At 52.3% G+C, this 69,488-nt stretch overlaps 3 protein-coding genes and 1 non-coding gene across 6 annotated transcripts; 3 read left to right on the top strand and 1 right to left on the bottom strand.

The window, feature by feature from the left end:
* The first annotated feature begins 3,419 nt into the window (after nucleotides 1-3,419).
* NATD1 (N-acetyltransferase domain containing 1) lies at nucleotides 3,420-13,516 on the top strand. The gene is made up of 3 exons (XM_068531550.1): nucleotides 3,420-3,606; nucleotides 9,651-9,769; nucleotides 10,988-13,516. Exons 1-3 carry the CDS (start codon nucleotides 3,501-3,503, stop codon nucleotides 11,102-11,104), a joined length of 342 nt encoding a protein of 113 aa, XP_068387651.1. The 5' UTR covers nucleotides 3,420-3,500; the 3' UTR covers nucleotides 11,105-13,516.
* A 4,085-nt stretch (nucleotides 13,517-17,601) lies between these two features.
* TMEM11 (transmembrane protein 11) lies at nucleotides 17,602-27,686 on the top strand. Its single transcript, XM_068529608.1, has 2 exons — nucleotides 17,602-17,697; nucleotides 26,842-27,686. The coding sequence occupies exons 1-2, from the start codon at nucleotides 17,639-17,641 to the stop codon at nucleotides 27,356-27,358; spliced, it is 576 nt and encodes a 191-aa protein (XP_068385709.1). The 5' UTR covers nucleotides 17,602-17,638; the 3' UTR covers nucleotides 27,359-27,686.
* On the bottom strand, nucleotides 24,502-61,537 carry DHRS7B (dehydrogenase/reductase 7B). 3 transcript variants are annotated; one of them, XM_068529605.1, is made up of 9 exons: nucleotides 61,472-61,537; nucleotides 50,537-50,646; nucleotides 42,771-42,949; nucleotides 38,023-38,132; nucleotides 32,744-32,960; nucleotides 32,230-32,322; nucleotides 29,405-29,557; nucleotides 28,965-29,219; nucleotides 24,502-24,897 (listed from the first exon to the last, which is right to left on the bottom strand). In XM_068529605.1, the coding sequence occupies exons 3-8, from the start codon at nucleotides 42,922-42,924 to the stop codon at nucleotides 29,014-29,016; spliced, it is 933 nt and encodes a 310-aa protein (XP_068385706.1). In that variant the 5' UTR covers nucleotides 42,925-42,949; nucleotides 50,537-50,646; nucleotides 61,472-61,537; the 3' UTR covers nucleotides 24,502-24,897; nucleotides 28,965-29,013. The 3 variants fall into 3 exon arrangements, with proteins under 3 accessions (XP_068385706.1, XP_068385708.1, XP_068385707.1); XM_068529607.1 differs by having other exon boundaries at nucleotides 42,771-42,946; XM_068529606.1 differs by having other exon boundaries at nucleotides 24,519-24,594.
* On the top strand, nucleotides 36,395-36,467 carry TRNAW-CCA (transfer RNA tryptophan (anticodon CCA)). The gene has a single exon. It is a non-coding gene; the product is annotated as a tRNA-Trp (tRNA).
* Nucleotides 61,538-69,488: the final 7,951 nt, after the last annotated feature.

Genomic DNA, 69,488 nt, shown 5'->3' with positions numbered 1-69,488 from the left:
TCCGTCCCAGGGTGGAGGCGGGGAGGGGGGCGCCGGGCCGGACGGTGAGCTCCCCGGGGAGGATGTGGGGCTGGTGAGCAGCACGGGGTCGGGGGTCATAAAAGTGCTTTACAACTGGGTTGTGATGGCAACTGCACGGGGTACACATTTGTCAAAACTATAAAAAGGGGTAATTTTTGCTATATGTAAACACTACCTAAAATGTTTTTTGATAAAAGAAAAAAACACAGAAGCAAGCACCACAGCCACGATGGGTACGCTGGGCTTCATTTTATAATCCTCTCTACTTACATATGTGTTTGAAATTTTCCAATATTAAAAAGCAAACAAACAGGAGCCGGTCCCCGCGCGCGGTGCGCTTCCCTGAGCTGTGGGACGTGCACCCGGGACTCGGCTCAGACACATGCAAAACAAACAAACGAACAAACAAACAAAAAACCTAAGATCCCTGGTCTGCTCAGAACCCTCTCACGGCCCCTCCTGGCTCAGAATAAAAGCTGAAGACGCCACATGGCCTCAGTTCTTTAAATCCACCCCAGGGTCTTTGCACTGGCTGTTCCCTCTGCCTGGACCAGGCTCCCTCACCTCCTTCAAGTCTTTCATTAAAAAAGCTCGGTCTGTAGAGGTCTGTCCTCGATACCCCCTCTGAAACCTCTCCAAAGGCACCTCCTCCCCTCTCCCCCACTGAGTCTCCCTGGGCCCTTGTCTCAGTGAGACGGACCACGGATTTATTTCCTTCTTGGTGCCTCTCCCTCCCCTAGAATGTCAGCTCCTGAAGGGCAAGGACTTTGGTCTGTTTGTTCACTGGGTGCCCCTAGAATAGTGACTGGCACATAGTAGGTGCTCAATAAATATTTGCTAAATGAATTAATGGCTGACTGAATAAATGATACCCTATATACAATACATGGGACCCGGTCTCTGTGTGGCCCCACCAAGCCTTGGCCATTGGGGCTTTCATGACCCAGGGCCCATCTCCCCAGGACTGCTGGGACCCAGCTTTGCTTTCTAACTTTGGGTGGGGGTGGTCACAGGTTCATTCAGGAGCCCCTCCCCAAGGCTCCTCCGTGACCAGCATGCTTTGGGGTTGAAAGATAGAGGCAAGTCCTTTCAACTCTGTAAAGACTGATTGCTTGCTTTATTCTTTGACTGATCCGCTGCCTGTTCCACAAAGGATTTCCGCAAGGTTTAAAGACCCCAACAAGATAATAGACATTTAAAACTAGGACAGAAAGAAGGGAATCAAAAACAGGGAGGATCCTGGGCGCTTATGGTGGGCCTGGTGTGCCCTCGGCCCTGCCAGGAATCTCCCCTGGGCCCAGGAGGGCTGCGGAGCTTCGATGAGGGCCTTCCAAGGCAGGTGATGCTTGCACAGCAGCGCATGCCAAGGCCCAGCATGGGAAACAGCAGAGCCAGTTGATGGAATTTCCAGAAACTTGTTCTGGCTTCCCCACACCGCTCAAGTTCTTTGGAGACAAAGAAATCACCTGAGACACACACAAGGTTACGTCTTGCTCAGGATTGCAGCCAGCCCTGACTCAGCTCAAGTCAAGACCCCCTCTGACCCCAGGATCCTTTTTTATCTCCTTGTATGTGGTGACTCACTCCTCAGCCTTGTTTCGTTTCCAAACTCTGTGACACAATACACACTTTTTTTTTTTTTAATCTGCTAGGATAGGATATTCTCAATAAATATGTCTGACAAAGGACTAATAACCAGACAATAAAAAAAACTCCAAAAAAAAAAAAAAAACCTTAAACAGGCACTTCACAAAAGTAGGTATCCAAACGGTCGAGGAGTGGATGAAAAAGGTTCAACGTCATGGGCCATCTGGTGAAAGCAAACAAGCCAGTGAGCGATGACTTCACACTCATCAGATGGCTAGAACTAAAAGGACTGACAGCACCAAACATAACTCTCAAAATTGTTGGCAGGAGTGTAAAAATGGTACAACCACTTTGGAAAAAGGCCTGGCAAGTCCTCATAAAACTCCAGGTACACTGACTGTAAGACGCAGCCACCTGCAAGGAACACCATGTTCAAGAATGTCCACAGTACGTTTACTCATAACAGTCAAAATCCAGAAACAACCCAAACGCCCATCAACAGCAGGCGGATAAATTGTGGAATATGTATACAATGGAATACTATTCAGTGATGAAAAAGATACAACCACAAGGATTAACCTCACACATAAAATGTTGAAAAAAAGAAACTGGACCCTGAAAGCGCATACTATATGATGCTGTTTACATGAAGTTCTAGGAAAAGCAAATTAGTCAAGGGTTGGGGCACTGGCTGGAAGGGGGAAACACAAGGGTCGGGTATCTGGTATTGGGCAGTGGTCACGTGGGAGTGACGTCATGCTTACGCCTTCGTTAACGAACTAGTAAAACTTGCAGTCACCTGACTCGGTGGGCTGCTTCTGATCTGAGCAAAGCTGGGGTGGGGGAGGGGTTGTCCAGTCCCCTTTCAAAAAAGTAGTCTGGTCCTCACACCCCCCAGTCCTGTGTGTCCTCAAGCAAGTCCCTGGCCCTCTCGGGACTCAGTCCCCCCGCCCGCCCGCCCCCCCTCGAGTGGCTCCAGGGATCTCCAAGGTGCTTCCCGCGCTGCTGCCTCTGGGGTAGAGGTGGCATTATCACCGGATCCAAAGCAAGCAAGGTGACCTCGCAGGTCTCCCCGGGCCCCTGTCCTCCCGGTGACAAGGGGTTAAGCGCACCTACTTCCCAGGCTTCGCCGGGGGTTTGCTGAGCGCAGGCACACAGCAAGCGCTTAATAAGTGGTGGCTGCGAGGAACTTCCCTGCTGGCGCAGTGGTTGAGAATCTGCCTGCCAATGCAGGGGACACGGGTTCGAGCCCTGGTCTGGGAAGATCCCACATGCCGCGGAGCAACTAAGCCCGTGCACTACAACTACTGAGCCTGTGCTCTAGAGCCCGTGAGCCACAACTACTGAGCCTGTGAGCCACAACTACTGAAGCCCGCGTGCCTAGAGCCCATGCTCCGCAGCAAGAGAAGCCACCGCAATGAGAAACCCGCGCACCCCAAAAGTAGCCCCCGCTCGCCACAACTAGAGAAAGCCCGCGGGCAGCAACGAAGACCCAACGCAGCCAAAACTAAATAAATTTTAAAAAAGCAAGTGGTGGCTGCGAGGGGACGGTGAGAATTGCCCTACAGGTCGTCACGTGTCTTTGAGAAGGGGTCCGTGGGGGCCCCAGAGTCTCCTGCCGGCTGAGGCCAGAGGCCCAAGAGCCCTGGCGCGAAGCTGTGAGCGGCGCGGCGCCTTTAAGAGCCAAACGGAATGCACCAAAACAGAGCGGCCGCGCGCTCACTGGCCGCGCGCTGCACGTGACCGCACAGCTGATTTCCTGCCCCCCCCTTTTTGTTGCTGCCGCCGCCGAGTGTCAGTTTCTGCGCCGCCGCCTGCGGTCGGCCCACGGCGTGGGTCCGCGCGCCTCTCGCGGATTCCGCCGCGCGCCCGCAGCCCGGGTCCCAGCGCCCATGGCGCACTCGCCGGCCGCCGTGCCGCCGGGCGCGCCGGAGCAGGGCTGCCCCATCCGCGTGGAGCACGACCGTAGGCGCCGCCAGTTCACCGTCCGGCTTAACGGTAACGCGGGGCCCGGCCCGCCCCCGCCTTTTGTCTGCGCGCCGCGGGGCTGGGGGCGCACTCGCGGACCGGGTGGAGGCGGGCTACCGGGAGAGTCGAGCCCGCGCCGGGCGCCCGGGGTGGAGAGGGCCCCGGGGAGGCGGAGGCAGGCGCCGGGCAGCTCCGATCCCGCCTCGGCCCCGGGGAACCCGCACCTGCTCGGCCTGGCTGTTTTCCGGGCTGCTGCCGAGGTCCTGGGGAGCGTGGTGAGCCACCACCTCCCCTTTCTCCGGTGTTCAATGGCTTCTGGCTGCCCCTGGGAACCTTAGCTTGAATGCACCAAGGGGATTGGAAGAATCCTCTGGGCCGACCCGGGGCTGACAGACAGAGGGGCTTCTGCCTGGGAGGGGCGGGGGGTGTGGAGGGATGGTGTCGCCATCAGACCCCAGAGGCTCTGGGACTTTGGCTAAGTTGCCTCATCTCTGTGCGCGCCAGTTTCTCCGTCTCTACAATGGGGTTAACACCAGCGCATAACTCCTGACTGGTGGTAAGGACCAGATGCCCCAGTAAGAGTAAGGTTCAGAACAGCGCCTGCGGCAGGTAGTAAATGTTGGTGAGCATTGACTGGGCATTATTATTATTATTAATTATTATTATTTTGGCGAAGAGGCGCAGCATGCGGGATCTTAGTTCCCTCACCAGGGATTGAACGCGTGCCCCCTGAAGTGGAGGCACTGGAAGTGCGGAGTCTTAACCACTGGACCGCCAGGAAAGTCCCTGGGCATTACTTTTTAAAGCAGAAGCAAAGTGAAGTCCTCATTTCCTGTAAAGAAAGGTTCCACCACTTACTAGCCCACACTCCCTCCGCCTAAGAGGTCTGGGGATGGAAAGTGGAATTATGAAATGGAGGAGTGAACTTTCATCCCTGTGTCCCACCCCTTCTGCCTTAATAACTTTTTCTTCCCTCCCAGCTGGGCCCCCTGTGGCAGTGTCCAAGCTGGAAGGGCCCTTATGGGCCGCTGTGCCCATTTGTGAGGAGGGAAGAGAAAGGCTTCCTGAGGTGGGGGGGATGTGCAGAGCCCGGATGGGGTCCTACCTGGGCCCACTCCTCCCACCTGCACTTGGACGCCCGGGAGGGGCTGGGGCCTGGAGCTCGGACCGTCCTCAGACTCCCCCTTTGGGCTGTGCTGTGCATTGAGCTGGGCCCAGCACATCGCTGTCACAACACCCTTGTGACCTGGGCATCACCACCGCAGCTCAGGGGAGTAAGCCGAGGCCGGCGCAGGGGAGGAGCGCAGGCCAGAACTCAAACACGTGTCTTTCCACCTGGAGGCATGTCCTTCCGCCGCCGTGCTGCCCGCAGTGGCCCGGCTGGCTGGCTGGCTGGCCGTGACTCTCCGGGCCCCGCTGCTCTCGTTGGACAAGGCCCCATGGCTTTTCAAATCCTCTTTTTGAGGCTCCAGAGAGGCCTTAGATTCCTTTGGGGGGGCTCAGGAGACCCTAGACACTCAGAGGAAGAAGAAAAAGGGAATGTTTGGGGTTTTCCTTCTTTCTTTCCCTAGTGAGTACAGCCAAAGGACACCCCTCTAGACTCGGCTGTGGTCAGAGCTGGACGTGACCAGCCGTCTTTCTAAACTTGCCCCTCTGTTGCCTGCTGCTCGGATGGCTAACTGCAAAGTGGACCGGGGTCCCCAGCCAAGCCCGGGAGTAGCTCCTCGCCCGCCCGCGAGGCGGGGGCTGTGCAGCCGGGCCGGACCTGGTCTGGGTGTATATGGGGGGCGGGGAGTCATCTGTGCCCAAGCCCCCACCCCGCCCCAGCTAGGGAGGGGAACGGCCTGCCGTGGTGTCTCCTGACCTGCAGGCAGGCCCCGGAGGCCAGCTCACTGCGCCCGCCCGGTGAGAGATGTGGACACTGAGGCCGAGAGGCAGAGCGGCCCTGGGGCTCCAGGTGCGGGTGTGTACCGGCCATCCCCTGGCAGAGCTGGGCTGATGCACCTCCAGCGGGCTCCAGGTCTGGGGAGGGAAGAGGTTTGAGCGGCTGTGTGCATTCAGTCCTCAGGAGGCCCCACGCACGCAGAGTCGTGCCTTTATCGTCAGCCTTGTTGGTGGGCGGTGGCGGCGTTGTCCGAACTGCTCTGCCCATTTTACAGAGGAGGAAGCTGAGGCAGGGGAAGTGACTGACGTGCCCAGGGGCTCACACCTTGGAGGCAGAAGAACTAGGATTCATTCCACAAGTGCTTATTGAACACCTACTGTGTGTTGCGAAACGTTGTTGTAGGTGCTGGGGGCTCCTGGGACCGACCGTCTGGGGGTCAGTGGACGATAAAGTGTAGAGCGCCCTAGAGAGCAAGACTGGTGAGAAATAAGGTCGGGTGTCAGGAGAGGGCTCTTCTTTGTTTGTTTGTTTGTTTATTTCGGCTGCGCTGAGCGTCATGTGGGATCTTAGTTCCCCCACCAGGGAGCGAATCCGTGGCCCCTGCATTGGAAGCGCAGAGTCTTAACCACTGGACCGCCAGGGAAGTCCCAAGGGCTGTTGTTTAGAGTCAGGTGTCTGGGAGGGCCGCCCTGCGAAGGAGGCAAGGAAGGGAGCTACGGTGGGAAGGGCACTCCACGTGGAAGGGGCGGCAAGTGCAAAGGCCCTAGGATGCCTGGTGTGTATTGGGAGCAGCAGGGACGGGAGGACGGAGAGGCTGCATAGCAGAGGACGTCAAGAGGTCTTGGGGGCAGGTGGTGCGGGGCCGTGGAAGGCATTGTGAGGACTTGGCCTTGACTCCGGGTGAGGTGGGTGCCTGGGAGGGTCCTGAGCAGTGGGCGGGTGGGATGTCCTGGGCTCCCTCTGGCTGCTCTGGGGCAAGACAGGAGCAAGGATGGCTACTGCTCTGGAGCAGGCGGTGTGAGAGGAGGGGAGAAATCCCAGCTCCTGGATGGTTGTTGAAAGAAGCGTGGTTGGGTCTTGCTGATGTGGGCTGTGAGAGAACGCAGGTGCCCAGGCTTGTCTGGTCCCCAGATCCAGGGTCTGAAAAGCTAGCTTGTATCACCAGTGGGGTGAAAGCGCAAAGCCAGAACTGAGCTCCCACCCCTGGGCGGCCCCACCCTTGGCCTTTGCTTTCCCCTCCCAGCCAGTGCCGAGTGTCCCACTTGCTCCAAGAAGGGTCATTTGGGGGTCCTGGAACCCAGCGCCTTCCACATCCTCCCCAGCCCCCACTTTGCAGATGGGAAGACTGAGGCCCTGGGCAGCAGAGGCCTCCTACATTCGGATCCCAGTTCCCGGGCAGGAGGCCCCTGCCCGAGACACGTTGTGCCCCCAGGGCACCCTCATGCCCTTCGCGTCCTGGGATGCATGCTAGAGCGGGTCCCTGGGCAGGGTGCCTGGGGGGGGGATGGGACCAGCTGGGCCTGTGGGTGGGCTTCCTGGGCGGCCCCCAGGGTCTGCCCTCTCACGCTTCCCAGCTCTGAGCCACCAGCACGTGGCCCCTGCCCACACCAGGCTCTGCAGGTGGAGATGCACAGAGAAGCCAGGCGGCGCCGCCCGCACTGGGCTCCCTCGCCCACTTGTCCTGGGCCAGCTACCTCCCAGAGGGCGCAGAGGGCCTGGCTTCTGGCTTTGCCTCTGCCTCAGCCTCATCGTCTGTATAACAGGCGTTTTGATCTGCTGGGCCTGCTCTCGGAACTGGTGCAGGCAGGGCGGAGACCGAGGGAAGGGCTCCTCATTTGCCAAGTTGCTTTAACTTTTCTAAAAACCAGTCACAGCCCATGATCTCGACGCGACTCTCAGGCCCAGGAGGGACGTAGTGGTTGTCCCAGACCTGGTGAGGTCTGAGGTCTCCTGGCAGAGCTGGGACTGGAAGCCGGGGCCCTGGCTGGCTCCGTGGCCCGCAGGTGGCAAGTACTGGCCCAGCCCAGAGAAGGGCCTGGGGTCCAGCCAGGCTGCCATGAGCGGAGACTGTGGGATCCACGGACCCAGATGCCGGGGATGGGGTGGCCGTGGTGCCCAGGGGGGCAGGTCAGGGGGGTCTCTGGCGGGAGGCGCCAGGCAGAGGGAGCACCCGACTGAGGCTGGGTGGACGTGAGGGGCCACGAGGAGGCCCCTGAGCAGAGGACGGACAGGATGTGACTCGGCTTCCACGGGGGAGGTGCAGGGGCCGGCGGAGGTATGAAGTGGCCAGATTCCGGGCATGTTTTGAAAGCTGTGCCCACAGGCCTGCCAGAGGTCAGAGCAGAGGCTGAGAGACGTATGAGAAGGGCCTCGGGGGGTGGCCGTCTCCAGGCAGCGTGGGACAGTTGGGGCTGGGTGGCCTCTGCGGTCACCCTGAGGCCCAGGTGTTGCAGGGCTGTCCGCTGGCGTCTGGCTCCTCCGCAGCCCGGGGAGGTGTGGGGCGGGGAGAGGGGTCAGCGTCGCGCCCTTTCCCTCACACGCAGCCCACGTCCGCCCCGCGGCCCGATGCCCTTCTGCTCCTCTCGGCCGCAAGACCCGGGGTCCCCAGACAGCTCCACACGTGCCGAGCTGCGCGATAGCCTCTCAGAGCCTCGGTTTCCCTGTTTGTCGACGGGGCTGTGAGAACCCTGCCCATTTTGTAAGGTTCTCGTGAGGATTGGTGTGCGCAGGGGCTGAGTGCGCCCCACCGGTGTGCGCTGCAGCTGTCCTGTCCTGGTGTCCCCAAGGGCGTGGGGTCGGGCTCCAGGGAGGTACCGGGCGTGCAGGAGCCATGAGCCAGCCTCCAACTCCTGCTGTGCGTCTGGCCCAGAGAACAGCAGGAGTTTGTGGGGCAGGTATTTCTTGGGCATCTGCCCCGGGCTGGGCACTGGGGATGTGGTGGTGACCGAGCCCCTGGGACCACCAGGAGCTGGCGGGGTGGGAGGGGCAGAGAACCCCCCAGGCCATCGTGGGATCTGGTCCATCTGTGGCCCCAGTGGTCACACAGGAATGCTGACGGAGGCGATGGGTGAGAGAGTAAACAGGGACCGGGAGCAGGCCGACAAGGGCTCCAGAAACCCCACCCCCCTCTCCGCAGGGCTGGCCACAGTGCAGAAGCGGAGGTCTGCTCAGTGCCTGTGAAGCCCCCGACGTGGCCTGCTCCCCTGCGTAAACATTCGCCTCGGGGCCTTTGCGCTGGCTGTGCCCTCTGCCCACCCCTCCCCTGCTCTTCCCTCAGACGTCTCCTGCTCCCCAGTTACCCCTCAGCTCAGAGGTTTCCTCCTGGGAGGTCTCCCCTGACTACCCTGGCTAAATGCCCGTCTCCCCTGGCCCAGATTATTTTTTCCTTCATACACTTGAAACTTCCTGAAATAGTAACCCATGGAGTTGTCCTCAGCTCCTGAAACAGTGTCTGGGGCTCAGTGAACTTTTGTCAAGGGGAACAGGTGGCCAGATGGGTGGATGGGATGCCTGGGCAGGTAGATGGGCAGGCAGATGGGGGCCAGATGGGTGGATGGGTTTGTGGTTGGATGGACAGACAGGCGGATGAGGAACTGAAGACTTTGGTTGGAGGAACTCCAGTTAAATGTTTTTCCAGCAGGAAACCAGGGTGGACCAGAGCTCCAGGCCTGAGAGGGCATGAAGGCCAGCTTGCTCTGCCTCCCGTGCCTGGCGTGGCTGTCCTGTGTGCCCTCCTCCTGCCCTTCCCCAGGGTCCGGTGGGCGGTCCTGCTCTCTTGTCTCTTCTGGCTCTGGTTTAGTTGGCGCCTTGCTGAGCTCTGCTCTTCATCCAGCGCTGGGCCTGGGGCTCCCAGACCCTCGGGCAGGTGCTCCGCTGGGGATGCAGAGAGCTGGGCTTTGGGGGGCGCCGGGGGCCCTGGGATGCTGGCTGGAGGGTAGCAGGAAAGGCCCACGCGGGGCTCGGTGTGTTCGGGCGCTGTTCTAAGCATTTTACGGAAATTGCCTCATTTAACCCTCCACACACTCTAATGAGGAACGTTCTGTTACATCCATACTTTATGGACGCGGAACTGAGGCGCAGAGAGGCTGTTCCAGACCCAGCTCCCCAGCCGGGCTCCAAACGCCTGCGCCTCCAAGGCCCAGGCCTCCGTGCCGGCTCGGGCCTCACCCGCCCACCACCCTCCCCACAGGGTGTCACGACCGGGCTGTCCTGCTCTACGAGTACGTGGGCAAGCGGATTGTGGACCTGCAGCACACGGAGGTCCCCGACGCCTACCGCGGGCGCGGCATCGCCAAGCACCTGGCCAAGGTAGGGGCGTGGGGGCTGCCCCCCACTCAGAGGAGACCACGCCCCGGGGGCCGGGCCCCGCCCTCCCGGGGCTGCGGCTGCCTCGCCCCCCTTCCCCTCCTCTCGGGCCGGGCCTCGGGCCCCCCCCCCACCACCACACGCACACACCTGCCTGGTGCCGGGAGCTCACTGCCGGGACCCCGTGTCTGGTGCTCCATGAACCCTTGCTGAACAGGTGGACAGACAGACATTGGAGTGACTTGGCTCTTGCCCCTGCATCCCCAGCCGCTAGGAGAGCAGCTTGGGCTACAAGGGGCTTTGACCTGGAGCAGAGCTCGGCCTTGCGTTCCCCTGACGGCTGCTGGGGCCCAGCCCCTCCCCCTGCTGCCCCGCTGCTCCCTCCGCCCCCTCCCCCCTGGCCCGGGCGGGGGACAGGTGTCTTTCAGCAGCAGCTCGAGCTGGTCTGTGGGCCCACCCCGTTACAAGCGAGGAACCCAGAGTTGCTACCTGGGTAACAGGAGAAGGGATCTGCCAGGGGTGAGGGCGCTTATCTGCAAAATGGGAGAAGAGCCTGGAATCCTGTCACTAGAGGCTCTCGGGTTGAAACCCGGGGTCAGGTGTGGGCCACTGGGGGGGGGGTGGGGCCGGACGGTCAGACGGCCGACCAGGAGCCCAGGCGCCTAGTCGGCCCTCGGCCTTTGTCATCAGACCCTCCAGCTACACCCAGACTGTGCTGTACTGTTTCAGCAAGCGTTCATTGTGCACCAGTGTGTGCAGGGCACTGGGGCAGGGAGGTCACCAGACCCACCAGGACGACAACTGCACGCTGACACCCCCGCCCCCGGCTGCTGCTCTTGGGATCCCTGTGAAAACTGAGTGACCTCTGCCAGGGGCGGAGGGAGCCCCGGGCGCCCTGACGCAGCCCATAGGGGAGGCTCCTGAAGGAGCATCCAGTGAAGAATTAGCGGAGGAGTTTGGTGGGCACCCCGGCTCGCTGTGGAGACGGGCGGGCGGGGTTCTCCCGGGGCGGATCCGATCCTGGCCCCTCTCTTCCCTGCCTTGTTCCTCCGGCAATTCACCAGAGCTTCCTGCCCCGGCTTCCCGACTGTAACGGCGGTGGTGGCAGCACCCCTGGCTCCATCGCAGACCCGAGGGAAAGCCCGGGGCCTGAGGGGCTGGGCCTCTGAGCCGAGGTGCCGCTGGGGGCCCTGACCGCTCTTCTCTCTGCCCGGCTGCCAGGCCGCTCTGGACTTCGTAGTGGAGGAGGACCTGAGGGCCCATGTCACGTGCTGGTACATCCAGAAGTTCGTCAAGGAAAACCCCCTGCCGCAGTACCTGGAGCGCCTGCAGCCGTAGCCCCGGCCCCGCGGGGCCCGAGCCCGCCCACCGGACCCTCCCTCCGGGCCTCGCCCCGGCCTCTGCGTGCTCTCAGGAACCCTGGTCCCCACGGGGACAGACTCAGAGTTATTTTTGTAAGGACGCTCATCTGTGGCCATGGTCCAGCTGCCGTGGCGAACGGGGCCCGGCTGTTCCTGCTCTGCAGACACCGTGAGGGCCCGCAGTCAGGACTGGAACGCGGACAGGGGCGTCCCTCTGGCCTTTCTGGGTCCCACCTGCTGCTCCCCGCTCCGTGATGGGCAGGGGGGCTGATCTGGGGCCCTGCCAACATGCCCAGGCCGGGTCCTCTGCGCAGATGAGTAGCCACGAGGAACCTTGTATGCCAACTGCTGGGGGCGTAGGGCCAAGCGCGCATGCGCGCACACGTCTCCTTACTCCTTGCAACGCCCCCACAGCTCTCCAAGAGGCAGGCCCCCCGTGGCTGCCCTCCCCCTTCCAGCCCGAGTATCTTGGGGATCCCCACCCCTCGCTGTGGCTGAGCTTTCTCAGAGAGGGCCCTTCAGAGCTGGGGTGGGAGGGAGAAAACCGTCCTCCACGAACCATCCGCACCACCCAAGAGGAAGAAGCAGTTCTGCAGAGGGATTTCCTGTGCAGCCGCCAGACATCGGAGCGTCTTTGCCTTCCTGCGAGCTCGTGGCCCGTCAGGAGTCCTGGGGCCCCGCCCGGACCGGCCTTCCTGGGAACAGCCTGGGGAGCAAGCACCCCAGCACCCTTTGTCCTGTGGGGCCAGCCTTTCTGGGGGCTTCCTCTTGGGGGCTGGTTAGGGCTCAGTGTACCAGCCTCCTCTGCCGTGCTCCCCACAAGGGCTGAATCCACGCCTGCTCTTCTGTGGGGCTGGAGGGGAGCCCAGGAGTCCGGTCCCTCTGGGGCTGAGACGTGAGTGACGTGGCCCCTCCAGGCCTCTGGCTAGGGTGGGCTGGTTGCCCCCGTGACGCCTCCCTTGCCTGACCTCGGCAGGCATTAGCCTGTGTTCTCTTTCCACTCGTCCGCTCCAGTGTTGCACCAAGCCCCACTCCTCCACTGCAGTGGCCTGGGGCCCCCAAACACCTGTGCACAAATGCCTTCTCACCTGGTGGCGGGAACATCTCCGTCTGCGTGCCTGAAGGCCTGGCAGCCCCAGAGTCACCGTCCTCAGCATCCCCCACTCTTCGCAGGTCCCAGCCCCCAGGTCCCAGCCCCCCTCTGGCCTCCAGGAATTCCTGAGAGGGCCAAGGGCACCCACCGCACTCCCAGCTCCGTTTGCAAAGGGCTTTTGGGGGAGTCAGGGAGGCTCCTGAGCTACTCTACTGTGCTGGCAGGAGGTGGGCTCGGCTGCTGGGTCCCCTCCGAGCCCGGGGGTGTCCCCTTCCCGGTGCAGCATAAGGAAAGAGTGGGTTGTAGGCCTGAGAGTGGACTGACGGGCAGCCCAGGCTCTGAGCCATTTCCCTCTCCAGCACCACCCCCTCCCCGTCCACACATCCCTCCCCAAGTTCAAGCACAGACTCCGTCATGAGAACTTCTCTCCAGTAGCTCAGCGAGCTGGTGCTGATCCCTCTGCAGCCTTTGGGGCAAGGTGGCCCCGTTCCAGGAGGCGCTGTCCATGGGAGGGTGTCGCAGCGGTGGCGCAGGGGACCCCAGGGCAAGCAGCTTGTGGAGGAGCGGAGGGCTGGGTGGCACCAGGGCTCGCCAACCCCCGGCCCAGCCTGCACCTGTGTTCTAACAGCAGGTGACTCTGGTGCCCAGCCGGCACACAGACAAAACACTTAGTACTTGAACCAGGGGATGTGCGGGGTCTCCAGGGCCCCTGCAGCGCTGGACCCAGGGACAGCTTGTCCCCAGTTTCTGCAGGTGCGACCCGGGCCTCCTTGCCTCGGGCTGCCTTAAAGTGCCGCTGCTCCCGCTAGAGCCCTCGGCGGCAGCAACGGCCAACTCTCCCAGGTCGGGCCGGGTCCGCTGCAGACCCCTGCCCCGGAGCCCCAGCCCCCTCTGCCAGCATGCCCAACCCCATCCCGCCGTGGCTGGCCGCCCCCCCCACCCCACCCCGGTGCTACCCTGACTGACTGGCATCCCAGCCTCGGCCCCCAACCCCACCCATCCCGGGACACCTGGGGAACTCTTGCTCAGGAGGCAGGTCACGTGGGCCAGTTTGTGTGCCACTGGCAGGGCAGGGGGACACTCAAGAGACCCACCCAGGCCCCCCAGGCAGATCACCCCCGAGGCCCCGTGCCCTCCTGCCACAGCTGACTTTGTGGGTCTCTCTTTCTCGCCCGGTCGAGACAGGTGGTCACTCACGTGCCTTTCCCACTCAGGACCTGCTGCAGGTGGCGTCTGGGCCAGGGCTGGTGTCCAGACGGATTGCATGACGTACATTTCAATAAAAGGTGTGACCCAGTGCAGCTCCAGGACTGCTTCTGGAAGGGCAGGGGCACTCCCCCACCCCCCACCCCTGCCTCTGCCCCACCCCCATGACAGTTGGGGTCCACCCAGGTGTGTGTGTGGGGGGGGGAGCCCTCAGGTGTGAGGGAGGAGTAAGAGGGCAGACCTGGCAGGTGCTCTGCGTTCCCGCCTCCTAACTGGTGGCAGGGGAAGCAAGGCTCTGAGAGGCACAGGTGGCGTCAGGATCTGGGGGCTTTGCCGGCCCGGCCCGTGCCTCCTCCCAGGTACGGGCCCCTCTGAGGCCACAGTCATGCCCCGGGCACTGGCTCCCCTCGCTGGGAGCAGCTGGACGGGGTGACCAGGAAGAGGCCGTCAGGTCACATCAGCTGCTGCTCTTAGCCCTGTCCCTCTCTCCCCAGGAAGCCTTCCCTTGGAGCTCCTGGCCCAGGGGGCACAGGCCAGGGGCAAGCGTGACTCAGAACACAGACGATGGAGAGCCTCCGGCATGGTGTCCGGAGCCTGAGGACTCCCGGATGGGGCGTGTTCCTCTAGGTCCACCTGGCGGGGGGGGGGGGGGGCGGGGGTCACATCTCTGCCCCGACGGAGAGGAAGGGGCTCTGCGGTCACCAGGTCGCCAGCCCTCCATCGTGGCCAGCTCAGCTCCCACAGCAGCTCCGTGAGACACCAGGTATTGGGAACCAGAGGCTGGGGGCGGGGGGAGGGGTCACAAGGCTGCAGGAAGGCGAGGGGACCAGGACCCACGCCCAGTTCCTGCCCCTCCACGTCCACATCCCGTGGCGGAGACTTCACAGGGCAATTCCCGGGGACACCCCCAGCAACTGCCCTGCAGCAGCCTGGGGCCTAGCAGTTAAAACCCAAGTTACCGTCTACCCTGAACCAGAATGAAACGGCGGGGCAGGGACAGGACAGACCCAGTAAAGGTCCTACCGGGAGGAGGGAGGGCAGGAGCCGGCAGCCGGGGCAGGAGTCGTGGGTGCTGAGTGACCCCTGCCCACCCAGCCCTCCTCATCCTGCTTCCCCGTGGCCACCTCTCAGGAGTCGTCGGCACACTTTTCCGCGGCTCTTTCCCGACCACGTGGGTGTGACTAGGCTTTCCTCTGAGCAGCAACTCGGGGGCCCCTGTCCCCCTCCAGCCTGCAGAGTCCCCATCCCCAAAGCCAACCACATCCAGCTGTGGAACGGGCAGGACGGGGCCCAGGGCCCCCTCAGGTCCCCAGCACTGCTGCAGGGCAGGCTGGGGGTGAGTTCCAGCCATACAAACAAGGAGCCTGCGTTCTGAGGCCTGGATGGGGAGAGAGGAAAACGCACCCGGACTGGGATCTGGATTGGGGGAGGGCTCTTTGCTCACAGCATGGGGCAGGGTCCCCTCAAGGCAGCCTGGCTGGCCAGGCGGTCCCGGGAGGTTCAAAGCCTGGAGTTAGATGGCAGGACAGCATGCAGCCTTCGGGTAAAAGAAAGCAGTTTCTTTTTTTTTTTAATTGAGGTATAGGTGATGTACAATAGTAAATAAGTTTCAGGTGTTCACGATAGTGATTCAGCCAGCCTGCCCAGCACCTCCACAGACAATGCCCTGTATTAAATCCCTTCTGTTCGAAATACCTCGGGTGGATTTCTTTTCCTAATTAGACACTAATATAGATGAAACTAGCCCCATTTTACAGTTGAGAAAAGTGACATTCAAAGAGAGGAAACGACTAACCAAAGGCAAACCCAGTACCTCTCCTCTGTCACCCTGGTCCCATTACTGGGTCACAATGCTGTCCCCAGCTCTTCCTTGCACACTCTTCATCCAGGCCCCATGCAGATGCCACCTCTTGAAAAGACCTCTAGCCAGGTGTCATCTCCGAGTCATCTATTACATCATCCTGCTTAGTTTCTTGTCAGTATTTATCATTCACTGAAAATACTTAGTTACTTAGTTGTTTATTCCACTGGACTGGAAACTCCATGAGACCAGGACGTGTTTGTCTTACTAAATGCTGTGCCTCTGGTGCCTGAGAGTACCTGGTACTGACTGTGCACGCAATTATTTGCTATAAAGATGAATGAAAAGAGTAGTAAGGGAAGTGGCAGAGATTTCCGAGCACCAGCTAGGACCCACCTTTCCTGCTGGCTGCTTCTCTGCCAGCAATCAGGGCTCTCTGGGGGCCCACAGGAATTTCAACTCCCACCATTCAGGTTGTGCCCTCAGTGGGAGCTCAGTTACTACACGCTGAGGGAGTCAACCTGCCCATGAATCTTCCAGAAGGTGTCTGTGCACTAGCAGTGATGAACAGGTGACATTCTGGGTGTCTCCACTCAAGTCAGCAGACTTCACCCTAAAAAGACCTCTTTTAGGGTGGCAGATGGCCTGTTAGAAGTTAAGTGCAAGAGCAGGGAGATGGGGAGATGGTCCCAGGCCCACAGTTGCTTGAGCACTTTCCTCTGTGCACCAGATCCTGGCCTGACCCTTCCTGAGAGACACCATAGCCTAGCGAAATCTCGGCAACCAGACAGCTTGGGCTCAAATCCTGGCGCATGACTTTAGCGAGTCACTCAGGTAGGTCCTCCTCATTTGCAAAATGAGAATGTGGATAAAAACAGTATCACTTTCACAGGGCTGTTGTGAAGATTTAAGAGTTAATCACTTAAAATAATTAGAACAGGGCTTGGCCTGACTTAAATGTCAGTTGATTGTTACCTTGTGTGCTGTTCTGAGTTCCTACAGGTGTCACCTTGTGTAATACTCATACTGGTCCTCTGAGGAGAGGTGCTAGTATCATGCCCAGGTTACACACTGGGAGGCTGAGAAACAGAGGTTATACAAGCAGCCCCAGATCCAGATCCATGCTTCAAACCCAACTGTTGTAGAATCCCTAGAAACCCTCTGAATCAGCAAACTGGTCCAGAGAAAACAGAATGATCACAAGGCGAGATGGTCATCGTTCGGAGGTCTCTAGCAGTGCCGCACACTGTTACCTGGAGGCGGGATCGTGACCCAACAGGAAGAGCACGTACTGCTGAAGGATGGTTGGCAGGGAGAGAAAGGCATTTTAGGCACAGCATGGACCGTCTGGGGACCTCCGAACCCTCCGAATCTGCTAACCTGGCTCTGGTTAGGGAAGGGCGGCAGCTGAAGCTGGAGAGGGGGGCAACCTCCACATTATGGAGGGGCTTCTGGGTTGCGTTAAGGAGCTTGAGCTGCATCTTGTAGGTACTGAGGGCCCGTGACAGATATTAAGACTATTGTAGACTGTGAGCCGGAAGGAAATCCTGAGGAATCCTCAACGATGGGAGCCGCATCTACACCCAACAGCCCTCGGGCCCTGGTTCGCCCGGCTACGCCAGACCCAGGGGCTGAGAGCAGGCGCCGTGCTTCTCCCCTCTCTGAACACGGAGCTGATTTCGGCATGAGAGTTGCTCAAATGCTTATGGGACCAATTAATATGTCTAGCAACGCTGTCGGTCGGAAGCAGGGGAGGGACTACAAGTTCAGAGCTGCGAGGGGTCCCCCGGATCAGCCCCTGCTCGGAGGCGACAGGGGGCAGGAGTCACTGGGCTCCGTCCGCCCTCCCGACTCGGCAGGGTCCAGGCAGGGCTCCCGCCGGCGGGGTGAGGGGCTAGCACCCGCCTTCGAAGACGCCCGAGTGCGGGGCTGTGTCCTCGCCACCACGGCCGGACGAGGGTGCGACGTGCGCGGGGCCCTGTCTCTCCCAGCAGTCATCACAGGTTAAATTCTCCCCTTTCTCCGCTTCCAGACACTCTCTGCCAACAGCCTGCCAGCAGGGACCCCCCCTGGCGGCGGGAACCGCGTCCGTCTCGCCTCCCGAGAATTTGGGGGATGAGCGAGAGTGGCCCCTCAGTGACCTCGGCGGTCGAAGCTCTCGAAGCGCAGGAGGCCTAGCGGCGGCTAGTCCGGAAGTGGGCCCTCAGCTCCTCCTGTCTGGGCCCGCGTTTCCCAGGCGGCCTCGGGGTGGGCTTCCGGCGCGCAGTGTATTGTGGACCTTATAGTCCCACGTGGCCCGATCCCCAGCCGGCGCGCCGTCCGGGGCGGCGGCCGGACTACAACTCCCTCCCGCCCGCGCGGTGTCGCGAGGCCGCCCGGCGTGAGGCGTTCGCGAGCGGGGAGTCTCCAAGATGGCCGCGTGGGGAAGGAGGCGTCTTGGCCCGGGCGGCGGCGGCGGCGCCCGAGAGAGGTGAGGCGCGGGCTGCTCCCTGCGAGCGAGTCGGGGCTGGGAGCGGGCGGGGCTCCTCAGGCTGCAGCGCCGTCCCCGCCTCCGCCCCGCGGCTCGCCCCGGTCAGCCGCCGGGCGCGCGGGGTCCCGGTCCTGGCCGACGCGGCCTCCGCGGAGGACTCAGGAAGGGGCGATGGCGGGCTGGGCATGGCCGGGCCGCTGCGGGACCCACCTGGATGCCGCGGGCCGAGCGGCGCCGGAGCCCCCGGCCGTCTGGTCGCGCGCGCGGTCCTCTCAGCCGTAGCGAGGAGTGCCTCCTGGGACGGAGGAGGAAGGAGAAGCCTTCCCAGCGCGGGCCGGTGCGGGGCGGGCGGGGAGGTTCGCACGGTCACCGAGGGGCCTCAGCCTTCCGCGCTGTGACTCCGGACGGGGAGCCGGCCGCTTCCGCCGGGGGTGATCCTTGGGACTTTGGAGGCGTCTCCGCGATCGCCCCTGCCGTGGAAGTCCTTTGCAGCGACCTTTCCTAACGAACGGTGCGTGAGTAGGGAGCCGGGAGCTTGTTTCTAACAAGGTGGATCTCGATTTGAAGGACTCATTTCTAGAAGATGAGATTGGAGTCGTTTTCATGTTTCGTGTTGAATTTACAGTTTTTGCTTCTGGAAAACAGTTTCAGCTAGTGGAAGCCACTAGAAGCTGTTCAGGCACCAGAAGTTTGGGAAAGGATGTGTATTCGTGGAGTCATCCGGTTTGCACTGTCCTGACCATTCTGTTACGAGTGGGCTGGTGCGGTAGCTATAGATCAGCAGGATCTCCGGGTTTGGGTTTTTTTTTTTTTTGGTGAGGATTGTTGGACAGAAAAGTTCTCTTTCTTTCCTCTTCCCCCTTCCTCCCCTCGCCTCCCGCCCCGCTCTCTTTTTCTCTCGACTATTCTGCGTTATTCTCTTTCTTTGATTGCATCACATACTCATTGTGGTCGCCTTCCTGTTTGGTTAGCTGTGCTGATAGACCCCTCCAGGTTGCATTTTATTCTCGAGCTCGGAGTTATCCAGCCTTGTCCCTGCTGCACTTCCTCCTCTTGGAGAAGCAGCATTGAATGGCCAGCAAGTATTTTTGTTTTTCCACCTCCCACCTGGTTATTTCTTAGATGGGACCATAAAAAGTTAAAGAAGTGATCTCGATGGTTTCCAGATGGCCTTAAAAACTAGCAAACATTTTCAAGATCTTTAATGCAAACATTAATCCTTTAGTAATAGGAAATAACTGGTTTAGGAGACTCAGTTGCAGAGAGAAAAGCATTCCTCCTCACTGGATAAAAACAACAGAAAGGGCCAAATGAGGACGCCCCAGACACCATACAGGGGCCGTGCCAGCAAAAGTTACGCTTTTACTGATCTAAGAAATTGGATATTGGTTTGTTTTTTTTTTCTCTTTGGTTTAAGACAAGTGTTAATTCGAAACTGAGTTTGCAAACCAGGATCCCAAAGGCTGAAACTAGTCCTTGACTGTGATCCTCAGTTTTTAAGAGAATTTAAGTTAGTTGCCAATGGTTATAAATGGAAAGATTTCACATAAAACTCCCCTTGAGAAGCTGCGTGGTGGCTCTTTTTGGTCAGGGCAGGTGCTCATCATTCCTCACCTGACAGCTTGACTCATTGCAGTTACCTGCCTGGTCTCCTTAGGTGTTCAGGTTGCACCCTTTGGCCTGAACGGCAGGCTCTGGTTGCACATGCATATGTCGTGTGTCAGCCAGGGATGGGGCGTCTGCTTTTGTGGTTTGGGTGGCACCATCTGTCATCCTTCCAGATAACATGGAGTGGCTGGGGGGGGGGGTACCCCTTTGTTTGCCTCTGCCATGAGGCCCTAGCTGGGCTCTTTTGGAGGAGTGTTTGCCTGGGCTGTTCCCTGAGATCCTCCATGCTGAGCAGGGGATGGAAACGTAGCCTGGGCACACCTCCATTCCTGCTCAGTGGGTGGGAAGACTTTCGGGTGGGCAGGCTGGATTGATTGCCCACACCATAGATTGAGGCCCAAGCATACCTAGTGGCTCCTGTGACCGAAGTAGGCTGATTATGGTGGTCTTAAATGACTTTGTTCCATGTCACGTTTGTGCTGACTCAGATTTCAGCTCCACACTCTTAAGACCACTTTCCCGAGTTGCTGCACACACTTGGTTGGAATCTGCTTCATGCTGACACCCAAGGAAACGTCGTCTAGTTTGGGGCATTGGCTGGAGCAGAGCAACGCTTTGGGCAGACTTTCCAGATTTCCCTGTGGCTGCAAACTCTGAAGCCTGCATTGTATTTGAAGGCCCTGCTTGGTGCCAGACTTTTCTCAGGAGTTACTGTTGTCAGCTGTGTGTTAATGACGGTCCAGTTTAGAATACATAGTGTGTGAATTCTTGATTTACCTGGTTCTTGAGTCTAGAGCTGTGTTAATTCAGTGCCCACTAGTCACTTGCAGCAATTAAATTTAAATTAATTAAAATTAAATAAAGTGAAAAATTCAGCTCCTCAGTCACACTATTCACATTTCAAGTGCTTGGTAGCAACGCATGGCTCGTGGCTAATATATTGCACAGCGCAGATAGAGAACAGAAAGGTCAGCGCTGGTCTAGACCAAAATAAGAGAGGGGTGGAAATAGCAAAATGAGAGCTGCTTGCATGTTGATTTTTCTCTTCAGTCCATTAGATCTAGGGAACCCACAGTGTTTGTAATGAAGAACATCAGACCCTGAGCTGTAACCTGAATTCTTGTCCAAAACTCCACACACTGGCAGCAAGCACAGCAAACAGATGGCCGCTTGTCCTGACGGCCTCTTTGAGACAAACTTGCCCATCTGGGAAGGCGTGGTGCAGGTATCTGTGTGTTCTGCCGCTTGGGTGCCAACCTGGGCCAGCTCACAGAGTCCCCCCTCCGTCCCATGTGGGCTGCCTGTCCTCCTCCCGGAGGGCCCCCGAGTGTCCCTAGTTCTCTGTGACTGCTGAACGTGAGCGCAGCCCGTGAGGGTGCGCGGTATCTGATTCTGATCACGATGTGAGGCGGCAGCACTGCTGAAAGGCCTGGAGTGTTCAGGGGGCCGGGCGTGCTGCACTGAATGCTCAGGTTTTAGGGTGAAACCACTTTTTGTGGCCTTTCCCCTCCCCGGCTCGTGCAGGTGTCTGCTCCAGCGTTTCTAGGCAGCCAGTTCTGTGGGATTACTTCCACATCTTCTGTGCTACACTTTATGCCCGGGGACTGGGCCCTCCTCTTTGACAGCTTTGCTGTAATCTTTGAACGGGATGGATGTGGTTCTAGAAGGCTGGCTGCTGGAGGGTTTCGTTCCCAGAACAGGTGGACCACGAGCCACGTGGGCAGGTGGCTGACATCCCCAGGGCGACATTCCCCTCATTCTGACCTGGTCATTTCCTTTAGAGCTGAGGACCTCCAGGGGGTTTGGATGTTTTCTTTCTCTTGAGTTTCTTTCCTCCTGGTCTATATGAGTCGTGCCAGTAGAGCATCTGCGCCCAGGTCCACGGGTGTGCAGGCCTGAGGGTGTGGGTCCCTCTCAGCTGGCTGCCAGAAGGTTCTGATCCTGGAAGTTGGATGTTGTAGGTTAGGGTCTGCTGAGGTTTGTTCTCTGGGGTGAATCTCCATTTTCCTTGATTCGTTCAAGCCGTCCGGGTTCCAACGGCGGTAACTCGTGCCGCTATGGTTCAGTCCTTCAGGCCTGACTTTCTGAAGGAGGGAGGGTGGTCTTGTGTCCTGAACCGGGCCTCCCTGCACCGGCGCCCGGGCAGTCTCGGCAGTTCCGCTCGGGGCTGTCCACTAGGGCAGCCGTTGGCCACCTGCGGCTGTCAAGCATTGGAAATGTGGCTGGTGTGTCTGAGGAACGGAATTTTAAATTTCACTCAATTTTACTTCAGTTTAAACAGTGCTTGGGCCTTACACTGGGTGGTGCTTTGCAGCTGTCACCTTGTTTGCATGCCCGGCCCATCCCATCTCACCCCATCTTCACTCTGTGAGCCGAGGCCTTTGCACCATTTGACATGAGGGAAGCTGGCTCAGAGCAGCAAGGGGTTTTGTCCTTGGACACAAGGCCAGTGAGTGACTGAGAGGAACGGGAATCCAGGCCTCTCGGCTCCCACTCTTGGTGCGCCGTGGTCTTGTCCCCAAAGCAGAGCTGCCCGGTCCCTGGAGCACCACGGGGAGCCTGTTCCCTGGCACGTGGCTTCCTCTGAAACAACGAGAACGTCAGGTGCCAGTTTGGAAATGTCCTCGGTATTTGGAGCTACAAGCCTGTGCTTTTCAGTCCTAACTGGCCTTTGAATCCACAGCATAGGAGTTTACTGCTTTCCTTGGCTCCCAAGGAAGTGATCTGGGGTTTGCCAGAAGTGGGTTTCCCTAGACCGGGGATGCGGGGGTGGCGCCACCTGGCATGTCACAGCTGGTCACGTGACCCTGTGCTTATTGGGTGGAAGGCAACCTGATGCATGGACCTAGTTTAATTTTCAGCCACAGGTGCCCTTAATTACTGTTAATTGTTTTTCATCTGTCAGTCCTTTCAAACGTCCTTCCTCTGAGTCTGCTGGGAACCTGTCACATTCAGGCCCAGGGTGGGGCGGGGCGGACCAGACTGCGATGGAAACAGTCACTGCCTTCAAGGAGCTTGGCATCACCTCCTCCTGTGTTTGAGCTGAGACTGTGAGCCCAGCGCCGCTGCAGGAAGGGGCCTTAAAGCAGTGTTTGGGTCGGTTCTTCTGGTTCCAGCATGACCAGAAAAGGTGGTGGGTTGCAGGGCCAGTGCCCGCTGGAGTGGAACAGGGAAACGGACTGCAGGAGTGTGAGACCACCTCGGCCCCTTTGCGGCCTGGGAAGCCACTGGAGCAGGAGGGGGGCCCCCCTCTCCTCGGCTGGGAGGGCCTGCCCTGTCTGGTCTCTTCCACCTCAAGGGATACAGAGCTATTGGACAGGATTTTTCTTTTTATGAAAAAATTTATAATTAATTTTCCCATTATAAAAGAAACACGTTTATTTTTTGTTTTTGAAAAATACAGAAAACTAAAATTTAAAAGTTACCTGTTGGGCCACCATCCAGAGAAAACCATTATTGGCCTTTTTTTATGCAGAGCATCTTTTGATGCTTCCCACCGGGTATTTTGTCTTGGAATTTTAAAAATTATATGTTAAATCCATCAAAAGTATGTCTCTACCATATGAAAAGTTATACACTTGCTACCATATGTACGACCTTGGGAACACGAGGCTAAATGAAGGAATCAGCCCCAAAGCCCACGTGCCACGTGATGCATTCCTGCAGAACGCCCAGAAGAGGCAGATACACAGTCAGAAAGTAGGCTGGAGATTGCCAGGGACGGGGGTCAGGGGCGAATGGGGAGTGACGGGGTTACTTTTTGAGGTGAGGAAGACGTTCTAAAATTGATTGTGGTGTTGGTCGCACAACTCAGTGAAAGTGTCGAGCCGCTGACTTGTGCAGTTTAAGTGGGTGAATCTATCACAATAAAGCTGTCATTTAGGAAGCACAAGTTAAAACCACCACGAGATGCCACCTCATACCACTAGGATGGCTACTACGGAAAAAAACAGAAAATAAAAGTGTTGGCAAGGATGCGGAGAAAAGGGAACCCTTCTGCAGTGTTGGTGGGAATGTAAAGTAGTACAGCCACTGTGGGAAAGTGTGGAGGTTCCTCAGAAAATTAAAAATAGAACTACCACATGATCCAGCAATCCCACTTCTAGGTATATATCCAAAATAATTAAAAGCAGGGACTAAAACAGATACTTTTACACCCGTGTTCACAGCAGCATCGTTCACAATAGCTAGAAGGTGGAAGCAACCTATCGATGGATGGATGGATAACGAAACGTGGTCTGTACACACAGGGAATATTACTCAGCATTAAAAAGGAAGGGAACTGACACTTGCTACAACGTGGATGAACCTTGAGGACATTATGCTAAGTGAAAGAAGCCGGCCACAAAAAAAGATACTGTGTGACTCCACTTACATGAGGTCCCTCCCTGAGCAGCCAAATTCATAGAGACAGAAAGTAGAAGGGTGGGGTGGGGTGGGAGTTGTGGTTTAATGGGGACAGAGTTTTAGTTTTGTAAGACAAAAAAGTTCTGGAGATTGGTTGCCCAACAGTGTCTTAGTGTACTTAACCTTACTGAACTGTACACATAACACAAAATTTACAGATAGTAAATTTTGTGTTATGTGTATTTTACCATAATTTAGAAAAAAATTAATAAACCAAGTGCTAGCGTCTCCCTGGCCCACACTTCCCTCCCGAGCGCAGGCAGCAGCCACCTCACTCCTGAATCCTCCGCCGTTTCCGTGACGGCACGTGCTTGGTTCTGCACGCTTCTGAACCGTGCGTGCGTGCATGCGTGTGTGTGTGAGGCGTTCACGGGTGTTGTGCGCCCGCTTCCCCTTCAGGGTCGGGAGGCACTGTGTGACTGTGCCTCCACGGCTTTCCCTCCCGTGGCCGAGTCACGGTCTCTCTCTCTCTGCTCTCACCAGGGTGCTGCTTTGAACATTCTTGTGCACCCCTGACTTTTGGAGCTGTCTCCAGACTCTGTGGGTCCCATGTCTGAGGCTCCTGTAATCCCAGGTTCAAGACAGGCTTCAAGATGGCGTGGGATCCCCAGGGCCGGCTTCTGTGCTGGCAAAATGAGGTTTGTTCTGTGGGCTCTTCGTGCTGGCTGCCAGGTTCCCCAGGATTCCTTTGAGGACTATTTCCTGGGTGCTGCTGGAGCCGATTCTGACGAGGAGAGGAGACTGACCCCAGCTGGAGGCAGGTTCACAAGCCCCCAGGGAGAGCCCGTGACCCTGACCGGAGGCAGCGCCTGCAGCAGCCCCTGTGGCCCGGCAGGCTGTGCTCCTGCGCAGGCCAGTTCCGTCCCGTAAGCTCCATGGAACCTGCCAAATTCAAAGGGTTCTAAAGTCATTTGGTAAGAAGGGGCCCCTTTCTTTCTGGAGCCCCTCCATTCCCCTCCTCAGAGACAGTCGTAACTCTTGGGTCTTTGTATATCCGCCCAGAAACGTTCTGTGCATCTAAAAGCAAATGTACACTTTCTCAGAAATGCACTGGAAATCACAGGCTACACACACTGTTCTGTACTTGACTTTTTCACTTTAAAGACCTTTCCATTATTGGCGTGCTCAGTTTTATTTTTCAGCGTGAACCCTTTTTACTATGCTCTCTTGCTGGTCATTTCACACCTGCAACAAAATGCAAAAATATAGTCGCTTAGGAAGCCCAGGACTCAAAGGATCCCAATTAGCTATTAGTTGTTGGGTTTTTTTAATCTGCTTTTGTGTACAGGGTCAAGTTGGGGGTTGGCTGGTGGTGCTCTGAGATGGTTCAGGGCAACCTTCTGACTGGGTTCTTTCCTTAATTGGGTTACTTCTGACCCAGAAACAAAGCAGGCCACACGCAGTGGGCGCTGGGGTAGCTGGGCAGTGGTGGCCATGGCTCACTTTCGAGTCCTCGGCCACCTGGCTTGAGAAGCAACAGTCCCTGTCAACTGCAGGACTGAATCTGGTGGTCCAGGCAGCCTTTGAAACTACATTTGCAGGGCAGAGGGTGCCCCGGCCCCCCCAGCAGGTGGGGCTGTGGGTGCTGACTGCGGGGTGGGTCCTCTGACAAAGGGGACGCCTGCTGGTGGGTCTGGGTCTGTTTTGGACCTTGTGCTGCTTCCCTTCCCCGCACAGTGTGGAGTCCTGGAAATCTGCTTGTGTGTGTGTCACGGTCCATCCTTTCCTGAGCAGGTAAAGCAGGTTTGGCCTCTAAAGCAGAACTGGTGGTGAGCCCAGGGTGGTGTGCCCGCTGGGCTGGCTCCTGAGCCTAGTGTGTTGGAAGGCGCCTGGGAGGGTTCTCCGCGCTGTGGAAGGTTGTTCACTGGTTGGCGGTGACGGACAGGAGTGGGGTGACCGGCCCACCGTAAGACTTGGGGCTCCAGGTGGCCTTGGTGGGTGAGCTCCCCATCCACACACCCTCAGCTGTGCTGTCCCGACTGCCCGTGTCCACTGGTAGTTGCCCCCGTGCCATCAGGGCTGAGCCAGCAGCCTGGAGGGACTTGTGGGCACAGCCACCAACTTGTGGAGATGGGCTCGCCCAGCATGCTGTGGGAGGAACCGGGAGCCCGCCCCTGGGGCGGGCGCCAGCGCGCCGGCAGAGGCGAGGGCGGGGCAGACAGGAAGGCCTGGGTGAGCACCAGGTGAGGGTGGGGTCTGCCCATGACGTGGCCCCGAGATGGAGCAGTCTGTTTGGACGCTGGGGCTTCAACTGGCGCTTTCTTGTTGGGCCTGTTTTGTCACTGCACTCAGGTAGGTTAGGGTTTGGGCAAGAATGTTCTCTAATCCCAGCCTTGACACCCGCGTCTTGCTCTGAGCGTTCCAGAGGGACTCTGTGGCCCGAAAGCTCACCCTGGACGCCGAGAGGGAGGCATCGTCCCCTGGCCTCACTCTGACGGTCAGCGGGGCGGCACGGACCCTCCCTTTTCCCGTGCTTCTCTCCCTGTGCCTGTCTTGGCTGATGAGCTTGAGAACACAAAGGAAATCTCTGCGCCAGGGCTGCTGCTGCCGGGAGTGAGGCCCTGCCTCCTAGGTTTGCTTGTCTGCTAAGGTGCCTCGTAAGGTGCTGGATCCCACCTGGGAGCCTGTCTCCTTTCTGAGTTAAAGCCAAATGGGGAGGGGGACTTCCCTGGCAGTCCAGTGGCTAAGACGTCATGCTTCCAATGCAGGGGGCACGGGTTCGATCCCTGGTTGGGGAGCTAAGATCCCACGTGCCATGCAGCACGGCCCCCCAAAAAAAATCCCCCTGGGAGCACGAAAGGGCGGGCACCAGTGGCCGGCTCTCCCTCGCCTGTCTGTCCTCCCAGGCGTTTGCCCAACAGTCCGGTCTCCGCTGCCTTGAACGCGTAACAGCTTTCCTCTTTGAAGGAAATGCTGACCCTGGAGGTTCTGGGGTGACCTCGCTTCACAAGCCTTCCCTGGTACCTACGCGCGCGGCCCCTTGTGCGGCCGCTGACCAGGCAGCTCCGAGCCCCGCTCCCAGCGGCCGCCTGGCGTGCGCAGGGCAGGGGCCTCCCCGCGGGGGATGGCATCTCCGCAGAGCAGCAGCCTCTAACCGGCTCTTCTTTTTCCCCACCCCTCCCTCCTAAGGGCGAGCCTGTCGGCCACAGACTGTTACATTGTGCATGAGATCTACAACGGGGAGAATGCCCAAGACCAGTTTGAGTACGAGCTGGAGCAGGCCCTGGAAGCCCAGTACAAGTACATCGTGATCGAGCCCACCCGCATCGGTGACGAGACAGCCCGCTGGATCACTGTGGGCAACTGCCTGCACAAGACCACCGTGCTGGCGGGCACCGCCTGCCTCTTCACCCCGCTGGCGCTGCCCCTGGATTACTCCCACTATATCTCCCTGCCCGCGGGCGTGCTGAGCCTGGCCTGCTGCACCCTCTACGGCATCTCCTGGCAGTTCGACCCCTGCTGCAAGTACCAGGTGGAGTACGACGCCTACAGACTGTCCCGGCTGCCCCTGCACACGCTCACCTCCTCCACCCCGGTGGTGCTGGTCCGGAAGGACGACTTGCACAGAAAGAGACTGCACAACACGATAGCACTGGCGGCTCTGGTGTACTGTGTAAAGAAGATTTACGAGCTCTGCGCCGTATGATCGGGGCAGAGCAGGGGGAGCAGGCAGCCCGGCCCGCGAGGTGGCAGAAGGGAGCCCGGGAAGGCATCTGGCTGCACGTTTGTTATTTTAAAGAAATAACACATCACAAGTGTACCAGGGGTTTTTTCAGCTCATCACACTAAGCTGTGGATTCCCGTAACCCACGGGGGCCTGAGGCTGTGGAAGGCCGACCAGGCAGCTGGATGTGATGGAAGCAACGCTACTGAGGGGATGTGAACACGCTTGGGGGGTTGTTAAGTATGTTGTTTAACTGTACCATCCAGAGCCAACCAGAAGCTATTGACCATTAAAATTATAAGAATTTCAACTCCAGGTGTCCGCTCTCTCCGTGATGGTGCGCGAACAGGCCTCTCGACAGGCAGGGCCAGCCCCCCCCCAGAGCAGCCTCACGCCTCGCCTTGGCCTTGGCCCAAGGCGGCGCAGCTCAGTGCCGCTCGGGGGTATGGCAGGACAGGTAGGTGGCGAGGCCTGGCGGTCACTGGGTCTCCACTGGGTTCACCTGGAGAGCTGGGGCCTGGGACCTCTTGTACAGATTCTGATTTAGGAGAACACAAACTAACATCTGTATTTTTCTTAAAGCACTGAAGCTGTCCTGATGTGTCCTGAGTTCAACCTGCTGCCCCCCTCGTGTTCCACAGACAAGGGGGCCATGCCGGCCCGAGACTCTGCTCGGTCATCCCTAAAGGGCACCTTTCTAAGCGGCAACCAGACTGATGTTCACGTAGTTTTAAAGGATCCCTCAGGAAGATCAGACACCAGAGAGTAACAAGGGGCGCAGGGAAGGTGTCAAAAGGGTGTATGGGGGTGATGGGGCCATCTGTTTATAGGGGGAGAGCCAGAAATTTTAGAAGAGTGAGAAACTTTGGTCCCTCAGTTGGGTGCCGGGTGGCAAATGGTCTGGAACAAGGGTAAACTGGCAGTGATCCTAAACAGACCTGTCTTGACCGTGCAGTGCCCACCACCCTCCTGAGCCTGCTGGGTGGGACTGGGAGGTGTTTCTGTAATAAACAGGCCAGATTTGGAAAGGGAGCCTGTGATCTGCCTGCAGATCAGATTCATGGGTGAGGCGGCTGGAGACGGACAAGCTGTGGCCACCTTGGGGCAGCTGAGCAGAAGCTGTCACCAGAAACAAGCCAGGTGCGGATGGGCGGCTCCAGCACACTGAACGACGGGACACGTCGAGAAGCCAGTCACATGCTGACTGTTGGCTGCGCTGAACAAGATGCTGGGGGACCCTGTGGACACTGTGAAGGCAGCAGCAGCCTTCTCCCCGAGCCCCAGGGATGGGCTCTGCCCCCAGCGCTAGGTGAGTCAAATACGAGAACTGGCTCAGATGACAGGATGTCTTTGATCTCAAGACCCAAATTCAAAGGAGGCGTGGTTCTGCCTGCCCTCGGGGATCACAGCTCCACAGCTCAACCCTTTCCTTCATGTCCTAGAGTTTAGACCCAGCTGCATTTTACCCCTCCCCCGGAGGAAGCCTGTCCTCCTCCAGCAGGACAGGCTGGGGGTCTGCGGGAGAGGCGTGACTCCCTCCCTCCCCTCCCCGTGAGGCAAGAATCCAGTACAGTCCACGCAGACACACCTGTCGCCGTGCAGCAGCGGTGCTGCCGCGCCGCCTGCCCGCACAGGCACTAGCAACGCTTGGGCTTCCGCTCCTTCCTGGCCCGGGAGGCCATGAGGCTGAAGAAGAGCCGGGGAGCCAGAGTCCGCAGGTAAACAGCCAGGGAAGGCGCCACATCGGCCAGGACCACATCCTTCTTTTTCTTCCCCACGGCAGCCAGCACGTCTCGGGCCACCTGCGAGGGGCTTCGGCCCTGGGCCGTGGTCTCGTCCATCACTGAAGTGAAACGAGAGACTCACTGAGCTCGGGTTCATGCCGAGTGAGGTCAGTCGTCAGTATATACGACCAACACCCACACGTCAAGTGGTTTAGTTTTAAACTTATTTTCTGAAAGAAAATGAAAACGACCACAGAATCATCAGGTAGCTCTGCATAGAAAAAAAGCGACACCAGGGCCTAACCTCCATACTTGGACCCGTCGGCCGTGACAGCGTTGAGGGAGAGGCTGGTCTGGATGTACCCGGGGCTGACGACGGTCACCTCGATGTCATGCCGCTCCACCTCGGCCCGCAAGCAGTCGAAGAAGGCCTGGGTCGCGTGTTTGGAGGCCGCGTCTGCAAAGGTCGGTGGCCAGAGGGGCAGGTGAGTGAGGGGCGGGACGCATTCGTTCCCTGAGTCAGAGGCGCCCGGTCTGGGCCCTGGACAGGCGCGGGGGTGTCAGGTCTCCTGCCCTCGTGTGGTTCAGGGAAAACACTGTACATGATACACTCACATACAGGTACGCTCACACACAACACGACACAGCGCACATGGTCAAACGTGAACCACCGGCAATGTGCAGGAAGGGTGCGTGGGCGTTCTTTGTACTGTTCCTGCAAGGTTTAAGTGTGAAATTCATCTAAATTAAAAGTTTTAAAAAAAAAAACACTTAATGCCTACTGGGTAAAATATTCAAATAGTTCAGGAGGAAATAGAGTCACCAAGCGAAGGTCCTCCTTGTGCCTTCCATACGGTTCCCCAGAGGGAGCCAGGCTGCCGGTGCCTCAGCATTCATTTCTCACATCAACCAGGTACCTACACGGGATGCGACACAGAAGTCCCATGTGTGCGGACGTGGCCTCACGCTGTGCCTGCTTCCGTGCCATTCCTGCACGTAGCTCTCTCCAGCGGGGGACAGACAGGGCGGCGGCCATGCTCCTTGTGGTCACAGGCCACGTTGCGACAGTGCGTCCAGGGCGGCTCCCTGCGCGTGCAGGAGCGTGTGTACAAACCACCTCTGGCCGCCTCACGTCTCTGTCTGACAGCTTCTACAGGATGGCCTTTCACCTGGAAGAGCTGTCCGGGCCCCCTCCGCTCCCCAGCAACGGCCTCACTGCACGGCGTCAGGTGCTCTGAGGGGACAGAGGAACCCTACGATGGCACTGCTGGGAAACGGCATCTCCACTGACGGTTTCCAGATTTGGAGTCCACACGTTCGAGCCTGAGGAAGGGGCATCCATCAGCCACACAACTGCAGGTCCTGTGAGCAGCCCAACAGCGTCTGGACCCTGCAGAGCCTCTGGAGGAGTGGCCTGGCTGAACGAACGCTCTGCGGGTCGGCGGCTCGAGACACGCTCCTACCAGCCGTGATTCCAGAGGCACGGCCCAGGCCGAGGCCCGAGAGGACTGAGCCACCTGGGGGCCTCCCTGACCCCCGGTCTCCACGGCTCTCGGGCCGTATGTAGGTCCTCGGCCAGGCTGTGCTAACCTAAACGCCGTGACTGTGCTCCCCAGGGCTCCACGTGCTCCACACACCTCCTGGATCCTCCCACTCGGCCTCACAACAGCCCCGAGAGGTACACGAAGCCACCCCCACTTCACGAGTGGGGAGACTGCTGCCCGTTGGGTTGGCTGACGTGCCCAGGAGGCACCGCCTTGTCCGGCCTGGTGGTTATAAAGCACCCAGAACAACCAAGTGTGGCCTACGCAGTCACAGCCAAGAGGAGGACAAAACTCAGTGGGACTAAATCCAAGTGAAGTTTGGAAATAATTCAGTACAAAGAACTCCTTGACCCTGTATATCCTTCTCCCTGTTATTGCCTCATCTGCTCTGTCACACGTGATGCCTGCATATCTATTCCTCAGGCGGCTGTCCTGTGCCAGCGAAGTGAAACAGAAAACTGGCAAAGGGAGATAACCACCCCAGAAACAAGCACGGATACAGCGGGTGTCTCACGTTGTCTTGAGCACGGCCGTGGAGACTGTCTGATGACATGAGGGGGCAGTGCGGGCTCAGACAAGTCCCACGGCTGACCCAGACACACAGCCGGCCCCAGGAGGATGGCTGCGCTGCGTTCGGGCTGACAGGTGGTTCCCAGTCGTCCAGCTGGGTGTGCGTGGCCGTCCTTTCACGGTGCGGAGGCGGCTTCGCCCCTCCCCTCCCTTCCCGTGGCTACGTTGAGCATCTGGAGAGGGGGAGACTGTTACAGCTGAGTGTTTCCTTGCAGACGGTGAAGCGAAGAATGCAGTTCCCAGGACAGTTTGTGAAATCACCTTTCAAATCTTTTAACAAAAGTAGAATCTGCTTGCTGGTGCTCGTGATGGCGCAATCTCAACATTCTGGCGTAGCCATTCATGCAGGGGGGTGAGAGTCGGAACTGAAGTCAAGCTGGCAGCGTTAATTTTTTGGTCCTATGTCCACTTTTTGGAACTAATCTTACTGAAACCCTCCCATGAGCGCCCAGAGATAAAAATACTGAAGGATGGTGTACACAGCACATCACTGCTACTGGTCACCGACTGAAGGGACGCAAATCCTCACGTGTCACGAAAACTACTGAGGAAATTATGCCACATCCATTCGATTAATGACTGTATATCCACTTAAAGGAACTAGGTAAATCCATACGTCCTGATGCAGAAAGATACACTGTCAAATGGAATAAGCGAACCACAAAACTACATACAACGTGCCCCAGTTTTGCACATTTGATCCCATGTAGAAGAATTCTGGAGGCACATGCGGTAAAGTGGTGGCAAGGCAGCACCTGTGGGCCAACGGTGGTGGCACTGAGAGGGGCCAACACTCGGGGGGCACAGCACGGGGGCCACGGCACGAGGTCACACGTGGCACGAGGAGCAGAGCTGGGGCTGAGCCCAGGCCTCTGCTCAGGAGCACACGCTGATTTTGTCCCTGCACGTTCTGTGCTGAGTGTTTCTCTAACGTCTGAATTCTGGACAGTAAACGTGTTGTTTTTATAAGAGGGAGAAAACACTAAAGGAAACGTGGGAAGAAGGAAGTACTCACACGCGGATCGGAAAGGAACGCTGATTTTGCCCTGGATACTGCTGATGGCGACAACGTGGCCCTGGCGCCTTCTGATCATAGAGGGCAGGAGCGCTGTGGGGAGAGGGCAGAGGTCACTGCAGCTCATGCTGAGAGCCTGGGGGGGGGACTGTCTGCTGGAACTCTTAGCCCCCTGCACCCAGGAGGGGAGGGAGGGCCTCTCCCTGGAGTGAGAACCGTGGCTGGACGTCAGAAGGCCCCACTCTGTAGGTGTGCAGACACAGTGGAAAGACATGGAGCCAACACTGTGCAGATGAGGCTGTTGCTGAGGAGAACATCTCGACGTAAGACCGTAAAGCAGTTGACGAAAATGCAAATAAAAGCCCAGAAAAGCCAACACGCAGGCTGTAAGGACAGCGCTGACTCCAGGGTCAAACGGATGGGACAGGCCAGGTCTAGGAAGAAGGAACCAAGGGAAATACAAAGAATGTCGACGTGCCTGTGCTCGTCTTCCTTTCCACCCAAGACGGTTTACCTTTCGTCAGAGCAACTGGACCAAAGTAGTTTGTCTCCATGACTCTCCTGTCCACGTCCAGGCTGGTGTCCACAATGGTGCCGCGGTAGCTGATCCCAGCGTTGTTGATGAGCACGTCCACATAGCCAAAGCACTGCAGGATCTCCGCAGCGGCCCCCACTATGGCCCCAGGGTCCGTGAGGTCAAAGGTCACCGTGTAAGGCTTGTGAGTCTGCACCTGGGCGAGGACAGAAGCCAAACGCAGCTTCAGAGCGACGGGCGTGGGAGCCACAGGCCCTGCTTCTCAGCGCTGGGAGGGCCTGGCCGTGAAGGGGACAGGTCACAACACTTCTCCTCTGAAGGATGTGACCTGGAGGAGCCTGCCAACCCTGTCACACCTGGCCTGGGCAGCCTTTCTCCTTAACTGCCTGTAACTGCCACGGGGCAGGGGTCACGTATGATGGAAGCATGGCTCCCCTGGCCGCCCTGTGCCAGCCTGGCGCTGCACTGTCCTACGTCACAGAGCTGCTATCCTTCTCAGGCCAGATCAGTTTCATTCTTCATTCACAAAACATTTTTATATGCCCCTATATGCTCAACACTGGGGACATGGCAGAAAGCAAGATAGACGTGCTTCTGTCCTCCTAAAGCATGCAGTCTCGTGGGGGAGACAGACAAATTCTGTAATTGAAGAGAATGACGAGCCAAGCAGTCTAACTCAGGGGCCGTCGCAGAATCTAAGAAGATGAGGGAGGGGACGTGGAGTCAGAGGGAGCACGAGAAGGAAGTGCCTGGAGCCCTGCCTCTGCCTGGACAGCTGCACTGGCAGCAACTCTCTGGAGTGAAATGACGTCATGACTCTGGAGTCTGTTTGAATGCCTGCAGCTTCCAGGGGAGTGCTCGGCTGGCAAAGTATAGACAATTTTGGTCAATTTCAACCATTAGCACCATGGTGGCCCCACCCCTGTGGTGGGCAGCTGTGGGAAAGGCAACCTACATTTCTCTTGCAGCTTGAAGGAGCCAAGGTAGACAATAAGGACCTTGTCTTCCACATATCAGGACTGCATTCTGATGGTGGATGCTGTTCTGATCGCCGAGCTGCAGCACGGAAGCAGGCTGCACTCTTTTAACCACCACCTGCTGAAGTGGCTTCCAGTAGGTTTAATGGAGTTGCACTTGCCTTCCGGTATTCAAAAATGTAGATAAATCCCCAGAAAAACATTCCTCAGGAAGCCCAGACAATGAACTGACTAAAACAACTGTCTTAAAGATGCTCAAAGTGCTAAAGGAAGATGTGGACAAAGGCAGGAAACTGATGTATAACAAAATGAGAATATCACTAGAAACAGAAATTATTAAAAAATTCTGGAGCTCAAAAGTACAATAACTGAAATGAAAAATACACTACAGGGGTCCAAAGGCACATCTGAGCAAGTAGAAGAGAGAATCCATGAACCTGAAGAGGGGACAACTAAAATTCTCAAATCTGAGAACAAGAAAAATGAAGAAAAGTGAGCAGAGCCTAAGGGATCTGTGGGACACCACCAAGTGGACCAACACACTCCTAGTGGGAATCTGAGAAGGAGAAGAGAGAGAGAAAGGGTCAGAGAAAACACTGGAAGAAATAACTGCTGAAAAAGTCCCAAATTTAATGAAGGACATGAATCTACACATCCAAGAAATTCAACACCAAGTAGGATAAACTCAGAGACCCGCACTATGACACATCACAATCACAGCCAAGTGACAGAGAATCTGAAAACTGCAAGAGAGAAACTACTCCTCACATAAAAGAAATCCTTACTAAGACTATCAGCTGATTTCTCATTAGAAACCTTGGAGGCCTGAAGACAGTGGGTTGATATATTCAAAGTGCTGAAAGAAGAAAAATGTCAACCAAGAATTCTATATCTGTGTTCTATAATGTCAAAAATGAGGGAGAAATTAAAGTTCCCATATAAATAAAAGCTGAGGGAGTTTGTTACCACTAGACATGCCCTGCAAGAAGTGCTAAATGAAGTCCTTCAGGTTTGAAATGAAAGGAAGCTATACAGTGTAACTCAAAGCCATTTGAAGAAATATAAAGATCTCCAGGAATATAAATACATGGGGAATTATAAAACCTAGCAGTATTGTAACTTTGGATTGTAACTCTACTCTTTATTTTCTACATAATTTGACAAATGCATTTAAAAACTATTATTAATCTATGTTACTGGGCAAACAATGTATAAAGATGTAACCTATGACATGAATAGCAGAAATGGGGGAGGACAGAGTGGAGTTTTTGTGTGCTATTGACATTAAGTTGGTATAAATTCCAATTAGATTGTTACAACATCAGGATATTCAATGTAATCTCCATGATAATCACATAGAAAATAGCTATAGAATATACGTGTAAGGAAATGAGAAGGGAATCAAAGCATTTCACTCCAGAAAAATCAACTAAACACAAGAGAGTAATGCAGGAAATGAGGGACAAAAAAGCTACAAGACATATAGAAAACAAATAGCGAAATGGCAGAAGTCCCTCCTAAATAGTAATTACTTTAAATGTAAATAGTTTAAACCCTCTAATCAAAAGACTGATTGGCAGAATGGATTAAAAAAAAAAACAAAAACACCTAACTATATGCTGTCTTTAAGAGACTAACTTTAGATCCAAAGACACACTGACAGGAAAAGGATGAAAAGAGATATTCTATTTAAATAGTAACCAAATAGAGAGCTAGGGTGCCTAAACTAATATCAGACAAAAAAATACTTTAAATCAAAAAAGGTTACAAGAGACAAAGAAGGACATTATATAATAATGTTAAAAGGTACATTACAACAAGAAGGTATAACAGTTATAAACACTTATGTACCTAATAACAGACCCTCAAAATATAGGAAGCAAAAATCAACAGAATTGAAGGGAGAAATAGACAGTTCTACAATAATATTTTGATATTTCAATACCCCACTTTCAATAATGGATAGAACAACCAGACAAATCAATTAGGAAATAGATGACCTGAACAACACTGTAAACAAATTGGACCTAACAGACATATTTAGAACGCTCCACCGAGCAACAGTGTAATACATAACTCTTCACAAGCACACACGGAACATTCTCCAGGACAGACCACATGTTAGGTCGCAAACAAGTCTCAACAGATTTTAAAAGATAAATATCATAAAAATTATCTTCTGCAACCACAGAGTGATGAAACTAGAAACCAGTAACACCACGCAAACTGGAAACAAGGGGACATTAAACAACCACTGACTCAAAAAAGAAATCACAAGGGACATTAGAGAATATTTAGAAGAAAATGAAAATGGAAACATAACATACCAAAACTTACAGGATGCAGTGAAGGCTGTGCTAAGAGGGAAACATAACTATAAATGACTGTATTAAAAAAGAAGGGGATTTCCCTGGCAGTCCAGTGGTTAAGACTGCGCCTCCAGTGCAGGGGGTGCAGGTTCGATCCCTAGTTGGAGAGCTATGATCCCACGTGCCGTGCAGCATGGCTGGGGGGGAAAAAAAAAAAAAAAAAGATCTCAAATCAATAACATATCTTTAACGTATCTGTGCATCTTAGGGAAACAGAGCAAACTAAACTCAAAGCTAGCAGAGGAAGGAAAGCAGATTAGAAAGAAGATAAAATATAGGGGACTTCCCTGGTGGTCCAGTGGTTAAGACTCCATGCTCCCAATGCAGGGGGCCCAGGTTCGATCCCTGGTCAGGGAACTAGATCCCACATGCTGCAACTAAAGATTCCGCACACGGCAATAAAGATCCCGAGTGCCTCAACTAAAGACTCGGCGCAGCCAAATAGATAAATAAATAAAATATTTTAAAACAAAAATATATATAGAGAGAATAGAAAACAAAGAAAATGAATGAAATCACAAGTTGGTGTTCTGAAAAGATCAACAAAATTGAGAAACCATTAGCTAGACCAAAGAAAAAAGAAAAGATGCAAATAACTAAAATCGGAACTGAAAGTGGGACCTTACATAGATAAAAAAGATTATAAAAGAATACTATGAACAACTGTATGCCAACAAATTAGATAACCTAGAAGAAATGGACAAATTCCCGGAAACACACAAATTACCTAAACTGACTCAAGAAGAAACAGAAAATCTCAGCAGACATGTGACAGGTAGAAACTGAATCAGTGACCTAAAACCTCCCAACAAAAAATATCCTGAACCAAATTCTCTGGTGAATTTTATCAAATTTTAAAGAAGAATTAACACCAATACTTATACTCTTCCAAAAAACTGAAGAGGAGGGACTTCCCTGGTGGTGAAGTGGTTAAGAATCTGCCTTCCGATGCAGGGGACGCGGGTTTGATCCCTAGTCAGGGAACTAAGTTTCCACATGCCACGGAGCAACTAAGCCTGCATGCTCTGGAGCCCACGCAATGCAACAAAAGATCCCGCATTACACAACTAAGATCTGGCGCAGCCAAATAAATAAATATTAAAAACAAAAACAAAAAAAAAACCCGAAGAGGAGAAAACACTTACTGATTCATTCTGTGAGGCCAGCATTACTCTGATACCAAGGCCAGATAAAGACACCACAAGAAAATTACAGACCAAAATCCTTTATGAATATAGATGCTAAAATCCTCAACAGAACACTAACAAATCAAATTCAACAGCATATTAAAAGGATTATTCATCACGAACATGCTGAATTTATCCTAGCAATGCAAGGTTAGTTTACCATAAGGAAATCAATCGGTATGACCCACCAACATTAATAGAATGAAGGGGGAAGGACCACGTAACCATCGCAAGTGACGCAGAAAAGAGATCTGACATAATCCAACACCCTTTCATGATAAAAACTCTCAGAAAACTAGGAATAGAGGGGAAATTCCCCAAGGTATTTATGAAAAACTCACAACTAACATCATGTCCACTGGTGTAAGACTGAAAAGTGTTCCTCTCTGCTCCAGAACAAGACAAGGATGTCTGCTTTCACTGCAGCTATTCAGCATAGCTTGTTCTAATCGGAGCGGTTAGACAAGAAAAAGGATAAAAGGCACCTCAATTGGAAAGGAAATGTTAAATGTCATCTTAACTTAAAACGTTAAAAGTCATCGCCAACCTCCCGGCTCCCACCGCCAAGAGGTGCACAGGTATTAGCGGAGACATGGGGAAGGAAGAAAGCACTCACAGAGGGGCCTCCCTAACCTCGCGGCGCTGCGAAAGTGGTGGATTTGAGCCCAGCTGGCCGACCGGGGCTGCACCTCTTCCCCACGAAAAACACCCCTGCCTGGGCTCACCTTGGTAGCCCGGGAAGCAGCAAGTTCTCGGGTGAGCTCCTCCAGGGCCTTGGCGTTCCGGCCACAGAGCACCAGCTTAGCGCCCGCAGCATGGAAAACTCTGGCACATTCTAGAGGAAGAAGAAAGCAGCGTGGCAGCTGGGGAGGCCCAGGCCTTCACCGTCAGCTCAGCTCCCAGCTCCCCAGCCACAGACCATAGGGCTACTTCTTCCCCAGCCATCGCCACCGGCCCGCCGTGGAAGGCTGTGGGGCAGGGTTAGGGCCCCGGCAGAGGGAGCTCTGCTGTCACCACTGCAGAGCCCACGTTCGGGGCTGTGACAGACGTCCACGGGCAGGAGGAAGGCAGCAGCTGGGGGACAGACTGTTAGGTACCAGGCTCAGAACTTTCCAGCATAACCTTTAGTTCTGATCCACCCTGACAGCAGTATCCCCACTTGCATGGCGAGGAGCTCAGTGAGGCCAGGGATGTGCCCGACGGTCAGGCAGCGCCAGCTTGGGGATGCCGTCACCCCAACGCAGCAGGCACACACCTGCCGGGGCTGCTTCTGTGGTTCTGTGGACGCACGGGGGCCACAGGACTCTGGTGAGAAGGGGTGGAGAGGCTCCCCCCAGGCCTGAAGCCTGCAGGCTGTTCCTCCCGAGGGTACACAGGCCCGAGGGCTCGTGGACACACGCAGCGGGGACAGAAAGTGGGGAGGCTGACAGCCTTGCGAGGAGGTTAAAGAGCTAAAGTATGCCGAGCGCCCACGCAGCAGGGCGGCATTAAGGGTGGCATCATTTTTTTTTTTTTGGCTGCGTTGGGTCTTTGTTGCTGCGCGCAGGCTTTCTCTAGTTGCGGCGAGCGGGGCCTACTCTTCATTGCGGTGCATGGGCTTCTCATGGCGGTGGCTTCTCTTGGTGTGGAGCACGGGCTCCAGTAGTTGTGGCACGTGGGCTCAGTAGTTGTGGCTCGCGGGCTTCGTTGCTCCGCGGCATGTGGGATCTTCCCGGACCAGGGCCTGAACCCATGTCCCCTGCATCAGCAGGAAGATTCTTAACCACTGTGCCACCAGGGAAGTCCAAGGGTGGCATCATGTTAAAAGGTTCCCTCCTGCTGGGGGTTCCTCTGAGTCACTACAGCATCCAGGTGACAACGGACGAAGACCATGGCGGGGGAGTCCAGAACTATCTGGGCACCTCTCAGTCAATATTCTTTGGTGGCAAGAAAAGAGACTCAAGTCACCCGGGGCAAAGCAAAAAAGAGGATTTATCAGGAGGATTCCAGGGTAGCTCAAGCATTAAGGGAAGGAGCTGAATGGTTCAGATGGGAAGAACAGGAGTGGTGGCGGCCCAGGGTCCTGGGTAGCAGGAACCAGGCTCTCTGAATGCTAGCAGGTCCCTTCCCCACTTCATTCCCAGCCTGGCCTCTCCACCAGATGGGGGCGGGGCTGCAGACAGCTCTGCGTTCCCGTGGACACCACTCCCCGGCCAGACAAGGGTGCCCTTGGCCCGTTCCCTCCAAGCTCTGGTGGCAGAATCCTTGGGAGGGACCAGATCAGCCCTGGTGGGGGCAGCACCTCTAGGACTGGGCCAGCCAGGGTCATGAGTGAATCCCAAGGCCACAACGGGAGGGGCAGGGAGAGGGAGGAAGCAGGGGGTGAGGTCCTCTCGCCCTGCCCCCAAACACAGCCGAGCATTCAGTGCCCCGAAGCTCACAGCCCACGGAGAGCAGCACAGCCCCGCGGTCAAGAGGACGGACATGAGCGAGACTTCCTGTGTCCGACTCAGACTCCCATCCCTGACTGGCCCTGTGATGCGGGCAGTTTCGACCTCTTTGTCCCCACTTTCCTCTCTTGTAAATGCAGGTCAGCAGCACCAGGACTGAGCGAGTTACAGCGGCCACGGTCAGCACCGCGCAGAGAGAAGGCACTACACAAGTGCTGCGTTTGTGTTTCTAAGCTGCCTTTTTAAAATGTTCTAAAGACTGGCTGTTAGTAAAGATGGAAACGTGCGGCTTAAAGGGGCACAGTCTGTCCTCACTAGAGGCCTAGTCTCCCTCAGGTGCCCAAGAGCAGGTGTGTGCAGCCCCCGTGGCCCCAGCTGACCATGCGGCCACCCCCGGGTCCCAGACTGAGTCTCAGGGGCCAGGTGGTCAAGCGGAGTCTTGGTGCCGCGGGCTGCTAGGAGGGCAAGGCCGGCCCCAGGAGCCCACCGGAGGGTCAGGGATCCAGGAAGGGAGGAGGCTCCGGGGTCCAGGCGGGGTCCTTCCCCCACCACCGCGTTGAAAGCGAAGCGGGGAGAATGCCAGCGTCCCTCAGGGAGGGAGGCAGGAGGCTCCCTGGCGGCAAAGCCTTCTTTCCAGACACGGCGCCTCCTGCAGCTTCACTTGCTATCCCAGGGCCGGCGCCTCCCAGCCTGACCCAGATGGAGCTTTCTGGAAGGAGGTTCAAGTCAACTAAACCGGTGCACTTCCAGGCGTGCGGTGTTGTCTTCTTTGAAGCTCACCCTGACCGAGGGCACAAACCCAGACAGAGCCACAGCCCCCGCTCTGGCCCCGGGGTCTGCTTGGGTCACGGCCCCCATCCCACCTGCCCTGCGGAGCCTCCTCGGGGGTGGGGCTGGGGGCAGGCGCGCCTGAGGTCCGTTTCCGATCACTCCCGAAGCCCTGCTGGCTTCCTCACCCCATTTTGTCCCGACCTGGCCACCACGATGGACATTCTGTGAGGTGCCACCAAGATCCAAGGTGGGGGACACGCAAGTGTCTGAACAGCTCTGGAAACTGGTCACCCGCGTTCTGCTTAAATAAGCTTTGCTTCCCAAGGAAAGCCAAGGGAGGAAATTAAAGTTCGCGTAGAGAATGACAGAAACGCCAACAGGCTGAGAAAATTCCATTTTCATTTCTTGAAAAAGCTGATACAAAGAGGTGGGAGGGTGGAGAGAAAAAGGAATACATTTATCTTGGGCTGCCAGCCGGTCCCCAGGCCACCAGCACTACCGGCTTATAAGTCCACTAGCTGCTCGTGGCCTCGGGGCCGAGACGCGTCCCTTCACCCAGTGTCCTGCCAGGCCACAAGGACAAGCCAGGAGACAAGGCAGGAGAAACACGAGAGCTGTCCGAACACTCAGCACGTCAGCCAGGCCTCCGGGGCGGCCAACAGGGTGGGCAGAGCCATGAGGGTGGCCGGGGTCTCCTCCCCACGCCTCCTGGGCAGTCGCTGAGGGGTGTTTGTACCGAGACAGCCAGAGGGGGAGGGATACACGCCCTCCTGGCCCTCCGATGGAATCCAGGAGACGGAGGGAAGAGCACAGACGCACGCAGACACGCGGCTCTGTCCTCCATCCCCTTCCCGGCCCTGGGGTCACAGGAGGAAGCGCGGGTGAAGAGAGAACAGCATCTCCGTGACGCGTGTGCGCATCGGCGCCGCAGTGTGGCCGGCCCTCACAGCCAACCCCCAGGCATGCTTCAAGGACGTTAAAAAAAAGGCTTCTCTCTGTGGTAGAGCAGCGGCTGCTGACACCCTATATTTAGCTGCTGAGTAAGGTCAGAGGCCCGGCTATGGCTCGGGGCCTGAGATCTGATGACAGATCCTGGGTCACCCCCGAGAGCTCACCTGAACACCATGCTGGTGCACGCACGGACCCCCGCTTCCTGCCGTCTGCCCAGGTGTCCTGGCCGCCTGCATGCCACTCCCCATCTGCTGCTCTGTGTTCCCGCAGCTCTCAAGTGCCAGCAGCCCCTGCGTGACCCTACTGCTCGCGGCCCACCCTGCCCCCTCCCCCAGGGAGACAAGACGAGGGCTTGAGTCCTGGCTTCGCGCTCCTGCCTACAAGTCCCAGGGCAAGTCACACCTTCTCTGAGCGTCAGCTGTGAGGACTCAGGGAGATGAGCCCAAGCCAGCACGCACCTAGGTGCCTCCCCTGCCAGCCCGCTGGGAACACCCGTCCTGAAAGGGCAACACACGGAGAGAAGTCCTTCCTCTCTGCACAGACCACGGGCTCCCGGAGGGAAGGGACCCTGCCTCACATCCATCTGTTGCAGCACCTGGCCTAGGGGCCAGCACGTGGCCCAGGGCCACCCTGGCTGTACTCTCACCGGCCAGGAGACGCAGGGGCGCTGGGTGTACCCCAACTCAGGGCGCCTCTCGGCCTCGTTCCATGGAACTGAGCGCGAGCATGGGGGGCGCGCAGGGGTGGCGTGGCGCGTGTACGGATGCCGACACACCTGCACCTGCCCTGGTACGCTGCCACGGTTAGCACAGGCGCGTGGGGTGGGCCTGGGACCCAGAAGCTCCACGTGGCCACTAGGTTAATCTGAGCTCAACTGGAGAACCCAGCTGAGGAACAGCTGAGGCCTCACCGATCCTGTCCCCACCTTCCAAGGTGCCAGGGCACGGCTGGAGGCACGGCCCCGTGAGGGGACGGCAAGTTGCAGGTGACACCAAAGCCGTAAACCTGGGATGCTCGCTAACCCAGGAAAAGGAACGTTTTGTTTGGCCCTAAGTCAGTGTCCATTTTTGAAAGCCTCCACGTACAAATGCCTGTTTCCACACCGACCGGCGCTGAGGCTGCCTCACGTGCACACGCGGCCTCCTCCCTGGCTTCCGCCTCCGGCCCTGGTGCCGAAGGTCAGGTCCGTCTCTCACTGCGCTTAAGCTCTCCGTCTCCACCTGGACCAAGGGCAGGGCCGCCCTTGCTGCCCAGCTGCCGGCCCGCCTCGCGCGTCCGCACCCACGCCGCTGCCCACCCCCCAGCACTGCCCCACCACCCACCTCGGCCCAGGCCCGACGTGGCGCCGGTGACGACCACCACGGCGTTCCGGACGCAGGCTCTCGTGCGCAGCCACTGCAGCAGCTTGAAGAGGCTGCAGACGCCCACGCAGCCCAGCAGCAGGGGCAGGATGGCCGTGGAGGTGACGAAGTCCATGACCCTCGCCCTCAGCAGACTCCTTCTGGAAGACAAACCAGATAAATTAGTGACAAGGTGGGAGGACACCAAGGACCCACCAACCTTCCTCCCCCAAGTCTGACACAGACCCCAGACCGCTCGTGCGGACCTCAGCTCTGAGCCCGTCAGTGTCTCCCCAGGCCCTGCGCCCCGTGTGGACCGCTCAGCGTGGTGGAACCAGTTTCCTCTCTGCACGGACACGAGCGGGTGGCAGGGCGCAGACGCACATCGCCCAGGCAGCTGAGGACCAGCTCCTGAAGTGCGTCGAGGAGGCCCCAAGTCTCCTGCAGCAATCTGTTTTGGGGAACTTAATATCACCCAGTATCATTTTCAATTCCCGGTATTTGTGAAACTGGAAAAGTTTTTCTAAAAACTTTTTTTAAAAGGAAAAAGGAGCCATACCCATCGATCCTTACACTCCTCCCTGGACAGTCTCCTCCACGGCCACAGGCCTCCGGATGCCTGGGGGACTCATGGCAGGGCAAGCAGCCCTCTGCCAAGCGGGCGCAGACTCAGGCCGTGGAGTGGAGGCCCTGCTGCACTGTGGCCGGTGCCCACCAAGTGCCGCTGGCGAGCTGCGTCAGCCTGGCCAATCAGGGGCCCACGGGAGCGTGGTGAGCGCTCCCACGCGGGTTGCATGCTTAGGAAACATCCGTTCCTTCTACAGCTGCCCCTCCCTTCCTCATTCCCACCCCCCACGCCCCGGGCCCAGAGCAGCAGCCAAGAGGGGAGACACGGGGTTAAAGGAACGCTGAGGAGGAGCTACAGGGGAGCAGCACCACGCATGCCGCCTTGAGATGCCCCCCCGGGCCCTCCAGGACTATGATGTTAGAAGCACGTCAGCTTCCAGGGGAGGAAGGGGCTGGGAGTAAGCGCACAGCTCCGGCGAACAAGCCTGCAGGCTTCAATCATTCATCACACTGCGGTGACTGCGAAAGCCCTCGCCCACCTCCCAAGTCCTCAACTCCGCATATTTAAAAACATATCTCTGCTCCCTTCCCAAGACAGCACCCACTCTGTGGATACCATGAAGCCAAGAACACACAGATCCCAGCACGGATCCGCCTGTGCCCTGAGCCGCTTTGACTCTGAAGTCCAGGTTTGGGAGGGGCCGTCCCGATCTAAGCTAAAAGGTTCTGCTCTGGGTTGAACTGTCAACTAAGCTAGTTCAGTATTTAGCTTAATTTTTCACCTCCCTTTCCAAATACACCCAAATTCTTGATCACTATAAAAAATTAACATCCTTGGACGAACATCTGCAAAAATGACACTTCCCTATCAACCTCCACTTAATCTGCTTCTGAAAGACGCCGGCTACTGTCTGCTAAGTGGACACATTTCCCTCTTACCCTACACTGTGCCAAACCCACACGTGGATGCCCTGGCAATCCAAGTGGATTCTGAAGTGCCGAGCTCTTTACCCGGGTACTACTGGCACCAACCCCTGCCCTCAACTGGACGTTCAGGCAGGGCCGAGTCCCAGGGGAGAGGTGAGGACCCAAAGATCCTTTGTTTGGGGACTTCCCTGGTGGTCCAGTGGTTAAGAGTCTGCCTTCCAAAGCAGGGGACGCGAGTTCGATCCCTGGTCAGGTAACTAAGATCCCACATGCCGTGGGGCAACTAAGTCTGCGCTCTAGAGCCCATGCACCACAACTAGAGAGCCAGTGTGCCACAACTACTGAGCCCACGCACCCTGAAGCCTGTGTACTAAAACTAGAGAGAAGCCCACGTGCCGCAAGGAAGATCCCGCATGCCGCATCTAAGACCCGACGCAGACAAATTAATTGATTAATTTAAAAAACAAAAACAAAGATCCTTTGTTTGGCACCTGGTAGTACTCAGAGAGGTTTAGAGCAGGCAGGAGCACCTCCGCCATTCCGTGGGTCTGTGGGTGCTGCCTAGGGGTCTTCACAGGGCACAGCCCCTGAAGACGGCAGGCTGTGGGATACATTTCAGCCCAGCGAGACGGCTGTGCGGGAAGAGCTTTATCCCCAGGGCAATCCCAGATCCTTATACCACGTAGGTCCCAAGGTGGACCACCCTGCTTGGCTCACATCACCCGGGGCCCAGACAATGCCCAGGAAGCCCAGGGAGGTGGGGACACTGCTCAGGAAAGGAAAACCGCCTCAGCCTCTGGGTCTGTGGGTGGACACAGGCCCATGGAGACCACAGCCCTGTGGAGCCTGCCTGTCTCAGACCCATAACCTGGGGCTGAGCCAGAACTTCACTGAAGGCTACAAGGGGTCAAGCCCCAATATGCAGCCCTGTTGCCTCTAAAAATTCAGAGGTTTCAGAGACCACCTGGAAAACACCAACTAATGGCAGTGGCAGCACAGGGGTTGCAAAGATGAGCCCTCGCCTCCTGGCCGGGTTCACATCCTGGCTCAGCTACTCACCAGCCTGGGTCAGGGCCGCAACACTGAGGCCTCGGCACCTCTGTCTGTAAAACAGGTTCGCTGGACTTCCCTGGTGGCGCAGTGGTTAAGAATCCACCTGCCAGTGCAGGGGACACGGATTCGAGCCCTGGTCCGGGAAGATCCCACATGCCGCGGAGCAACTAGGCCCGTGAGCCACAACTACTGAGCCCGCGAGCCACAACTACTGAAGCCTGCGTGCCTAGAGCCTGTGTTCCGCAACAAGAGAAGCCACTGCAATGAGAAGGCTGCGCACTGCAACGAAGAGTAGCCCCCACTCACTGCAACTAGAGAATGCCTGCTCACAGCAACGAAGACCCAACACAATCAAAAATAAATTAAAAAAAAAAAAAACAGGTTTGTTGTGGTCTGATGAATTAGCACATACAAGTGTGTGTGCAGTCCCTGGCTCAGGGCAAGAGCTCAGTAAACACGGCTGGCACCAGCATCATCACGACCCATCACTAACTGAAAGCCAGCAATCGGATTTCCAAGGTTGTCTGAAAGGGGCCCTGGTTTATGACATAAAGCAAACTCATTAAACATACAGTTCACTATAATTTAATTTTTATGGCTTCATAAGCCCTCTGGTTTAATTAAATGAACAACTAGGAAGAAAGAGACCCCAGCTTTGTCAGGAATCAGAATCCCATATCCCAAGTTTTGTAACAGAAGATGTGGCCAAACATGGGAATTCCCTGATGGTCCAGTGGTTAGGACTCCGTGCTCTCAGTGCCAAGGGCCCAGGTTCGATCCCTAGTTGGGAAACTAAAATCCCACAAGCCGCATGGCATGGCCAAGAAAAAGAAAGAATGAAAGAAAAGGAAATGTGGCCAAAGAAAACCTAAAGTCAGCAGAAAGAAGGAGATAATAAAGACCAGAGAAGAAATAAATAAAATAGAGATTAAAAAAAAATAGAAAAAAAATCAATAAAACCCAGAGCTGGTTCTTTGAAAGGGTAAACAAAAATTAACACACCAATGTCTGGGCTCCCTAAGAAGGAAAGAGAGAAGACCCAAATAAACAAAATACGAAATGAAAGAGAAGAAATCACAACTGATACCACAGAAATACAAAAAAACTATGAGAGAATACTATGAACAATTATATGCCAATAAATTTGACAACCTAGAAGAAATGGACAACTTTCTAGAAACATACAGCCCACCAAAACTGAATCAAGAAGAAATAGATAACTTGAACAGACCGATCACTAGAAGTGAAATAAAATCTGTAAAAACAAACAAACAAACAAAATGCGGCCAACACAGCAAAGAGAGAGCAGACAAGGGCCACAATGTCCTGTCCACCCCTTTCTCATGCCCAGGGGAGGAAGAGGATGAAGGTAAACCCACCCAGCAAGGCGCCCCACTGAGACAATCACAGCTCCATGCACCTGTTCAAAGCCCAAGCTGGCAACCCTTGACATGAAGAAAAGAGAGAAACCACACACCGTCTTGTACATGTCTGGTATTCCTTGAGCACCTGACCCAACATCGCAAGCCAGCCTTGGTCTCCTGGCCCCAGGGACCACTCTGCCCGAGGCAAATATGGCACCAGGTTAAGGGGGTCCATCCTCAGCCCACTTTCTGTAAGGAGAGTGCATCTGCATTCAGTCTGGCAAATTCTCACAGAATCAGAACGTAAGCTAGAAACCAGTGCAGCTTTGCCCAGTAACTCAGGATGATGGTGGGAAAAGACACCCCAGAGCAAGCCACTAATTTTAGAGTCAGGTTCAACTTCTGCATAACTCCCCTGACCAGGTGAAGCTGCTAATATAGACAATCTCAACTCTTTCTGGGAGTTTTTCAAATTCTTAAAGATCTCCCACCTGTCATTCTGTTCTGCAGTACACACGGCCACACCGATGGGCCCTGGGTCTCCCAGACTCTCAGAGGTAGCTGTGCCAACGCCTTCCTGTCTCACCCTCGCAGTTATGACGGCCAAGAGAGCTAGACAAAGAAGTAACTCAGACCCACTGACTTGCTGTGGTGTCTGGGGGCCTTCTCTGAGCAAAAGGGACAGCTCCCAAGTGGAAGAGAGGAACTAAGTCTTGGCTGGCCACATTTCCAGATCAGGAAATAAATCTCCTATGTAAGGCAAGGTCAAAAGGGGCCTGGTTTTTTTTTGCAAATGGCATATAACATGCTTATAAATTTTGCATTTTATACCAAAATGCTTCTTAAAACTGCTAGTTTCAGATATAACTGGAAGACAAGACTGGTGGTAAAAAAAGGGAGTGGGAAATAAATCTTGCTCACGATTCCCAGCATTTGGAGATGAGCTTATAGCACAGAGGGACAGTCAGCCCAGCAGTGCTGTGAGCCAGAGCCAAAAGCAGGACAGGCACGTGGAGAGAGGGGAGGCAGGCTCCGCCCACCCGCACCAGCCAGGCCCACTCACCCCACACAGGAAGTGACCAGAGAGAGGAAGTCACGAGCCCAGATGTCTGCTTGTGTTTTCTCACAGCACACACAACGGAGCTCCAGACCTAAGTCAAAAGAGTGTGAAGGTGGAAAAGCCCCTTCACAGGTGCCTGTTACTTGGGCCAGGCGGCCGGAAAGTTTGTGGGTCTGCACTGCTCTCCTGCTTTCTACTGAGGCTTTCGGAACCTCAAACTAGAAACAAGACCGTCACCGAGAAGCCAACTTGGAGCAGGCACGTCACCTCTTATGCCATCTGTTCCATTCTCCACCCTTTAGCCAAAATTCTACATTGCATTTCACAGATGGAATCTGTTCCTAAGATTCCTTTCTTCTCTCAGTTACAAAAATAAAATAAATTGAACCGTCAATAAAAATAAGTTGTTAGAATCTACTCAGAAACCACACATAGAAATTAAACCATTAAGAGCTATATCTGAAAACCAAAGGAGGGGATCTGAAAACCCTCCAAAGTGAAAAATGATAATGAGGGACTTCCCTGGTGGCGCAGTGGTTAAGAATCTGCCTGCCAATGCAGGGACACGGGTTCGATCCCTGGTCCAGGAAGATCCCACGTGCCGCAGAGCAACTAAGCCTGTGCGCCACAACTACTGAGCATGCGCTCTAGAGCCCACGAGCCACAACTACTGAGCCTGTGTGCCACAACTACTGAAGCCCACGCCCCTAGAGCCCATGCTCCGCAACGAGAAGCCACCGCAATGAGAAGCACGCGCACGGCAACCAAGAGTAGCCCCCGCTCGCCGCAACTAGAGAAAGCCCACACACAGCAACGAAGACCCAGTGCAGCCAAAGATTAAATTAATTAATTAATTAATTAATTAATTTTTTAAAATGATAATGAGTTCAGGTCTGGAAGGATTAGTCATGAAATAAGTTGCCATGTTATGCACAAGAAAATCAGGCTAAAGGGCAGAGAGGGGGTCCAACTGGACGGCAGGACACTGAGGCCACAGGGCAAGGAAGGGCTTGGCAGCAAAAGCGGTCAGGCTCAGTCCCCACAGCCCACATCCACTCTTGTGTGTTAGCGCTGACAGCCAGCTGTTCTATTAAAGGTGACGTAAGCTACAGGTCATGCTTATGACCCATATCTGAAAATACGTATCTAATTTCAGAAAGTAAAAGCAGAGTAAAGCCACTCTTTCTTGGTCTCAAGCGCATGAGAAGCAGCAGCTAAGGCCATCTCTGACTGAAAAGAAAAGATAGCATCCTACCTCAGACAGCAGATACTTCACTAGTGGCAGTTCCCAGCACCCATGTCTACTCTAGTCTTTTAACCCAGGGCAGAGTAACTTGGACCAGAGGCCAGAGGATACCTTCAGGTGAGCAGGCCCTCCCTGGAATGCTGGAACGAGCCATGAACGAGTGGTCTACAGGGTGTACTTTGGGATGCCAGCCTTAGGGCCCCCAGTTTAAAGGAGTGCAGGCTGGCATTAGTGAAGACAGAACCAAGAGGAAGGCCTGCGAGTATTTCAGACCAGGTCCTGAGCATCCAGTCCTGGAGAAGCGAGCACTGCTCTCCAGTAAGATGCTGGACCCCCGCTGCACAGCATGCCCAGCCTGGGAGGGTGGGATGAGAGGTGCTGAGCACAGCTCCAGATCCTGCAGCGCGGGCTCCTGACACGAGGACAGGGTGCTGGAGGCTAACCGTTTATTATGGGCCAAAGTCTTTGTTCAGTTTTTAAAAACAACACTTATGATAGCTACCTAGACACCTTGTCACAAAAAACAATTTTGGTTTCTTTTTTTTTTTTTTTTTTTTAGCTTATTATTTATTATTGGCTGTGTTGGGTCTTTGTTGCTGCACACAGGCTTTCTCTAATTGTGGCGAGCGGGGGCTACTCTTGGTTGCGGTGCGCGTGCTTCTCATTGCGGTGGCTTCTCTTGTTGCGGAGCATGGGCTCTAGGCACGCGGCCTTCAGTAGTTGTGGCTCGCGGGCTCAGTAGTTGTGGCTCACGGGCTCTAGAGCTCAGGCTCAGTAGTTGTGCAAGGGCTTAGCTGCTCCGCGGCATGTGGGATCTTCCCGGACCAGGGCTCGAACCCGTGTCCCCTGCATTGCCAGGTGGACTCTCAACCACTGCGCCACCAGGCAAGTCCCACAATTTTGGTTTCTAATGTGCTTTATAAAATGAATTTAGTGTTACTGGAAGATGCCTGAATGATCTTGCCCTCTTTCCCAGAGCACACAAGAGGCCCAGACCCCTCGACAGAAACCACACAAGGCGCTCACTGTGGGTGTACAGCAGAAAAAGCACCAAGCTGGCACTGGGGAGCAGGGTTCAAGTTCACCCTGTCATGTCCCTGCTGTGTGACGCAAGCAGGTTTATTCTCTGCAACTAAGTGTCCTAACTTCAAAATGGGGGTGATTCTTCCAATGAGAAACCACATGGGAAGCACTTTGTAAATGCTAAGGTCCTGCCGACTCATAAGCTAACTGAAAAAAAGCAATAAAGCATTTCCAGAGAGGATTTCAGACAGGAACTGAGCAAAGGCAGCCAGGCAGGCAGCTGGGTTTTTTTGGCTGCACCACGCGGCATGTGGGATCTTAGTTTCCTGACCAGGGATCAAACCTGCGTCCCCTTCATTGGAAGCATGGAGTCTTAACCACTGGACCACCAGGTAAGTCCCCAGACAGGCAGCTTTAATGGCGTTTCGTAAAAAGACCAAGCTCCCTACTTTACATCCACACCTCACGTGCCGAGCGTCCTCTCAGCTCCAGGATGGCTCTCACTCACCTGTTCACCTAAGGCACACGAGGTGCCACTCACACCGGGTGCTGGCGGGGCCGGGGTTGCAGGGCGATGGACCAAGGAGACGTGGGTTCTGACCTCATGAAGCTCACCGCCTAGACAGACAGAGTGGCGATAAACAAAGAAACACAAAAATTAAACGACTGGAATTGTGATAAGATGGCCTGTCTAGAGGACGAGCCTCACCTGAAGCTTTCATTCAAAGTCAAAACCACCCAAGCTGGTGTGCTGGCCACATGGCACACAACCAGCCCAGGGCAGCCCTAGCTACTGACTCCTCCGTTTTAGGAGAGAACACTTTCTAACCCATTCCATGAGACAAGCATTACCCTGATACCAAGAAAAAACACTGTAAGAAAACTACAGAACAATATCCCTTTTGAAGAGTGACACCAAACTCCTCAACAAAAAAAACTAACAAACTGAATTTAGCAGCATAGTAAAAGGATTATACATCCTGACCACGTGGGATTTGTTCCTGGAATGCAAGGATCCTACAACATATGAAGATGATCAACAATATGCCACGTCAACTGAAGGAAAAAACCACACGATCAACTCAATTGACGCAGAAAAAGCATTTGATAAAATTTAACACCCTTTCATGACAAAAGCAGTCAACAAATAGGAATACAAGGAAACTACTCAACACAGTAAGAGCTATACATTAAAAACCTACATCAAACATCAGACTCAATGGTAAAAGACTGAAAGCTTTTCCTCCAAGATCAGGAACAAAGCAAGGATGCCAAGTTTCACCACCTCTATTCAACATAGTACTGAAAATTCTAGCCAGAGCAATCAGGAAAGAAAAAGAAATAATAGGCATCTAAATTGGAAAGGAAGAAGTAAAATTATCTGTTTGCAGGTGATATGATCTTGTATGTAGGAAACCCTAAGGACTCCACAAAAATGTGTTTAAAATGTGTTAGAATAAATTTATTCAGCAAAGTAGCAGGACACAAAGTCAACACAGAAAAATCAGTTGTATCTCTATACATGCAAAAGCAATTCCATTTACAGTAACAACTAAAAGAATTAAATACTTAAGAACTAACTTAACCAAGGAGATGAAGACTTGTACAATGAAAACTGCAAAATATTGCTGAAAGAAATTAAACAAGACATAAATGAATGGAAATACATCCCATGTTCATGGAGTGGAACACTTATTACTATTAAAATGTCAATACCAATCAAAGCAACCTGCAGATTCAATTCAATCCCTATCAAAATCCCAACAATGCCTTTTGCAGAAAGAGAAAAACTCATCCTAAAATTCACATGGAATCTCAAAGGTCCCTGAATAGTCAACAGAATCTTGGAAAAGAACAAAGAAGCTGGAAGAACCACTTCCTGATACCAAAACTTACTATAAAGCTAGAGTAATCAAAACAGTGTGGTGTTGGCACAAAGACAGACATAGACCAATGGAATATAGAGCCCAGAAATAAATCTTTGCATATATGGTCAAATAATTTTTGACAGGAATGTCAAAACCATTCAATGGGGAAAAGAGAGTCTTTCAAACAAATGATGCTAAGAAAACTGGATATCCAGTGACTTACCTGGCAGTCCAGTGGTTAAGACTGTGCTTTCACTGCATGGGGCATGGGTTTGATCACTGGTTGGGGAAATAATATCCCACATTCCACATGGCACAGCCAAAAAATAAATAATTTAATTTAATTTAATTTAATTTTAAAAAAAACTGGAGGGGCTTCCCTGGTGGCGCAGTGGTTGAGAGTCTGCCTGCCAATGCAGGGGACACAGGTTCGAGCCCTGGTCTGGGAAGATCCCACATGCCGCGGAGCAACTGGGCCCGTGAGCCACAATTACTGAGCCTGCGCGTCTGGAGCCTGTGCTCCGCAACAAGAGAGGCAGCGATAGTGAGAGGCCTGCGCACCGCGATGAAGAATGGCCCCCGCTCGCCGCAACTAGAGAAAGCCCTCACACAGAAATGAAGACCCAACACAGCCAAAAATAAATAAATCAATTAAAAAAAAAAAACCTGGATATCCACTTGCAAAAGAACAAAATTGGACCCTTATACAAAAATTAACTCAAAATGGATCAAGGATGTAAATGTAAGACCTAAAACATATTTCTTACAAGAAAACATAGGCAAAAGCTTCATGACATTGGATTTGGTGATGATTTCTTGGATAAGACTCTATAAACGCACAGGTAGCAAAAGAAAAACTAGATAAATTGGTTCATGAAAAATTTTAAATGTTGTGCAGTAAAAGACACTATTCACAGAGTAAAAAGATAACCCACAGGGTAGCAGAAAATATTTTCAAATCATATACCTGATAAGGGAGCAATATCTAAAATAGAGAACTTCTAAAATTTAAAACAAAACAAAAACAACCTGATTCAAAAATGGGCAAAGGGGGCTTCCCTGCTGGCACACTGGTTAAGAATCTGCCTGCCAATGCAGGGGACACGGGTTCGAACCCTGGTCCGGGAAGATCCCACATGCCACGGAGCAGCTAAGCCCGTGCGCCACAACTACTGAGCCTGCACTCTAGAGCCTGCGAGCCAGAACTACTGAGCCCATGTGCTACAACTGCTGAAGCCCGCGCGCCTAGAGCCCGAGCTCCACAACGAGAGAAGCCACCACAATGAGAAGCCCGCGCACCACAACGAAGAGTAGCCCCCGCTCGCCGCAACTAGAGAAAGCCCGCATGCAGCAACGAAGACCCAATAAATTAAAAAAAAAAAAAAAATAGGCAACGGACTTGAACAGACATTTCTCAAAAGAAGACATAAAAACAGCCAATAAGTATATGAAAAGATGCTCAATATCACTAGTCATTAGTGAAATGCAAATAAAAACTGTAATGAGATACCACCCCACACCCATTAGAATGACTACTATCAAAAAACCAGAAAATGATAAGTGGGAGGATATGGAGAAATTAGAACCCTATGCACTGCGGGTGAGAATGTAAAACAGTATGGCCACTGAAAAAAAAGTATGGAGGTTCCTCAATAAAATTAAAAATAGAATTCTCATATGATCCAGCAATCCCGCTGCTGGGTATATACTCAAAAGAATTGAATGCAGGGTCTCAAAGAGATATCTGTACACCCATGTTCACAACAGCAGTATTCACAATAGATAAAACACAGAAACAACCCAAGCGTCCACCAACCAATGAATGGATAAGCAAAATGTGATATGTACATACAATGAGATATCACTCAGCTTTAAAAAGGAAGGAAACTCTGACACATGCTACAATATGGATGAACCTTGAGGACACTATGCTAAGTGAAATAAGCCAGACACAAAAGCAAATACTGTATGAGTCCACTTACATGAGATACTTGGAGTAGTCAAATTCTTAGAGACAGAAAGCAGAATGGGAGTTGCCAGGGGCTGGGAGCAGGGAGGGAAATGGGGAGTTATTTTTTAATGGGTACAGAATTTCAGTTTTGCAAGATGAAAAGAATTCTGGAGACAGATGGTGGTGATGGTGGCACAACATTATAAATGTATTTAACACTTCTGAACTATACACTTAAAAATGGTTAAGATGGTAAATTCAAATTATGTATATTTTATTACCATAAAAAAATTTTTAAGTGTGTCATTCATAAAGGATTAAACATTAAATGCTGTCTAACTTCAAGTAGGCTCATGGTTGAAATCAGATTATTTTAAAATTCTAACAAATTAGTTTCCTCATGAATTTGGATAAATTATTTGCCTCTGCCCACTGTTCTCTCTCTTAGACAGTTTATTTAAGATGATGGTTCACTCTGAGTTCCAAGGCTTTTTTTAAATTATTAATTTATTTATTAACTTATTTGGCTGTGCCGGGTCTTAGTTTCAGCATTCGGGATCTTCGTTACGGCATTCGGGATCTTTAATGGAGGCATGCAAACTCTTAGTTGTGGCATGTGGGATCTAGTTCCTGACCAGGGATCGAACCCAGGCCCCCTGCATTGGGAGTGCGGAGTCCTAGCCACTGGACCACCAGGGAAGTCCCCCAAGTTATTTTTGGAACTGGAAAACATAATTGTGAAATTTAACTAGGAAATGCCCTTTACTCTGAAGCAGTTTTTAATAATGCTTCCACTTAAAACTTAGAGTGTCCTGACTTTAATGCCAGAAAACACATGGAAAGGAATCTCACATTCTGGAGGACTAAAGGAGGAAAGGAGGAGGGAAGCATAATTAATAACCTGAGAGGGTTTTCCAGAGCCAACTTCTAAGCTTTCATTTAAAAATAGCCTAGCCGGTGACCTATCACTTTATTTCCCAGCATCCCACCAAATAGCTCCCTAAGGACACGGCCACGTCGCCTCAGGACATGTCCACAGTAAGCCATCAAACAATTTGTTTATTTCACCAAACACTGTTGGCAGATTTACTTTTCCCCATACATATTCCCCTCTTTACTTCTCTCTCAGAGCCTTTTCAAAATTGAAAAAAAATTACTTGGCAAATTCCAGAGCCCATATTAAAAGAAAAAAAATACCTTAAATCGAAAACATATTTTGTACATTCACCATGTTTATTGCTAGGGTATGTAACAGCATAAAGGCTTTTTTTTTTTTCTATTTTCTAAGTGCTTTTATTATAATGGGTATTGAATTTTTTGACAGGCTTTTCAGCATCTAGAGAAATAATCATATCATTGTTCCTAATACTTAATAATGCTGTATAAGATACTAATCAATTTCCCAATATTGAACCAACCTTGCATTCATGGAATACATCCCACTTGCTCATTTTATTTTCTTTGAAACAAAAAGAAAAAAAACACTCAAGGAGAATTAGGCAGTTACCTAAAAAAAGACTGCTCATAAGCCATTTCCCATAAATGAAATAGAAATCTTTTAGCAATCAAGTGAGTTTTTAAAGAATGGCTTTGACTTTTACATTATGGTAAATTAATGGGCAAAGAACAGTCTTTTCAATAAATGATGCTGGAACAACTGGATATCCACAAACTAAAGAATAAAGTTGGAACCTTACAGAACACAATATATAAAAATTAACTCAAAATGATCAAAGACCTAAATGTAAGAGCTAAAATTATAAAATACTTTAAAGAATATTTAAGTGTAAATCTTCATGATCTTGGATTAAGCAATGATTTCTTAGCTATGACACTACAGCAAAAGCAACAAAAGAAAAAAATAAATTGAACATCAAAATTTTAAACTTCTGTGCTTCAAAGAAAACTATCAAAAAAGTGAAGACAACCAACAGAATGGGAGAAAATATTTGCACATCATGTATCTCATAAGGGTCAAGTGTCCAGAATATAAAAAGAACTCTTGCAACACAAGAATAAAAGATAACCCAGATAAAAAATGAGCTGTTTCTTCTCTAAACTTTCTTTTCCAAAGAAGATATACTAGATGAAAAACTGAAAGCATTTCCTCTAAGATCAGGAACAAGACAAGGATGTCCACTCTCACCACTACTATTCAACATAGTATTGGAAGTCCTAGCCATGGCAATCAGAGAAGAAAAAGAAATAAAAGGAATACAAATTGGAAACGAAGAAGTAAAACTGTCACTGTTTGCAGATGACATGATACTATACATAGAGAATCCTAAAGATGCCACCAGAAAACTACTAGAGCTAATCAATGAATTTGGTAAAGTTGCAGGATACAAAATTCATGCACAGAAATCTCTTGCATTCCTATACACTAATGATGAAAAAAGGCTGATTACAGCAAACAAGTTCAAACTACTGGTAAGCAATGTTCAATCAATTCAGCTGCCATCAGCGGTCTCTCCCTCCAGTAAGCAGTTTAGTGGCCAAGTCTCAGGTTACTGTGAACTTAAGAAGATGGAAGGGATAGCTCAGGTGGAATCTAAAAGAGAGTCTGTTGAATTTCCTACCTCGGTGAGTGGAAAGCAGCTTCCAAGCTAAATTTACATGCCATTCAATCTCAATTTCCATCCCCACATTTATGATCTTCCAGAATAGATTAGTGGAGAGTTCATTTCTGCATTAAAATCCTACCTTTATCTACCAAATATCTCATATATGAAGAACTGGTGTTAAAAACAAGAAAATATGCTCAAAGTGGAGTCACCGATGCTGAGCCCCACATCACCAAACTTCACTTATTTAGTTTCAGCCTCTCCCAGAAATGGAATCTTAAACCAGGGAATCAGGAATCGCCTGGTCAGCACAGTGAGGTCATATGCCTGGCGGACCCCTGCATCCCTTAAAGGGGGGTGACCTCGCCACAACCAACCCACTTTTTCCCAGGTAGAGCTTCCTGTTCCCGCTCCTTCTGCCTGTAAAAGTCTTTCACTTTGTACAGCTCCTCGGAGCTCCTTTCTATCTGCTAGATGGGAGGCTGCCCGATTCATGACTCAAAGAAAGCCAGTAAGATCTTTAAAATGTACTCAGTTAGGGACTTCCCTGGTGGCGCAGTGGTTAAGACCCCGCCTGCCAGTGCAGGGGACACGGGTTCAAGCTCTGGTCCGGGAAGATCCCACATGCTGCGGAGCAACTAAGCCCGTGTGCCACAACTACTGAGCCTGCGTGCCACAACTACTGAAGCCCGCACGCCCTAGAGCCCATGCTCTGCAACAAGAGAAGCCACCGCAATGAGAAGCCCGTGCACCACAACGAAGAGTAGCCCCCGCTCGCCGCAACCAGAGAAAGCCCACGCGCAGCAACGAAGACCCAACACAGCCAAAAATATATATATTAATTAATTAATTTTAAAAAAATTTACTCAGTTGAATTTTATGTTTTTAACAATGGGTAGGAGTGAGAAATGACATTATTGACATTAAACAGGGCAAGTCCTGGAAGGGTTAACTATCAGAGACAAGAGTTCTGGCTGGAAACCAGCAGGATCTGGATCTATATTTTTCTTTAAATCAATGTACAAGAAATTATGGGCTAGATTTGACCACCTGCAGGCATCCTAGCTATGCACAACTACATGGAACTCACTTAAAGATCATCTCCAGAACAATTCCCATACTGAGAGAGCTCCAGTCCAACATTTTACTGCACTGTTTAAGTAAATTTTTTAAACTGACTTTTCCCTGTTGCAAAAAGGGAAAGAGATTTTTCTCTCTCCTTTTTCTTAGAGCATTTCTTTGAAAAACCTAGAGTTTGTAAATCCTTCCTCTGCCCCTTTGGTATGTAAGCAAACCTTTTTAAAGGCTAAATAAGCTAGCTCCAGCCACAAGTAAAACCCAAGAGTTTTTTTCTGAAGGGCCTGGGAGCCATCTCTCTTAAGGTAACATCACAGGAGTTTAGCCTAGGCACCTCGACTACCTGCTCACAGAAATTAAGGATGTTTTATTTTTCTTTCAGAGAAAGGCAACTGACTAGCACAGACGGCCACCCCAATCACCAGGTAAATTTAGGATGAAAACACATACAGCAAATGGTGCTGTCTAGTCTTTTTACAAGAGGACAAATTACCGTTAATCTTGAGATTACGTATGTAATGGGCTGCAAATGGTGGGGTTTTTTTTTTCCTGTTTTTGTAGTCTCATTTGCAGATTACCTGTGTTGTATCCCAGTTTCGGTTAATGCTTGAATAACAGAATTCTTTTCTTTCCTCATTTGTGGAGAGCATTTCCTAGGTTGGCAGAAGATTTTATTTTTACCTTTCCCCAACATAAATGTGGAGAAATTCTACTCTCATTGGACCACCTCACAGGTCCCACCTTGACAGCTCCCTCAATAAGGAAAGGTGGGGACTTGCCTGGCGGTCCAGTGGTTAAGACTCCACGCTTCACGGGTTCGATCCCTGGTCAGGGAACTAAAATCCTACATGCCCCACAGCACAGCGCCCCCCCCCCCAAAAAAAATGGGAAAGGTGTTCTTCTCTGACAAGAGCTTTAGAGACTCAGCCATTCCGGTCACGTGAGTGCCAGACCCTCCTACATCCCTGCCTTTGTGACACCCCACCTGGATCATTTCAAAGACGTCTTACTCAAAACTGAACTCATGTCCTTCCTCTGAGTTCCGATCTCAGATACACAGGCCAGAAAATGAATCAGCCCTGAACCTCCCTCTTCCATCTTACCCCAGAGTGAACCTATTACCAAGTCCCACTGATCCTACCTTTTAAACAGCCCTCACACCCATCGACTTCCGCCTCCGCCGAGGGAGAAGCCACAGTGATCTTTCATAAACACACACTGCTGGTTCTACTCCCTGACTGAGACTCTTCAGTGGCCTCCCACCATCCTTAGGAGAAGCTCCAGATACTTGGCATGACCTGTGAGGTCTGCATGGTCTGACCCCTGCCTACCTCTCCAACCCCATCTCCCTGACTTGCTCCCCCTCCCTCTCCGTCCTCCAGCCCCAACTGGGAGCTTAAACTCCAGGAGGACACAGACCATGTCTATTTGCTCACGCTATGTCCCTAGCACAGTGCCTAGCACATAGTAGATGGTAAACAAACACACCTGAAGAATAATATTGGTAAAACAACTGTAGCATCTTAAATGGAAAGCAAATAAAACATGAATTAAATTAATAACTATCCTTACACGTCTGTATCCTAGGTAGCTAACACAGGACTTGGACCATTGCAAAAATTGTTAAATAATTTTGCAAAGCAGAGACAAATAGGGTGAAATACAATACTGGCACTCCTGTCTATTCAGCTTTGCCACGCAAGTAACCAACACTGAGCAAGTGTCACACTGAGCTCTATGCCCCTTCGCACATCCGTCCCCACCCAGGGCAACCAGAGACCTAACCATGTCTGAAGAAGGAGGCCAGGAGTTGGAACACAGACACGGTTTGTGGAGTTGATTATATGTCCTGGGAAGCAAATAAACCCTGGGGCGCAGCACTGCTCGGATGGGATCCAACCTGTGTCCGCTTCTGCCTTGGAAGCACTCTCCACTGCCGGCCACGTGGGTCGCTCCGAAACTACCAGACACAGCCCCTCCGACCCTCGAGGCCTCACGTGCGTCCCTCCTTCTCTTCACTCTTCTCTTTGCCAAATTTAACTCCACCTCAGTCCTTAAGGTCTCAGCTCAATACTATCGCCTCAGGAAAGGCGAACCTGTCCCTCCTCACCCCGCCTGCTGCCACTGACCCCATTATATATTCTTACAGCGCCCTCTACTGTCTCCTATGGCGGGTACCACGACCACAGCCAATATTTAGTTGGTCATTTTCTATTTTCTGTGTGTCTCCCTTGCTAGACTCATTGCTTATGAGTTGCTACTTCAACTCAAGTTGCTACCTGAAGACAGGGGCTGTGTCTGCTTTGGCCATCAGTGTATCCCCAACACCTAGCACCTGCTGGTACAGACCAGCTGTTCAATAAATATCTGTGAAGTGAAGGAATGAATGAAATACATAGACAAGCACTAGCTTTTGGAGTGACATGGAATTGGCTCTGCCCTTACTAGTTCAGTGCTAAATTTCTTCCCATCTCTGAGTCCATTTCTTCCACTATAAATGAAGACAGGACTTCCCTGGTGGCGCAGTGGCTGAGAATCCACCTGCCAACGCTGGGGACACGGGTTCAAGCCCTGGTCCAGGAAGATTCCAAGCCCTGGTCCAGGAGCAACTAAGCCCGTGCGCCATAACTACTGAGCCTGCGCTCTAGAGCCCGTGAGCCACAACTACTGAGCCTGCGTACTGCAACTACTGAAGCCCGCGCACCTACAGTCCGTGCTCCGCAACAAGAGAAGCCACCGCCATGAGAAGCTCGCGCACAATGAAGTGTAGTCCCCTCTGGACACAACTAGAGAAAGCCCACGCACAGCAACGAAGACCCAACGCAGCCAAAAATAAATAAATAAACTTTTAAAAAATATTTTAAGAAAATAAATTCTTGAGCAAGGACCTCTTCAGAAGCAACCCCTGTACTAGAATGAGTTTGTTTTATACAGAAGCCTAGTTTTAAAAGCCTGCTTCCCTCACTTATTTGCTGTGGGTGCTCTCAGCACCCAAAACTGGGCTGGAGAATATGGTGATACCACTCACTATACTCTCTCGTGCTGAGGAATAAGAGATGTCTACAACAGTCATTTTGGTGGGGGCTCAAAAAAGTTAGTTCCCTGCCTATCCTTAAGAATTAGATCACTTTTGCTAATTCTATCTCTGTATCACCAAGTTGAGGATCCCTTTTTCTATCTGCCACTTTTCTAGAAACTGACTTCCTCTGTTTTCCCCACACACAGGTTGGAAGACGTGAAAAGCACTTCCTGGTAATTCCATTAAGAGAAGCAAGTATTATGTTCACTAAACACGTGTTTATGAAGCTCAAAAATTATTTCGTTAACTATTTCGTAACAAAAGTAACTCGTCAATTCTCAAATCACCATAGCAATGGAAACTAAAAAGAGGGTTGTAGGGGTACCATTTGTTGAGCACCTATTCTGCGCCAAACGCTAGCTGGGTACCACCCATGCGCAATCTCACCACGCTTCTCGACAACCTCATTGAGATGGGGGCGTTTTATTCCCAAAGTTACAGCTGAGGACACTGGTCCAAGCCGCACAGCTTGGGAACGGCAGAGGAAGGGCAGGAGGAGCAAGAGATGCCGTGGCCACCCCGCGGGTACGCAGCAGGCAGCACCCCGCCCTGCCTCCGAACAAAGGTACCTGCTGCGCTAACTCTGCACCGGCCAGGTGCCGCCAGTCTCGCCCGCGCACGGTGCGGAATCGGGGAAATCGGGTCCGCCGCCTGCCTACACCCACTTGCAGCCGCGCAAACCGAGGCTCAAAGCTCAGCGAAGGCGCGGCTCCCCATCCAGAAAACGCTGAGCCCGGACTCCGGCGCGGGCGCCCCTCCGGGTCCGCGGCCTCCGCTCGGCCTCCACACCACTTCTCTCCCCTCAACGGGCGAGACGAGCTCGAGCCGGGACCTGCCGCGCGCCTCAGGTCGGGGCGGGGCCTCGCGCCCCTCGCCACCAAGGCTCCCCCGCCCGCAGCCCTACCTGCTCGCTGCGGAGGCCATGGCGAATCAACCCCATCCTCCCGCCTCTCCGGTGACGTATTTTTCCTTCGCCCAGCCGTGAGGCTGCGCATGCGCGCTGGGCGGGCGCGCATCAAGGCGCAGGTAGGAGGGGCTGGATGCGCAGGTTTGAATTGCGTCCTCCAGCCTAAGTGCCGTCCCTCCATCTTCCAGAGGGAAATTCGGAAGGTCACGGTTTGAGTTGCGTGCACTCTTGGGGAAGAGGGCAGGGACACAAAGTTGAAGAACGTGTGCTGCGAAGTGTAAGGCCTTAGTAATTAAAGCGGAGTGATACTGGCCCAAGGATAAATAAAAAGATCAATGCAAAAGAAGTGAGAAGCCAGAAACAGACCCACGGGTATGTAGTCACATGTCTTCTCCCCACAAAAGAGCCACTGTAATGAAATAGAAGAGTTATTTTGAAGGAAAAGTGCTCGATCAATTGAATGTCCTTGGCGGGGTTGGGGGACGAACCGTAACCCCTACCTCACGCAAAAAAATCAATCCAAGATAGGTTGTAGACCTAATTGTGAAAGACACGACTCTGGAAAATAACAGCCAACAGCAGAATATCGGGGTTTTTTAGTTTTGTTTTGCTTGGCTGCGTCGCGCGGTTTTGGGGATCTTAGTTCCGGGACCAGGGATCCAGCCCTGCCAGAGGAGTGAAAGCGCCGAGTCCTAACCACTGGACCCCCAGGGAAGTCCCAAACAGCAGAATATCGTGACCGTGGGAGAGGAAGATACTTTTTAGCAGGACATTAAAAAGTACCGACCCTAAAGGGAAATGCTGATAAATTGGTCATCGTTAACTTTAAGACGTGGAAAGACACCATCAGGAGAGCAAAAGGCAAGCAATAGAGTGGAGAAGATATTTGCAATACGTATATCTGAAGATGACTTATTTAGAATATATAAGTAATTCTTGCAAATAAATTTTGTAAAGACGTCAAGTGGTAAAAGAGGAAGCATGGAAAGAGGATGTGGAGAGAGAAACTGGGGGGAATTCTCATGGTTCAAAATTCAAGAGATGGCAAAAGTGTATAAATTGAAAAACCTCCCTTCCTTTTGTTCAGGCACCCCTTTCTCCTTCACCTTGGTAACAGTGCCAGCTGTGCTTGCCTTTCCAGAGGCATCTTATGTGTGGTCAAGCAATTATGTATATATTCAGCATTCTCCCCACCGTCCCTTGTTATACAAACAACATAATACTCTACACACTGCTTTTATTCACTTTAGTCAATTAACATACCATGGAAGTCCTCACAAGTATCCACAAAATCTGAAAACAAGAGCGAAATTTTAATGACAGCAGATTTTGCATTAGAAATCCAGAAGCCAGAAGAAAGTGACGCAACATTTTTCAAGTGCAACTCAAAATTCTACATCCAGCAAAAATATCCTTCAGGAATGAAAGGGAAACAGACATTATCACATGAAGGAAAACTGAGAGAATCTGTCGCCAACAGGCCTACCCTACAAAAATGACTAAAGGAAGTGCTCTAAACAGAAAGGCAATGATAAAGAAGGAATCTTAGAACGTCAGGTTCTAAGATACAGAAAGAAAGAACACTGTAAGAGTAAAAATATGGGTAGACAAAATAGACTTCTCTTAAATTTTCTAAATTATGTTGAATTGTTGAAGGAAAAATTATAACACTTTCCAATATGGTTCTCAACGTATGCAAAGGAAATATTTAAAACAATTACAAATGTGAAGGGATAAACAGACATAAAAGGAGGTGAGCTTTCTACACTTCACTTGAACTGATAAAATGCAGACAACAGTAGACTGTGATAAGTTATGTATGTATAATGAAATCCCTAGGGCAACCACTTAAAAAGTTATACAAAGAGATATACTAAAAAATACTATAGATGAATCAAAATGGAATCCAAAAATGTTCAACTAACCCACAGGAAGAAAAAAAGCCAACAAAACAAAACAAGCAAACAAAAATGGAAAGCAAAGAATAAAATGATACACTTAAACCTTAACATATTAATAATTACAACATTAAAAGAAAGAGGTCTAAATACAAAAAAAGAGATTGGCAGAGTGGATAAAAATAATATAACCAAACTCTATGCTAGCTACAAGAAACTCAATAGTATAGGTAGGTTGAAAGTACAAGGATGAAAAAAGATAAACTGTGCAAAAGTTAATTAAAAGAAAGCAAGAGTGGCTATATTAATACCAGATGAAATTGACTTAAGAGCAGAGAAATATGTATATGTATAGCTGATTCACTTTGTTATAAAGCAGAAACTAACACACCATTGTAAAGCAATTATACTCCAATAAAGATGTTAAAAAAAAAAAAAGAGCAGAGAAAATTACCCGGGATGGAAAGGTACCTTACATATAGAAGAGTCAATCCCTAAGAAGACACAGCAACCCTAAATCTTTATGCACCAAACAACAGAGGTGCAAAATATGCAAAGAAAAATCTGATAGAACTAAAAGGAGAAATAGACAAATCCACAATTACAGTTGAAGACTTCAACACACCTCTCTCAGTACTTGATACAACAAATAAAAAGTCAGCAAAGATTTGGAAAGGCTTAATGATACCATTAACCAACAGGATCTAATCAAGATTTGTAGAACAACCGCTAACACCAGAGACAACACATTCTTTTTAAGCACTCACAGAACATAAATCAAGATAGACCATATCCTGGCCATAAAAACTAACCTCAACATATTTAAAATAATTGAAATTTTATAGAGTGTGTACCAACTACAATGGGATCAAACTGGGTATCAGGACTTCCCTGGTGGTCCAGTGGTTAAGACTTCGCCTTCCATTGCAGGGAGTGCTGGTTCAATCCCTGGTCAGGAAGCTAAGATCCCACATGCCCTGTGGCCAAAAAACCAGAACATAAAGCAGAAGCAATATTGTAACAAGTTCAATAAGGACTTTAAAAATGGTCCACATCAAAAAAAAAAAAAACTTTAAAAAAAATTGGGTATCAATAAGAGAATGATAACAAGAAAATCCAAAAACTTGGAAGCTGAACAACACACTTTTAAATAATCTATGGATCAAAAATGTAGTCTCAAGTTAAAAATACATTGAACTGAATGAGGGACTTCCCTGGTGGTCCAGTGGTTGAGACTTCACCTTCCAATGCAGGGGGTGAGGGTTCGACCCCTGGTTGGGGAACTAGGGTCCCACATGCCTTGCAGCCAAAGGGCCAAGACATAAAACAGAAGCAATATTGTAACAAATTAAATAAAGACTTAAAAAAAAATTGTCCACATTAAAAAAAAAAACTTTAAAAAATTAATTAATTAAATAAAATAAATAAAAATACATTGAACTGAATGAAAATGAAAATAGAATACAAACTACTACACATAAAATAGATAAGCAACAAGGATATACTGTATAACAGGGAATTATATTCAATATATTGTAATAACCTATAATGCAATATAATCTGAAAAAATATATAACTGAATCACTCTGCCATACACCTGAAACTAACACAATATTGTAAATCAACTATAATTTTTTAAAAATGGAAATACTTAGGTATAAATAAAAGATGTATAGGGGCTTCCCTGGTGGTGCAGTGGTTAAGAATCCGCCTGCCAATGCAGGGGACATGGGTTCGATCCCTGGTCCGGGAAGATCCCACATGCCGCGGAGCAACTAAGCCCGTGCACCACAACTACTGAGCCTGTGCTCAGAGCCCGCGAGCCACAACTACTGAGCCCATGAGCCACAACTACTGAAGCCCGCGCGCCTAGAGCCCGCACTCTGCAACAAGAGAAGCCACCGCAATGAGAAGCCCACACACAGCAACGAAGACCCAATGCAGCCAAAACTAAATAAATTAATTAAAAAATAATAATAAATAAAATGTATGTGGAAAGGAACTACAATAGCTAAAACAATTTTGAAAAAGAATAATAAAGTGGGAGGAATCACTCTACCTGATTACAAACCTTATTATATCCCTCAAACTTTGTGATGTTGAGGGATGGACACATGGATCAATGGGACAGAATTGAGGACCCAGAAGTAGCTCCACACATTTATGTCCGTCTGATTTTTGAAAAAGTTGAAAAAGCAATTCCGTGCATAAAGGATAGTCTTTTTCAACAAATGGTGCTGGAGCAATTGGATATCTATAGGCAAAACATATAATAAATAAAAAATAAAGAACATCAATCTAAACCTCACATCTTTTGTAAAAATTAATTCAAAATGAACCAAATTTAAATGTAAAACATAAAATTATAGGGTTTGGGGGGTTTTTTTGGCCACGGTGTGCAGCATGTGGGATATTAGTTCCCCAACCAGGGATGGAACCTGTGCCCCCTGCTGTGGAAGCACGGAGTCTTAACCACTGGACCGCCAGGAAGTCCCTAAAATATAAATTTATAAGACTTTTAGAAGATAGGAGAAAATTTGGCAGAAATAGGAGTTGACGAGTTCTTAGACATGACACTAAAAGTATGTTCCATAAAAGAAAAAATTGATAATGTGGACTTAATGTTAAAATCTTTTGCTTTGCAAAAACCCTGTTAATGGGCTGCAAAAACTAATTATGGACTAGGAGAAAATATTTGAAAATCATATATCTGAAAAAGGATTCATATCTAGATTACATAAAGAACTCTCAAAACTCAACAGTAAACAAATGGACAATTCAATTTAAACACGAACAAAGAGGGACTTCCCTGGTGGTCCAAATAAGGTTTAAAATTAAAATTAAAATTATTCATTCCAAATAAGGTTTAAAATTCAAAAATAAAAAACCCCACATGACAGATGTTGAGTTTCTTACCACCTCCAACCTCAGGCTTCTCAACCTAAAATGAAGATAATAAAGTGTGAGACCAAAGGTGTTACCCACCAGAGTTCTTGGCCTCCTTAACCAGTAGAAATTGACCAGAGGGCAGACAAGAAATTCAGGCCAGTCTTTATTGGGGCCGCTGATGCAGCAGCGGGGAGGGAGAACAAACAACAGGTTCCCTTGTTTGCCAACTCCCTGAGAGGGGGCGGGCTTGTTCCTTACATGGGGTGAAGGTAGGGGTGTGTCCAGGGGTCGGGTCAGAGGGGTGGCTTAGGTATTTTGCCCACCCCTTAGGTGGTGTTGTGTGCAGGGGGTATGCGCAGTACCCTGTTTTTGCTCCCAGCTCTTCAAAAGTGGCAGTTGGGTTTTTTGGTCTCTTTGTATCTTTTGTCCAGAATTTACCCCAACTGTGCATGCACTCAGTTATGTTTAGTCCCATATAGTTTCCTTGTATTTTGCTGCCTGTGTGTCCAGGTGCAAGCACTGCAGCAAAGGGTCCCAGGTCCCTGCCTGTCTCAAAGGCAGTTGTGAAGAACCACGTAAGCTGTGATCAGTAAACTGCAGCTGTTGCTTTGATTGCTGTTGGTGGGGTGATTGTTGCAAGAATACGAGGTTGCATAAGCGGGCTTTCCTCTGATGAGGGCAGAAAAGAAAACATGTTTTCCCGGTAACTACAGAGGTTTCCTGGAGTTATAAGAACTTCTCTTTAGTGATGTGCTTTGTATGCTGCTGCTTGGAACTGGGGGGTGATGACTTGAGGCCCCTCCCCAGTGGTGTGCACATGTCAGACCACCCCTTCCTCCCGGAAACCTCCTGCCCAGCTCCACGTTTTGCCCAGGTTACTAAATGGCCAGAAGAACAGGGATCTGATAACAGAAGAAAGCTGTTGCTGCGTCAGCCAGAGACACAGACACACATTCTGTTACTTGTGGTTCCTAGGGCATGTTCAGCCTCTTGGCAGGAAGGGGAGTTTTACTGCTCCTCACTGAAACTTAAGAGAAAAGCAAGTGCTGTGACTCCCAGAAATAAGAAAGGTGATATTCCTTCCCTGGAAGGAAGGGTTTAAGACTTTTTAAAGTGTCCTGCAGTGTCCTGTTGCCTAGTCTAACAAATAATATCTACACTGTATTTCTTCAAATCCTCAATCAGATGTAATATTCAAGAGGAATATCCATAAAGGCTGTGTCAGATGCGATGAACATTTTAATAAGACTAACTTTTCCACAGGAAGCTCGTGGCATCTAGGGCTAGAACGGTGCTGTCCAAGACAGTAGCTACTAGCTACCCATGGCTCTTTAAATGTAAATTAATTCAAAAAAATTTAAAAATTCAGTTCCGCAGTCCCACCAGATGCAGAACATTTCTATCACCCCAGAAGGTTCTGGAAGAATGTGCTAGATGAGTCACAGCGAGGGAACGTTACCCTTGACAAACAGCCCTTCTGCCCTCTGGTATTTCCACCAAGTATCTCTAGTCCTGTGGAAGACATCTGCGTGTCAGACAGTGAGCTGTTGTCAAATGGAAAAAACGAAACATTGGTCACTGGGAATTGAACCCGGGAGTCTGGCCGAGAGCACATCCCTGGAGACAGCCATGCCACCCGGCCCTTCCGGAAAGAGAGCGCGGCGCCAGGACAGGGCTGTCCCTACTTCGAGCCCAGGGAGTCAGCCCTCTGACTCGGTCTTGTGGACGCAGAAGCATCCCCCCAACACACGCGCGCACGCACAGACATGCACACACACACGCCTCAGGTGTGTGCAAAAAGTGTGGGAGGCCTCCTAAAAAGCCAATCCAATTTTACGTTCACCAGGAACAATTTGGGTTTCATTTGAATCAGAATAAATCCATTTGACGGTTGCTGCATCTGAATCTTGGCTTCATGAGACATGGTCCAACTTGCTCCTCTCTCCTATATTCAGTCCCAGGACTTCCACTTTCTGAACCTCTGGGTGTATTTAATACATGGAAAAAAATCCCCAAATGGGATTACAGTACTTATGGAACATTTGTAAGTTTTCCATTTAAGAAATCACGCAATTTAACACACAAATACAGTGTGATGTATTTGTGTTGTTTACAGGAGAATTACAGAATTCATGGGAAATCTACTCCCAGACAGCTGCCCCAGAGGCTGTGCTGGGACAGGAGTGTAGGTGCCATGCGGAGCCACACCTGTCTCTCTCCCGTCAGTGTCTCTGTGACTCTGCAGTCAAAACATGAGGACCAGGGCTTCCCTGGTGGCGCCGTGGTTGAGAGTCTGCCTGCCAATGCAGGGGACACGGGTTCGCGCCCTGGTCCGGGAGGATCCCACATGCTGCTGAGCAACTAGACCCGTGAGCCACAACTACTGAGCCTGCGCGTCTGGAGCCTGTGCTCCGCAACGAGAGAGGCCGCGACAGTGAGAGGGCCGCGCACCGCGATGAAGAGTGGCCCCCGCTTGCCGCAACTGGAGAAAGCCCTCACACAGGAACTAAGACCCAACGCAGCCAAAAATAAATAAATTAATTAATTAAAAAACCCAAAGTTTAAAAAAAAAAATAGTTTGAAAAAAACAAACAAAAAAACGTGAGGACCTTTTGACTATGAAGCCAGGACAAAGGCCTGGCCCAGTTCCCTGGGACTCCAGCGTCAAGTGGGGCACGGTGCCTTCAGACGGTGCCACTCAGAGCGGGCCCATTCTTCTTCCACCGGGCACTAGGGGGCGTCTGTACTGGGACTCCCGGGGGACGTTGCTCGTCTGTCCCTTTCTTCCAGTCTTACCAGCTACCCTTGCCAAGTGCCTCTCACTAGAATTGTGCACGAGTAATTCAGGCTACGCAGAGTAGACTCTTTCCATTCTTTATATTCTTCTAAAGAAACCCCTTCCTAAAGCAACTCCATTTCCCCTTCGCTGTTTATAGAGGACATTTAAGGAGGCTAAGGAAAAAGAGAGCTGCTCACTTCAATATTTCTCTATTGTTTTAGCACAGACTTATCCAAAAAAGAGACTGTATACTTCTAAGCATGTCTGTATTCCTGAGATGGTCACATCCCTCTGTGAGGCAGGGAAATTCTGTCTCTGAGATGAAAAAAGCTTTGATCTCAAGGTTTCTCCCAGGAAGGCAGTAAGTTGTCAGGGCTCAAAAAGCTGCAGCCTCTGCCATTTAGCAACTTAGAGACTTTCAGCCACTGAGAAGGTATTTTGGGTTTTT

The sequence above is a fragment of the Eschrichtius robustus genome, chromosome 20, assembly GCF_028021215.1.
Source record: "Eschrichtius robustus isolate mEscRob2 chromosome 20, mEscRob2.pri, whole genome shotgun sequence".
NCBI lineage: Eukaryota > Metazoa > Chordata > Mammalia > Artiodactyla > Eschrichtiidae > Eschrichtius > Eschrichtius robustus.
This window is presented reverse-complemented; position numbering and strand designations above follow the sequence as displayed.

Excerpts from the sequence above, each read along its gene's own strand:
- NATD1 (XM_068531550.1), top strand. The coding sequence starts at position 3,501 with ATGGCGCACTCGCCGGCCGCCGTGCCGCCGGGCGCGCCGGAGCAGGGC. Across the intron at positions 3,607-9,650 it reads GTTCACCGTCCGGCTTAACG|GGTGTCACGACCGGGCTGTC; the intron begins GTAACGCGGGGC and ends CCCTCCCCACAG. Across the intron at positions 9,770-10,987 it reads TCGCCAAGCACCTGGCCAAG|GCCGCTCTGGACTTCGTAGT; the intron begins GTAGGGGCGTGG and ends CCCGGCTGCCAG.
- TMEM11 (XM_068529608.1), top strand. The coding sequence starts at position 17,639 with ATGGCCGCGTGGGGAAGGAGGCGTCTTGGCCCGGGCGGCGGCGGCGGC. Across the intron at positions 17,698-26,841 it reads GGCGGCGGCGCCCGAGAGAG|GGCGAGCCTGTCGGCCACAG; the intron begins GTGAGGCGCGGG and ends CTCCCTCCTAAG.
- DHRS7B (XM_068529605.1), bottom strand. The coding sequence starts at position 42,924 with ATGGACTTCGTCACCTCCACGGCCATCCTGCCCCTGCTGCTGGGCTGC. Across the intron at positions 32,961-38,022 it reads CTGCTTCCCGGGCTACCAAG|GTGCAGACTCACAAGCCTTA; the intron begins GTGAGCCCAGGC and ends GTCCTCGCCCAG. Across the intron at positions 29,220-29,404 it reads CGACGGGTCCAAGTATGGAG|TGATGGACGAGACCACGGCC; the intron begins GTTAGGCCCTGG and ends GTTTCACTTCAG.